A 72,089-nucleotide genomic window follows, 5' to 3' on the forward strand; every position below is an offset into this window, starting at 1 on the left:
GGTCGATATATTTGACCGCTTGAATGGCTTGAACCTGTCTTTGCAAGGCCGAGAAACTCACATTTTGCTTCTCGCAGAGAAAGTGGATGCCTTCAAGCAAAAACTTGACCTCTGGTGTGGCCGCATCAGTCGGGGGAACTGTGATATGTTCCCAAGCCTTGCAGACTTTATCAGTAATGCAGGCACTTCCCACGATTTCTCATCTGTCTTTCAAGCAGCGTCAGAGCACCTGTCGGTAATGAGAAAACAGTTTGCGGCATACTTCACAGAGGATTATCGCTCTTTTGCGTGGGTTCGAGATCCATTTGTGTGTACTGCTGACGAACTTCCAGTTGACATGCAGGAACAGCTTATTGAGCTGAAGAGTGACAGTAGACTTAAGGCAGTCTTCACCTCATGCCCTCTTTCGACATTCTGGGCAGCATTGATGCAGGAGTACCCGCAACTGTGTGACGTAGCCTTGAAACTGCTCATCCCATTCGCATCGACCTACTTGTGTGAGGCAGGATTTTCAAAAATGACTGCGCTCAAAACGAAATATCGCAATCATGCGCAAATTGAGGATGACTTGAGACTGTGCTTGTCAAACATTTCGCCAAGAATTGAGGATCTTTGTAAGGCAAAGCAGGCTCAGGTCTCGCATTAACGCAAATGCAGATCACAAAGGCACAGTAAAAAGTAAAACCTAAATTCACGCCTGGTCCCAAATCCCAATGATATCAATAGCCAGCTAATGATAAGCCTAATAAAATACCTAATAAAAACACTAATAATAATAATAATAATAATAATAATAATAATAATAATAATAATAATGATGCTTATTAATAATAATAGCATAATAATAATAATAATAATAATAATAATAATAATATCAACAACCAACAACAGCAATAATAATAATAATAATAGGCCTAATAATAATAATAATGCCTGAAAGAACATAAGTCTTGTACTACTGCCAACAGCTTAGTAATGATAATAGGCCATAATAATAATAATAATAATAATAATTATAATAATTATAATAATGCCCGAAAGCAGATTAGAAATGTGGTGCTACTGCCAATTATAACAATAGCATAATAATGATAATAGGCCTATGTATTTCTATGGAATGGATAATGCTACTACTGCTACTACTACTACTACTACTACTACTACTACTACTACTAATAATAATAATCTAGCACAGGGCTATCTATCTATCTATCTATCTATCTATCTATCTATCTATCTATCTATCTATCTATCTATCTATCTATCTATCTATCTATCTATCTATCTATCTATCGGTCGATATAAGGTGCTGTAGGTCGGGTGGTGTCACTGCGGGTGAGTGTGTTTGGGGGGGATGGGGGCGGGGCGAGAAGAGGGGCCCCCAACTGCAATGAACCAGCTTTGGTGGGGCCCAGGTTGCAAAAGGTTGAGAACCCCTGACTTAGGCTATCGGCTAATTTTTAGAGTAACCATATAATCCAGTCATTCTGTGAACAGTGAACACTCTAGAAAGTCGTTTTGAGCAGTCGTATCTTTGTTCAACTGTGTTCCATAGAGTACGTGGAGCTAATACAGTACATCAGTAAACAGGGTTGCCAGGTTTCAGCAACATTTCCAGCCAAACTAGCTCTCAAAAACCACATAAAATACCCAAAACATGCTTAAAAGCTACAAAAGGAAGACACATTTTTCTTCTTTTTCTCAGCATCTGTGTGGGAAACAACATCACCGTGGTACGGACGCATGTCTAATGCACATCTGCTTCATAATCCCTCTTTCAATCTTTGCAGTGTTTCTTACAACAGAAATGGTTGTGTACATCATAGACACGCTGTCTGTGCTTACACTTTGTCTTTGCGTTCAGAAATGCATTAATCCAATTTGAATTATTTGCTATAAAACCAAGGCTGTCGAAGTTAACATGATAACGCGTTAATGCAAATTCCTTTTAACACATGAACGTTCTGTTCCCCCTCCCTCATAGTTTGAGAAATTAGGATGTGATGTCGTGTGAGTGAGCGATGTAGCGAGTAGCTGGTCGGCGTAAGTCATGATAAAATGCAGTTATATACAGAATCAACTTATATTGTTGCATTCTGACTATTTACATAAAACGTGTATATTTTTATAAGCTTTTGATGGTCCAGAGGGAAGAAAAGAAGACGTGTTAAGGTCCAGGTGTGTGTGTGTGTGTGTAAGCGTGAGTTTGTTTTATTCTGAGAAATGTGTGAGTGATGTAAAAGTGTTTCTAAATGCAGGTTTTGCTCATGAATAGGGTGACCAGACGTCCCGGGACAGTCCCGATTTGGGGTTGTGTGTCCCGAGTCCCGACAAAAGTCTGTCGGGACACGGATATGTCCCAGTTTTCGCCACTCGCGACGTTTGCGACTGAGCAGCGTGGGAATCATTAGCGGAGAAATGTCTGCATTTACTATTTTGATGAATTGACAGGAATCGCAGACTTTCCTGGTTACTGCCCCCTGGCCCTGTGGCATGGGTGTTTATTTAGCCACATTATTCCAGACAACAGAATGTGTTGCCATGCAACAATAAAATAAACATTAACTGGCGCGAATGTTCTTTGTCTAGCAGCTAGCAGCAGTAATGCTGCAGCAATTATGCCGAAAAGAAAATGTACCTTTTCCAAAGATTTACAGGGCACCTACCCCTTCCTCCGAGAGGTGCAGAACAATGCGCACAAAGCCGACTGCACACACTGTAAGTGCTTTGTTCTTGTACTGAGTTGGGTAGCCTGTGTTGCAAATGCTGTGCGCTCCTGTGGGGGCTTTCCTCGGGCCGTCGCCCCTCTCCTCCTTTACTGCTGAGAGAGGCCCTTCATATAATCTTTTTTTTATTCACCATGTTATCCTGAGATAACGACCTAATTAATTCAGGATCTCGAGGAAACAACACAACTAATTCGAGATCTTGAGAAAACAAAACAATTATTTCATGATCTCAGCTGGATCACTGTATCTCCGTCGGTAGAGACGAAGCCGGGCCAGTCTTCTGCGGAGGTGCCGCGGACTAATTTTGAAATTATCCCTTATTAAAAGACTTAATGCAATCTCTCCCTGTGTCAACCCCTGATCAAAATATTGCCTTATTAGGTGATCGATTATTCCAGACATTCTAATGACCAAAGTTGCGTCTATACGGAATGAGAAATAGCCCCAAAGTCAGCATATCACAAGTCTCTTGGCGCACCTGAATGAACCATTTCTCAGCTGTTTACTCGAGATCATGAAATAATTGCTTTGTTTTCTCGAGATCTCGAATTAATTATGTCGTTATCTTGGGATAACAAGGTGAATAAAAAAAGGATTACCGTATGAAGGGCCTCTCTTGGCTTCCGTAGTATATATTCTCAAATCACTTGTCTCTTTTTTGTTTCTGTTTAACATACCATTCTGACAGTTTGGCCATATTGCTGTGTTGAACAGCTTGTTGCACTTTCCATTAAAGTGTTCACTTTTGTCCACATCTTCTTGCTTTATTCATTCAGTTGTGGGGAATGGTTAGTAAGGTTGATTCTGACCGAGGCTATGTTGAGGTCACATATATACTTTTTAAGTTCATGCTATAGTGCATACAATTTTAGAGATATAGCCTACATGTGCATATGCATTCTTCTTGGTGTTCTCACAAACAGGTGAAATAAATCAGTTTAAATTTGGCCTATGGACATAGCCTGGCCTATTCTCAGCCATTACAACATCTGTTGTCTGACCATAATTTAACTGATCTGTATACCACTATGCTACTAGATAACAAAATGCCTGTTTGTTTTATTTCATGTGAGATGTTGATAAATGTGAGCTTCAATAAAATGATAAGAGCACCTCTCTGAGTGTCACGTTTACGTAAAAAAAAGGTGTGCGTGCACGAGCATGGTCGCGCGCAAAAGTGTCCCGGTTTCAGACTCGGGAAATCTGGTCACCCTACTCATGAATGTTCTGTATATTTACCAGCAAGTTCTTATGCTTTACGGGAAAACATCTGAGCTGTCTGGCTTAACAAATGTATTTATTTCGATTTTGTATTTTTATTTTCTTTATTTAAAGATAACCACTACTGTTGTCCAGAGTCCACATCACTGAGTGAGTTTAGTTTATTTTATTGCATAGTTTGAGGCTGGAAGTTAAGTCCAGAACTCGAGGAAAATACTTTATTGTTCTGTTCACACTGAATTGTGTGAAACCCTCAAAATTATAAAGTTAATGCTGCTTTATTTTTTAAATGCAGTGGGGGAATAAAACACCCACAAAAATAATTTTTGCTGTGTCCAGCCTTATCCTTCCTGACCTGGCCACATACATTTGCATAGAACATAAAATTTGCATACTTGTCCACTCCCACTCCCCAAAAACTTGAAAAGTATCCCTTTAAGATACATTTAGAACAGATTTAAAAAAAAGTGTTATTAATTTACGATTAAATAGTTTAATCGATTGACAGCCCTATATAAAACATGATCTTGCTGGCTGTTTGGAAAGCATTTTTCAACTGTCCCATTTTGGTGTAAAAAATGCAACCCTGGCAACTGAAAAGTCAGTGTCCTGTCCACTGAAAAGGTTTATCAAGTTTATAAATTGAGCATGGGGCAGCGTGATTCCTGCCCTAATGGGCCTCTATTTATTAGTGCTTGTTGCAGTTCTGATTTTTGACCACTAGGTGCAATAATAAGTCTATGGAGCTTTATGAGCACGCTGCACGACAATCATGCAACATCTAGAAAAGGAGCGAATAAACAGAACATCAGCGTTTATCTGTGAAATAGTAACATTTTTAAAGTTGATTGTATCTCAAGAAAGATAATTAGCAGAGGGGAATCATCAGGGCCTTCTAGGCGTTCAGAGACGGCCCGAACAGCTCAGCATTTCAAATTTTATATTTAATTTCTTTCATAATTATTCTCTTCTAATTCGGCCTCATTTTCTATCAAATTTGCTTCAGAAATGAAAGGACAAAAATTACTGTCCTGAAAACATTAAAATTGAGTTCTCCAATGAGATTGTTTTGTTTGTTGTCTCTAGGCTGAGAAGAGTTTAGAGCTGCTCACTCATTGGTTAGGACTTCATTGCCGGGACAGAAGGCCATGGCAGTGTATGTTTATGTAGGAAGTGATGAATTAATTAACCAAACAGATTTTGATTTATAGTGGGAGGGACCAAAAATGTATCACCCTCGTCCTTCTCGAAGGCCAATGCGAGCTTCACTGTGAGTCAGCACAGTCAGTGTGGCAGTGAAGTCACCTTCCAGCTGGTGTAGCGTTCATCAGTAGTGTTAGCAAATGCTAATAAAGAGATCAAGCCAGTGCTATCGAGAGCTACATGCTAACGACCGAGAAACTAAGATTTCTGTCTCCAGACTCTTCTTCCATGCTGCACGCTCGCTACAGTATTTTTCACTCAGACTTAAGTATTCATTTCCCTGTGTAATTTACTGAGTTACTTTTAAAATCAACATCGACAGCTATACACAACAGAGTGACCTGGCAGCCTGGTGCTAATCCCTCGCAAAATCCTTTACCCTGTTGCTTTTTTTGTGTTGTCTGAAGTCCCAGCTCTAATAGGCACAGTTTGCTACGGGTAATTAGTATTTGAACAGAATTTAGAATGTATATGTGAATGAGGACTTTATGGAATGATATCCATAAAGCGTATAGGGCTGCTGATACACACGGAAGAGCTCCGTAACCTGCCGCTGACCTTCATACCCTGTATGAAGAGACTGTATGAAAGAGCGTACATTTTCACACTGCAGATTTTCCCTTTGCTGTTTATTGTGCTGTATGAATCTGGGCCACAGACTTCTTTCCTTTCACAATTGAGCACTGCGGAGTGAATTTAGGAACAAGAGGAGGAGAGTGACAGATGGTCGGATGCAGAGGATACAGAAGAATGCAAGTCAAGATCTCTTTAGGATGGAGAGCTGTTAATGGTGTTCCCTGCTGAAGGACTCTCTTTGACCCCGGATCCATGAATTAATCATCGTTTTTTTCTAAATAATAGACATTTTTTCCCCTTCCATGCAGTTCTTTTCCAAACCTGTCATTTCAATAGAAAGCTGAGGGACGCTTTACTTTCGACTATTAGGTTGTTCTGGTGTTTGACAAATTTGCTATCTGTGCAGAAGTTATTCAGAAGTAGGTCAGTACTGGACTGAAGATGTTCAAATTGACATAAGTGCCTCAATAAATAATTTTTAAAAATCTTGGTTTTCACATGGAGCAGGCGATACTGACATACAATCGATATTGATATAAGTATACAAATGGAGATCATTAGGCGGTGATCTGTGGTTGGTAGAAGAGAGCAACTGGACTTGCTTGAAAAGCTGGAACGACCTGGAACGACCATCACTGAACAGAGGTGGGTGTCTATGACATCTATCGGCCACCTACAATGCAGCCATCAGCATTCTGATTCGGATTCTATGATGATCCATGAGAGGATAAATACTTGATAGTCCCTATTAGACAGACAGAACTGAGGATGCCTTTCGGACGAGAGGCGAAACGTCTTCAAGACTTTTCAAGCAAGTCCAGTTGCTCTCTTCTACCAACCACAGATTACTATGTACCTGGATGACTGAGTATCTTCACAGATTAGGTGGTGATACCTTCAAACCCTTCCATGTGATTAAGTATTTTTCATCCTGCTTTTGTGAATTGCGACTTCTGTTTGCTGAACACAAGCGTTATCACGGGATGGGAAGAAAATTGACTCATTACACACTGACTCCTGCAGACAGCAAATTACATCCTTATCCTTTTATCACCAAGGACTTTATCAGATCCTTCTCATTACTGCCCTTTACAAAAAAAAAAACAAGAGAATGAGACAGAACTTCTGATCACATTGAATAGACAATGGTTCAACTAAGAACGTGTCATTCCTTTAAAAAAAAAAACCCTGCTTGTCTTTGCCTCCATGCTTGGTAATACTTTATCATCTCATGCATTCAGAATTACATTAACCTCATTTGTATGTTGAAGCCATCTTCGGAATGTCAAGAAGTATGCAATGTAACCTCATTGGCTAGAAATGTAAAGAACACCTTCCAGTTTTATTGGGCCGTTCAGGCAGATTACAGTGGAATGAAAAAAAATGCTCAGAGAAAGATTCTTCAGTCTGTAGTTTTAAGTAAAATAGACACACGTGCTCATAGAAACGTGAGTGTTCTTGGATATTTAACAGTTAGTTCCATGAAATCGAGTTGTACATGAGCCGATAGCTGACGAGGCATGTAGCACCGAGTTGTCTATAATCCACGTACGACAAGATGGCTTGGAAGACACTCTGGACTCTTACAGTAATGCTTTTATGGCTGAGGACTACAGTTGACTTGCTAACTTTAGGACTGCAGTTGTCATGAACAGTTTTACACTCAAGTTTCCATCAACGAAGAGTTTATAACATCAACGAAACTGACTTCATGTTAAAACTGTTAAAAATGTTATAATCACCTTCATACATGTCAACCTATACGGAATGTCCGTATTTTATACGGATTTGATTCAATAAACGTAGTATACGGGCGTATAAATAAAGTTATACGGATTCTTTAAAAAAACTTCAATATTTATTTAGAGCTATAATCAATTCCCACGATAAAAGAGTGCATAACATTTACAAACGTACTGTACACCACAGACAGCCAGTAAAGAGTCTTATGAAATCGCGCATTATCTTGTGGTAGCGAGACTTCGTTCCACTTTTGATCATGCGCACACCGCATTGCGAGAATCCCGCCAACTGGGAAGTCATAGACATATAAACATAGACGCCGCCTTCTGCGTAGAATCATACGTCATCCTCGCCACCATATTGGATGTGGCAAAGTGGAGATTCTTCAACCGTCTCTGGTATAGCGTCTAGACAGTAGCCGAGAATAAAGATGCCTCATTCATGTGCTGCGTTTAACTGTACCAACAGGTTTACCGTCCAAACGAGATCACATGTGATTACCTTTCACAGGTGAGACTGGAAAAATACTTTTCATTGTATTTGGTCATTATAACGTAATTTTACGAACAGATTTTTCTGACTTTGTGGCTAATATGAAGTCTCGTGCATAATAGCCGCTCGGTGAAACCTGTCTCCAAACAACGAAGTATTTCCTTCTTAACTACGCTGATACAGTAACACTTTTTGTGTTTTTGTCAAACATTGGAGCTTTGTATTCATTCTGAAGGTTTGTTATTAATATTGAATAAAAAGTAACTGGGATATATCATTGTTAATTATCATTCAAATTTTAGGTAAATTATTTTAATTTGCATCTTATACAGATTTTATAAGGGAAATACGGATTTTGGAGGTTGGTTATACAGGTTTGATTGACCAAAGGTTGACATGTATGCACCTTGTCTGTTATCACTCACATGAGAATGGGTTCCCTTTTGAGTCTGGTTCCTCTCGAGGTTTCTTCCTCATGCCGTCTGAGGGAGTTTTTCCTTGCCACCGTCGCCACAGGCTTCATCATTGGGGATAGATTAGGGATAAAATTAGCTCATGTTTAAAGTCATTCAAATTCTGTAAAGCTGCTTTGTGACAATGTCTATTGTTAAAAGTGCGATACAAATAAACTTGACTTGAAACTTGACTTGAATAACTTTTATTATATCCACATTCACTGGATTTTGAGAAAATGCAGAGCATTTTTATCTCATCTCATTATCTCTAGCCGCTTTATCCTTCTACAGGGTCGCAGGCAAGCTGGAGCCTATCCCAGCTGACTACGGGCGAAAGGCGGGGTACACCCTGGACAAGTCGCCAGGTCATCACAGGGCTGACACATAGACACAGACAACCATTCACACTCACATTCACACCTACGCTCAATTTAGAGTCACCAGTTAACCTAACCTGCATGTCTTTGGACTGTGGGGGAAACCGGAGCACCCGGAGGAAACCCACGCGAACACGGGGAGAACATGCAAACTCCGCACAGGAAGGCCCTCGCTGGCCCTGGGGCTCGAACCCAGGACCTTCTTGCTGTGAGGCGACAGCGCTAACCACTACACCACCGTGCCACCCCAGAGCATTTTTATTTTTTGCAAATTCAATAAATAAATAAAAACTTTTTGCAAAACGTCTGACAAATTCATATCTGCTTAGAAATTGGATTTGTTTCTGTTTCCGGTTGAGAGCACGCTGTACGCATTCTGGCTGCTGCTTCTCACCGGAGCTTTTTATTTTATTCCCCCCCCCTTTTTTGTGTTCGTGTAATTTGAGGTTTGCTTTTTGTTTGACCATTTTGTCTGCTTGTTGTGGTGTAGTTCCAGACCCAGTTTTGGGCATTGGTTCCCTTCATGCCTTGGTTTGCCGTGGGTGATGCCTGTGCTCCTCACTATGGACTGCAGAGAGCTCGTTGCTCTTTTAACATCGTGGTTGTCCAGCGCTCTGTGGTGTTCGGTGGCGCTCGGTGTTCCGAGCGATGTTGCTCGGCCGTGTCGCGGCGGCTCTGCAGGCGGCATGGGACTTATTTTCATGTGCCTTTTGTTGGGACTGTGGCTGCTACACCATGGCAATGACATCCTGACCTTCTTTTGATGGACTGTTTTTTTCTTCCCTATAATTGTAAAGCGACCTTGGGTATGAGAGAGGCGCTATATAAACTTAACTGATTATGTGAACAAACTGGCAAAATGACAGTAGCAATTTATGAAAAATAAGATAATTCTTGGAAAAAAATGTTCTTACCATCAAATACTTTTATTAGCAATGATGGACCATTTTGTAAAGTCGTTCTCATAGTGTTGTGTAATGTATCAAATTAAAGAGTTTGAAGATCTGAATTGAAAACTTGTTTCATTTTGTAAATGAGTCTAACCCCCCGAAGTTATAAACATTTGAAAATTGAGTTTTATAAAATTACCATTTTGATTCGTTGCCCCGGTCACAAACCAGCAATCATCTTTTATTGGTTTAATTTTCCATTACTAATACTACTATACAGTTTCACATCGGTTTCTCCACCAGGGTGCAGGTACGACGTTGCATGGCAATTTTGGTTTTCCTTTTCCATCCCCATCTATCCAATGTGTCTGAGGGCTCCAGCTTGTATTCACAGAGGTCACGCCGCATGACCTCTGCCCAGGTTTTCTGTGGCCTGCCCCTAGGCACCCGTCCCTCCACACCAAGGCTGGTCACTTTGCCAATCCACGAATTGCTGCGTTGCACTTGTCCAAACCATTTTAGATGTCTGCCTGAAATGGCTGTCTTCAGGTTCACAATTTCAAGCCACTCAAGCAGGGAAGAGGTTGAGATGTCATTGTCTCCTCTCACTCTGCAAATCCACCTGACCATTGATTGCTCGTTCCTTTGCAATCTACAAAAGTCAGCCTTCTTTAGGGCCCAACACTCACTGGCATATAGCATTGCACCGCTCACACATTTATGAGAAAAAAACGCAATCAGAAATTAACAGACCAAAAAGCCAAAAATAAAGAGATTTAGAGTTTTGAATATCAGGGAAAGAATTACAGACAAAAGCTTCTTTTTGTGGTGGCACAGTGGTGTAGTGGTTAGCACTATGTGTCAGCCCTGCGATAACCTGGCAACTTGTCCAGGGTGTACCCCGCCTCTTGCTCATAGTCAGCTGGGATAGGCTCCAGCTTGCCTGCGACCCTGTAGGACAGGATAAGTGGCTACAGATAATGGATGGGCTTCTTTTTGTAGATCACAATTCTGTGCCTCAAAGGCTTAATAGGAATACATCAATGAAATTGGGCCATCCTTTGTGTTTAAACATAAAAACCAGAATTTATCGGGTATGTTCACTTTAAATTGGGGACACCGAGCATGACTAATGACGGTGGTGCTCGGATGTGCGATGTAAAAGAGGTTAAAATTTTTGTTAATTCTCTTCAAAATAGCATCACTGATATTTATACACCATCTCATTTTTTCTCCATGGAAAAAATTAGGAAAATCATTGATTTTTAGGCAGGATATAAAATTTTCTTCAGGTGATCCGATCTTTCACGGGCACAAGACAGCAAAGTGTTCGGCTGATTTTACTGGAAAAACAAGTCAACATGAGTCATGAGTCTCAAGCTGATTGAATAAACAGTGAGCGAGCTGGAAGCAACAACAACAAAACACACGGACTGGTGACGAATATCACTAAAAAACCCAAGATGGTGGCGCCCATGAATTTGGTGTATTGCGTTACACAACGTTAAAAAACAAAACAAACAAAAACACTTAAAGTAAAAGTTCATCACATCGCTGCAGAAAATGAACAATATATTCCGTAAATATGTTATTTATTCTTGAATTGACACTAGTTTTATGGTGATTAAACACTTTTAAATGCCAAACAAAAACATACTGTTCTCCCATACAAACATATGGGAGGTTCATCAGTGCAGCGCAGCTGACTTTTATTCCATATTTTGTTGCTTTTCTTTTGTATTTTTTGCCATTTTCTTCTTCTTCAGGGTTTTTTGGCGGTTGGCAAACCAACTTAAAAGGTGCATTACCGCCACCAACTGGGCTGCATGTGGAGCAGGAGATATGGGGGAAAAAAACTATTCTTTTAGCTATTTCTGTTAAATACTTAATTTTGGGGGGTTTGTTTCCAGTAGAGTTTTTATTTCGTCCTCGGTTGGTTCAGCAACACACTCTGCCATTTTGTTTTTCTCTACTCACGGTATATGAGCTGATATCCTAGTAGTAGATTAGCCAACCAGAGTGCGTGATTGCTCATATCCAGTGAATGTGGAGAGAATAAACTGTAGCTATATGATCAGGATGTTGGGTCACCTGACCAAGGAACAAAACAAAAGGAAATAAAATGCTAAGCTAAGCTAAGCTGTATTTCAGATGCTCTACAAACCAAACATCTTTCTTTATGAGTAGTGGAACAAGTACAAAGCACATGAACCTGAGTCAAATCACTGCCACTGTATTAATAATTCACTTGAGTTAAAAAAAAAAAAAATCTGGTGAAAAACTGCTTAACTTTACGCTCAGACCAGTGATGTTATCTAACCAAGTGAGCCATGCTAACATGAACACCACCTCCATTATTAAGAGTATATAAAGAAAAAAAATTAAATGTTAACGAATGTTAGCCAGCTAGTCAAATTTTAGCCAAATATTAGAGTTAGTGTTTAGTGGTTTGCTAGGTTCGTTCACTAGCTAGCTCATATTTCTAGCTAAACATTATCCTGAGTGTTATCTATAGCCTGTAGGAGCACTTTGATAAATTTAACACAACATAACATTCGATTGCAACTGAATATCAAAAGTTTAAGACATAGCTTTCATTCTGTAAAACATCAAAAAGATCTGGCTAGCACTAGTTTAGCTCACTCAGCTAGCTAACGCTTTACCTTTCCACAGGTTAGATATTGAGTTAAGCAGTGAGATAAGATCTCCATAGGTTTGCACATACTGGCTGGGATTAAATGCTTTATTTATTTATTTATTTATTTATTTATTACTTATAAAATTAACGCACACACACAGTTGTGCTTTTCTGCCCCTGCTGTGAGCCATTTATTTATTTCAGACTGCACGGTGCAACACGGCGCTCTGATTCAGGACATAAACTGAATTTACGGAAAAAGCTGAAGTGCACTTCAGAGCAGCTTTTTATCCTTTTGTACACAACAGATTCAAGTCACACTCCTGGAATGACTGCCAATGAACATCTTTTCACATTCATGTGTCGCTGTGAATGAACACTTCAGTCAGTGCTGAGCTTATTTTAATCTTCCGAGACCTGAGATCAATCATTTTCTGAATAAATCCAGTTATGTGGACTAGATATTTAGCCCCATGTGTCATGTGTAAATTATTTAAAAAACGTCCAGATTCATTCAGATTAAGGCTGCATGAGTTTTCACTTTTTCATTAAAAAGATATATATATATATATATATATATATATATATATATATATATATATATATATATATATATATAAATTTGTGTAGGAATAAAACATTCCAATGTCATGTGTATTGTTAGAATGCAGGCACTTATAGATGTATGTGCAGAGGAGAACAGAGTGCAGACTGTCAAAGCTAAGCCAAGGGACTGGAATTGGTGTCGGTAAACTAGCGAGGGTCGAGTGATCGGCGAACAACGTAATGTAGGGAAGACAAAGAGAGAAAACTTGGAAGAAACAGCAAAGGATCAGAAATACGAGAGGCAGTCAGAAAAGATACAAGACTTGGTACAAACTGAGCTAGCAGAATGATACTTCACAGTGGTGTGTTTGTTTGGGGAACTTAAATAGAGGAACAGGTGATTAAGGAAATGAGAGACAGCTGAGATTCAGTAGGCTGGAGACAGAGGGCACTGTGTGTCTTGGGAGCTATAGTCCAGAGTCTCCATGTTTTGTAGTTCTTTCTCAGTGGGTTTACTGACAGAACCACCCCCCCCCCTCCCCCAAGGAGCTACCTCTGGGAGCTACATTCTTTCTTGGATGACCCTTACCTCTGGGTGCTGGTTTGTTAGGATACTGGGCATGGAACTCTTGCTTAAGAAGTGGGTTGAGAATGTCCCTGGACTTGACCTCACTTTGTTCCTCAGGCCCATATCCTTCCCAATCTACCAGGTACTCGACTTGGCCTCCTCTTTGTCTTGAGTCGAGGATCTTGTCGACCTGATAGATGGGCTCTCCCTCTAGATTGAGTGCAGTGTGTTCCTGGACTGGTGTGTTGCTGGCAGGTTTTAGGTATGAAACATGGAATGTAGGAGATACTCGGCTGTGAGGGGGGAGTTCAAGACGGTATGATACTTCATTGAAGTGGCACAAACCTTAAATGGCCCGATGCAGTGTGGCTGGAGTTTTCTACAGGTGTTAGTTTCTCTCAGATTCTTCGTGGCCACCCATACTCTGTTGCCAGGGAGGAAGTTAGGAGTCTCTCCTCTATGCTTATCTGCATATTCTTTGTACTTGGCGCAGACTGATTCTAGATGCTGATGGACCTCCTCCCAGATGGTTTGACTGTGTCTGAACCAGTCATCGATGCCTTGTACCTGGCTGGGTGCGTCGTCCCAGGGAAACAAGGGTGGTTGGTAGCCAAGTATGCACTGAAACAGTGTTAGTTGGGTGGCTGAGTGTTTAAGCGAGTTGTGCATACGCAGCCCAAGGAAGGAAGTACACCCAGTCCCCCGGTTACCCATGCAATAGATCCTCAAGAAAACACTCAATCTCCTGGTTTGCTCTCTCTACTTGGCCGTTAGACTGGGGGTGATAGCTAGATGTGAGACTTAAGGATACTCCCAACCTCTCCATGAAGCTTGTCCAAAAACATGAAATCTTCGGGGATGCCATTGTACCTGAAGACTTGTTGAAACAGTTCTGCGGTCTGAGAGGCTGTGGGGATGCCTGGTAATGGAATGAGTTTCAATGCCTTTGAAAATTGGTTGATGGTTACCATTATAGTGGTGCTACCTTGAGAGGGAGATCTGTGATAAAGTCAATTGCTAGGTGTGACCAGGGTCTTTGGGGAATCGGTAGAGGGCATAATTTGCCAGGTGGGGTGTGTGGTGTTCTTGGAACCTTTGCTTGAGCACATTCGGAGCATGAGGCGATGAACTGGTTGACTTCTGAAATCATATTCTCCCACCACTACCTGTTCCTTAACATTTGGTGAGTGAGTTGGCTACTCGGATGTCCAGTGGTGGGAGATGTGTGCGCCCAGGTGATGAGTCTGCTGCGAAGATGCTTGGGTATGTAGAGAAGACCAGGTGGGAGATGAATGGGACAAGTTTGAGGCTGTGACTTGCTTATTTCCTTGTCCAGTTCCCAGGTGATGGATTGCACGAAACACTGTAGTGGGATGAGAAACTGAGTCTTGGTGGGATGGACTGAAAGCCCTGGATAAAGCATCTGCTTTGGTATTCTTGGAACCTTGATGGAATGAAATTGTGAATTTGAATTGGGTGAAGAATAATGCCCACCTGGTCTGACATGGATTTAACCTTTTGGCTTTCCTGAGATATTCTAGGTTCTTGTGATCTGTGAGAAGTATGAAGGGGTGAGTGGCTCCCTCAAACCAATGCCGCCACTCCTTGAGGGCTAGTTTAATAGCAAGCAGTTCTCTGTTCCCCATGTCATAATTCCTTTCTGCTGAAGTTAGATTCTTTGAAAAGAAAGCTACTGGGTGTAGCTTTTGTTTTTCCCCAAAACGTTGGGAAAGGATGGCCCCTACTCCAGTGTCAGACACATCTACTTCTATGATGAATGGCTTCATAGGGTCAGGGTGCTGGAGTATGGGGGCCGAAGTGAAGGCAAGCTTAAGCCGATTAAAGGCTTCCTCTGCCACTGGGTTCCACTGTAGGCGCTTGGGACCCTTCTTCAGCAGTGTGGTTAGAGGGGCTGCCAAAGTGCTGAAACCTCGAATTAACTGGTGGTAGAAGTTTGCAAAGCCCCAGAATTGTTGACGATCCTTTATAGATTTGGGTGTCACCCAGGATGTGACAGCTGATACTTTAGAGGAATCCATACTTACTCCTTCAGCCCTGATAATATAGCCAAGGAAGGAGATCCTACTTTGATGAAACTCAATTTTCAGCCTTTACATAGAGGTTGTTCTCTAGTAGATGCTTGAGAACTGCTCTGATGTGTTCCTGGTGACTTTGGACATCTGAGGAGTATATCAGGATGTCGTCAATATAAGCGATGACATATTTGCCCAGCATGTCCCATAGCATGTCATTGATAAAGCATTGGAACATACTAGGCGCCGAAGAAAGGCCATAAGGCATGACCTGGTATTCAAAGTTTCCAGCAGTAGTGCTGAAGGCTGTTTTCCATTCATCACCCTTCCAAGTCTCCTGCATCTGCTGGTTTCTTTTTTGTGGAGAAACGAGGAGGTGGACTAAGGCCCTGCATCGATTACAGAGGTTTAAACCAGGTCACCGTAAAATATCCTTATCCTCTTCCCCTGGTTCCAGCAGCTCTGGAGCAACTCTGATTCGCGAGGATCTTTTCTAAGCTTGATCTCCGCAGTACATACTATAACCTGATCAGGATAAAAAAGGGCGAAGTATCCTATTAGAATGCAGGCACTTACAGATATATGTGCAGAGGAGAACAGAGTGCAGACTGTCAACAAAGCCAAGCCAAGGGACTGGAATCGGTGTCGGTAAACTAGTGAGGGTCGGGCGATCGGCGAACAACGTAATGTAGGGAAGACAAAGAGTGTAAACTTGGAAGAAATAACAAAGGATTAGAAATATGAGAGGCAGTCAGAAAAGATACAAGACTTGGTACAAACTGAGCTAGCAGGATGATACTTCACAATGGTGTGTTTGTTTGGGGAACTTAAATAGAGGAACAGGTGATTAAGGAAATGAGAGACAGCTGAGATTCAGTAGGCTGGAGACAGAGGGCACTGTGTTTCTTGGGAGCTATAGTCCAGAGTGTCCATGTCTGTAGTTTGTTCTTTCTCAAAGGATTTACTGACATATATAAAAAATGCTAACCTTCAGATCTGAAATATGTAATGCTGATAAGAAATGTAATGATATATCATGTGATAATGACTCATGATACAAATTAAAGACAATTTGAATCAATGAACTAAAACACGAATCACAATTATCAGGCTGCGTAGTTGCTTTATTTTTCATAGCTGTAATTGTGTTATTTAGACAGCAGAGGGCGCAATAACATACAACAGCAGTAAGGCTACCGTCATACTACTGTACTACTTGCGATGCTTTGTGATAAAAATGAGGCGTTTGGTGGCAATGCTTCTCCGAGCTTCAGGAAGTTTTCACAAACCCATCTGCGAGTATTCGTCGCTTAGTTTGCAGGTAAAAACAAATACTGCCCTCGTGAAGCTTAGAGAACATTTACCGTGTATCGCACGATTGGTGGTGATGCGAACAATTTTTCATCGCCAAGTATTCACAAATTAAACCCATCACGAGCTGTCATGTGATCGTCAACTAAAGCACTCGACTTCATCCTCCTCAGGTAATAACAGGAGCCACTGTTGGTTATGAACAAAGTTCATGAAGAATAGGGAAATAAATGTTGCAATATTTTTTGGAAATAAAATTCATTTAAATCTGCACTGCCTTTCAGATTTTTCAAGTGTAGGTCATAAAAAGAATTTTCCCTGACACCCAATTATTTTTGTTTAGTGTGCTGAAAGTTACTGAATTTGAATCACAGACTTCCAATTTTATTAGGTTTAAAAACAAAAAAAACAAAAAATGAACAATTAATGAGTTTAGAGCCACATGGCCCTAAATTCTCGACTATTTTTTCCTGCTTCACCATGACCCAATTCAAGATACTACGTCATGCATCACGTGGTGGGCTTTCCCCGTTCGTGCAAGGCATTGTGGGATACAAATTTGAAACAGGAGAGAAAAATGGAGGACGTGAGTGTGCGAATGAAACGTGAAAGACCGACTACAGTAACGGAAAGCGAGAAGAAATATATGTTATTTACCAGCTGGGAGGTCCGTATCGTGAAATACCATGACCGAGGTCTTGAAAGTACTGAGCGAGGCCCTCTGGGCCGAGGTCAGTATTCAAGGCCGAGGTCACGGTATTTCACCATACGGACCGGCCTTAAGCTGTTAAGTAATATATTAATTTTTTCTTTACCAAATTCTAACAGAAAACGAGAGCGCCCAAAAGGGAAAACCGAGCTGAGCCGCCATTTTGAATCCTCATTCACGGCTGTAATGCAAATGGCTTCCTCCTCGGTATACAAGTGCACTTCCATGGCAGGAAAAAAACCCTACATTTTGCCGCCTATGTAGTCCCCTATTTATACAAAATTGAGTCATTTAGGATTCAGCCATGTTTTTGCTCGGCGTTAGCAAGTTACAGATTTTTAGCTTTCTCCTGAAATGTTTTCTTTTATTTCTTCTTCCTCAGGTAGTAAAACTCACTTTTGCTGTGAACACTTATCGCTATCCATGATGTAAAATTAATGCTATTCTCCTGAGAAATGCGAAAATAAATGTTGACAAAAATTGCTACTATGTTTGTTGTTGTGAATGAGCGAGTCGCCAAAGGTCCGTAACTGGGGTCCGTACCGTAGGATACGGACCTGCTCGCCAGCCAACCAGAGCATGGGATTTGATGGAAACCGCACCGCGAAAAAAAAGACATTATGTTATATACGAAGGAAAGGAAACGCAGGACCAAACTAATAAATATGGGCGCTCAGCGAGCACCTCGGTGTGATCAGCTATTCGTTTAGCGACAGAATGATGGAACTGTCAGTGCACGCTCAAAGGTAAACCTGTAGATGGCAGTAATGCAACACTGTGGATGCCAGCTGCCGTAAAACCCAAAAGAAGAAGGTAAACCTGCGCATGCGCACACGGACTTCCTCTGTCTGCTTGACTGCGTGAAGCGAGCAATTTCATTTCACGCACATTATTTGCTTTAATCCCCTCAAATTAAATAACTTCCCAGCCACAGAATGGCCTGATATTTTGTGAGATATTACAGAAATAAACAGATATCACAATCACCACATTTCAGACGGAACTAAATTTCACAGATTTTATGAAATTGAAAGACCGTCTAGCTTTAAGTCTTTTGCGTGATGAAGTTGTTTTGGGAGGTTAAAAAATATCTACATTCAAACTGAAATGAAACAAAACTAAGGTTCATTGGAGTCTGGTACAAAAATATTATTCATTTGGGATTTTATGTGCACAGATTGTAAATATATTCCATCAACATTCTCCACTGAGAATCACAAATTTGTAGTCTAGTATTTAATAATTTTATAATTTTCCTCAAAACATAAATTGCCTGTCTGTAAGCATGGACACTGTGTGTGACCGGATTACAGACTGCATCGTGTGAAGACAACTGTAAACGTAAAAAGTAACGGAGATGGAGCACACAGTGAACGGGGTTTTCCTGATGTTTCTCTCGGCCTGTGTACATGCATTACAGCACCAGAGCCTTGTTAACACCCGATACTCAAACTGCAGCATGAATCATAGAAATGTTCCCTCGAAGGCTCAGAATGAGCATCCAGGTCCCCGCAGTGAAGCGTACAGTCTGCAGTGAGGCGCTGGAGCATGTGGGACTTCTGACTGTGTGGCATTGACTGATTAAGGAACTTCACTGGTGCAGGACTCGAGCAGCCAGGAACAGGAAATTTATGTGCTGCCAAAGAAAGAAAGCAGGAAAGAAAGTGAAAAAGGCCACAATGTCAGAGCCTGAGAATAAACGCATGATATCAGTCTCCTCCATGGGGAAAAAATGGCATGTACACATACAGTTGGATGCAAAATTTTAGGCACCCTTCAAATGACCAATTTAAAAAAAAAAATAAAAAACCCTTCCATTAGTGATAAATGACTGTAATGGCATGTGGAAAAATTTGGACACGTCAGTACTTAACACTCCCTTTAGCTGATATCACAGCAGTGGCGGCTGGTAGTCTTTCAAACAGGGGAGGCTGGTCGGTTATGATATTTCCAGATTTTAAAAGAAAAAACACCAGTTTTGCCCATACTCTTGCCTCTGATCTGGCTGATTGTTGGCAGGGTCACAAACTGTGAAATAACAGGTTCTTTTGGTCCATTAGCCTACTGTCCAACATACATGATGGTGGTGTTGGGGGGGGGGGGGGGGGGGGGATATTTTAACATTTTATATTTTAAAATTGTGGCATGTTGTTTAAAAATTGATCATTATTGAAAGCAGCTCTTTGTCAGGAACCTCAGCAGTAGAGCTGGGTGCCACACATTTCATTCAATAACACTTTCCCTATATTTTACTTATTTTGACTGAGAAATGTTTTATTGACAATTTTGATAACCCTTCACTTTTAATCCAGGTCTGTAGTGTGAAATGTTCTCGGCTGTGTTTTTGTTTAAAAATGTTTTCCAAATTGTAGCTGTGTTTAATTCATATCCAGAAAAATATATATTCCAATATAATATACTCAGCATAAACATTTTAAATAGATTCTATATTTTTGGTCCATCCATGACATATTACTAAAGTAGCCTATTTACTGTTGTTGATGTGGGTCACTTGCTGTTAGCCAATTCACTTTCTCGTACCAGGAGAGCTGAAAGGAACGAGTATTATTCCCTACCTTTTTCACCAAGTCAATTTGAGGCGTTGGTCTACCCTGCTCTTTAATTTTAATTTTTTTCCTCAAAAGGAAGACTGGCAAATGGCTTCGCCAAAATTAAATCAGCAATGCTTGGCATCCGTGCGCAGCTTTCTTGCTAGCTGACTAGCCCCCTCAAGTTCAAGTTCAGTCACTCAAATAAACAAAATTTCTGGAACTAAGATAGCAAACTTGACAACACTATATTTACACTTTATTTACAATGAAAATATATACAAACTAAAAAAGCTGGTAGAAACTGTATGTAATGAATGAAATCGAAATGTAAGCTGATCTCTTACAATACACCACAGCACTTGCGAATCCGCATGGGACTGAACTGAAATTCACCGCTGCCTGTCTATAGTTGAAATGAGCTGTCAATCAAAGAAAATATCCGGCTGCTTTCACCAATCACCAGTCTCCTCGCGGAAACTGCCATGTCCCTCCCATGTGAGGCTGGGAGTCCGTAGGCGGGCATTTTCGCAGTATTTGTCCAATAATCGTCTTGAATTTTGAGATTGAAAAGCGCAGAGCTCCCAAATGCCGTTGAAGTCCACTGAGGCTGGGAGTCCGGTGGGCGGGCGTTTTCGCAGTATTTGTCCAATAATCGTCTTGCATTTTGATATTGAAAAGCGCATCGCTCCCAAATGCCATTGAAGTCCACTGAGGCTGGGCTGCATCGCGCTGTCATGAGGGGGAAAAACTCACGCACACATTAAAGTTATAACAGAATGATTTTGCACTGTAGTTGGGTTGAGCACATATATTTCTATGATTCTGGATCTGAAATAGCAATGTTATAAGGTCGGCTATAACATAAGCCTAGCGCAATTCATCCTACACGATGTTCGTCATTTTTAGAGGAGGCTGAGCCTCCCTCGTTGTCTTAGAGCAATCTCCCATGTATCACAGCTAGCAAACACTTTCCAATTACCAAAACCTATTCCTTGCAGAATGTTTCTAGTACTTCTCATCTTTTCGTCGATGTTCAGGATGCCAGGACACTGTGAGGGCCATTACAAAAACTTCCTTTTGTGTTTCTTGAAGCAGTTCATGGTGGATTCTGAGGGGTGCTTCAGATCATTGTCCTGTTGTTGAAGCCGATCTCTTTTCAGCTTCAGTTCCTTGACCAGTTTGCTTCCAGAACTTCCTGGTATTCACTGAAATCCACATCACGTCTAACCTTAAAGGAGGACGAACTCTTCGGATTCTGTGAGTCAGCCAAGAACAGGAATCTTATAATCCAGTGGGTGGAGTTGACGATTGGAAAAACATCACCTTGGATCTGATGAAGCTTGATTTCTGCTGCAGGCTTTTGGCAGGAATTTGGCATCAACAGCATGAGTCCATGGACCCGACCTGCCTTGTACAGTGTGCTCCTCAATTATTGACACCCCTTGTAAAGATTATTAAGAAGGGTTAGAAAAAAAATCCATCTCTTGGTGAAGTTGCTTCAGTTAAAAAATGAGAAAAATTCAACTTTGAACTGAAATAAATTGATTCCATGAAAAACAAATCCCTCATCAAGAAATAATTACTTTTGGTACCCTTGGAAATGATAGTGAACACAGTGTAACTGAAGCATGTTTCCCGTGTAAATGTAAATTGTACATGTTTGAGTTGATTGGAGTGTGTAGGAACGTTCAAGCTGTAATCCATGACTTCCTGATTAACTGGGGAACAAATATGAGGTGACACAGAGGTCAGCTTCCCTCAACATCAACATGGGAAAGATAAGAGAACAAACAAACCAAATGAGGGAAAGTCAGTCAGGGAATGGTTATAAACATATCTACTTGCCTGAAAATGTCAATTTTAGGGCAAAAATAAAAAGTGGAACTGGAACTGTTACAAACTTGCCTGGAAGAGGATCTGAGTTTATTTTGCGCCCATGTACAGTGAGAAGGAGAGTAAGAGAGGAAAAAATCCACAAGGATCACTGTTGGTGAATTACAAGAAAAAGTACAATCTTGGGGTTTCCAAGCTTCCAAAACCACAATCTTTACCAGGGGGCAATAATCATGGAGGGCACTATATGTACCACATTTCACACAAGTGGTGGTGTAATGGTGTGGGGAATGGTTTCTTTGCAACACATTAGGCCCCTTAATACCAACTGAGCATGGTTTAACTCTGAATATGGTTGTCTATCACATACTGTATATAGAGGATGTTACATGGTGGTGCAAAGATATGAAGTTTATCTTTGAGTGGTGAATGGATATGAGTGAAGCAAACGAGTGAAAATATTTTCAACACGAGAAGATAAACTTCATATCTTCACTCCACCGTCTAATGTCCTTTATATTATATGGACACATCTACACACACACACACACACACCAAAAAAAACCAAAAATGCAAGTCAATGAAAATAATTTTAATTTTGAACCGGTTCACCATTTTGACAACACGTGTCTAGTCAGCGGGAAAACACTGGGAGTGACATCAGAGTGAAATATCATGAATTATTATACATACAGGACACTTTTTCCATGGAATAAAAATGTGTTCTATTCCCTTCTAGTGGGTTTCATTCATTTGGTTTGAGAGCATGCAGTATTGTTAGCATATCGCTTATCCTCTGTGTTATGTCACTCTACCCAATGGAGAATGAGCATTGAATATGGTTTACGATATTGCATGGTTGTCAGGGCAACATGACGTCACACATTGGAGATATAAAACTTCCGTGCTAGCAAGCGACTTTGACAATTTGTAAACAAACATGGCCACCAGGTTTGCTTTGTTACAAAATATGGAAGATTGAGAGAATTTTGAAAACAAAAGATGTGTTGAACACCCAAAAGGAATGTGTATAATAATAATAATAATAATAATAATAATAATAATAATGGCTGGATTTTTTTCGTGGTATATCAGATATATTCCATTCAGCTACTCATCTTCGACTCGTTCAGCATCATGCTAGCTGAATGGAATATATCTGATATACCATGAAAAAAAAGCCAGACAATATTATTTAAATATGTCACTCAGATCCGTGATGTATTTTGTATGAAAAATGCGAGTTTGTCAACATGAGAAGATAATCTTCATATCTTCAAGCCAATGTGTGATTTTCTTTTTATTATATCGACACATTCACAAACAAAAAGTCCACAAATTTATCAAAACAACTCACTCATTGCTTTCCTCACGAGTGACATATACTAGTAGAGATTTATCTCCCGGTTTTGGTTCTCCATGTCCTGGATGGAGCTTGGATGAAAAATACGAGTGATGTATTTCCCAGTAAAAGATTTGTGTCTATATATCCATTTACCATCACAATTTACCACCTTATAATGGTTATTTCCTGCATGATCATGCACTGTGTCACAATACGCAAGTCAACGGCAGTTGACAAATCTGCAGCAATGTCTGACACCTTGTTGAATCCATACCATAAAGAATTAAGAGAAAATGCAGGTCCAACCCAGTATTATTATGAAGATTATGTTCCTAATAAAGTATCCAGTCAGTGTAAATACTACAATATACTGATTTGTTTACTCAAGAAAGTCACTTTGCACACATATGAAAGCTCTGAATATTAATCTCTCGTTGCAGGTTTATGGTTGGCTGCTGCAGGTTTCTTCATTCATCCCCCCAATGTTCTTTGCTCAGCAGTTTTTTTAACATTCCCCAGTGGGGGTGGGGGGGTGGGGGGGAGAAACCTTTTCTGCCTGTCGAAACCTGCAACGTGTTCTTTTTTGTGCGTGGCCACATTAAGTTTTGCACATTACCCATTGTGCACTGCAGGGGCGTCACTTGAGATTTATGGACGGACTTCAAATTTACTCCTGGGGTCCGGGGGTCTGGTCCCCATGGAGAATTTTTATGGCATAAAAATGTCTGTTCATCATGAATTTTGCATGTAAGTCTTGCATTAGGTGGGAAATCAGTCACACAAGATGTTCAAGCTGGTCCACGGGCGTTTGTATGCAAATGCTATTGGACTATTCCACTTAACCACACAGCAAGCAAATACAAATGTGATTTCTTCTCTCTTATGTACTTTCAAGGCTCAAAATATGCTAGTCACACACACACACACACACACACACACACACACACACACACACACACTATATATTTTGGCATCACAACCTGCATTGTATACAAAAAGACCACATACATGGACACTCCAAAGGTTTCTTTGAATGCTAACGGAGGTGCAATCATGCAATGAATATTTCGCAAAGACAACTCTCATGGTTTTGAAACAGCAAGACGTACGCTTGAGATGGCGGAATGCTAGAATGGTTCAATTTTGTCTTAAAATGGTGATTCATTCATTCACTCACTCATTTATTCGTTCATCTTCACCTCTTTATGCAGAACTTATCATGGGAACACTGAGTGCAAGTTGGGAATAAACCCTGGATGGGACATCAGTGCATCTTAAAGCTCATTTATGCTCAACGTTAAATATGGATACGGACAGAGACTTACCACTATAGTTTAGTGGAGTCTAAACTCCACTCCTGAAAGTAATGTTCTAGTCAAGACCACCTAAACCGAGACCAAGTCATGACTGAGACCAGAGTTTATCAAGACCAAGACTTTAAGGAGTTGAGATCAAGTCAAGACCAAGACCAAGGCAGGGCGAGACTGAGTCAAGACCAGAACCAGACCATGTGTGTATGAAGTGGGCGGGGGAGGGGTGACAACCATTAACAGGAAGAACATTTTAAAATTAGCAATGAGTCACGTGATTGGTCACATTTGAAGCAGGAAGTTTTACATCCAGTCACAGTAACAATATTCACAAATGAGACCGTCAATGATGGTGCAGCTCACTCTGGCCCTGTCTAGTCCAGAAGGAATGATCTAAAGTGGGCCACCTTGCATAATAAATGTTGCATGCTATATACACTATATACAGAAGTGATATTCACCCTAGGAATACCAACCTACTTACCAGAAAGAATCCAAAATGGCGAGGAATTGACCGAGAAGTGATTTTTGTTGAACTGCCCATTAAGGATTAATTAGTCCATAACTTCATTAATAATTGTAATTAAGCAAATCTGGGTAGAAGTTCTATGCACCCTAGGTACCCCTACCTTCATGCCAGAAAGAATCAAAATTGGTGAAGAATTGAGGGAGAAGTAGTGATTTGTGTGGAAACTGCTCATTAGGGATTGACTACTCCATATCTTCATTATTAATTGCAATTATGCAAATTTGGGTAGAATCTATATGCACCAAGCAGACCTAACCTTCCTGCCAAAAATAATACAAATCGGGGAAAAATTGAGAGAGAAGTGATTTTCATGAAATGTGGACGACGCCGGACGGACGATGGACAACACATGATGGGATAAACTTATCACCTGTCAGCCGGATGAGCTCATAATCAGACAATGCACAGGCAGTTTAGTGAAATCCCCACAGTTGTGGTCTTGACCAGTCTTGAAATAAAATCCAGAGTCATCTATGTCAGAGACTGAGACAAGATCGAGTAAAAAATGCGGTCAATTCCGACACAAGACCATCAAAAAGTGGTCTTGGGACCAGACTTGAGTCCTACAACACTACCTGAAAGCTTACAGATACGAACGAAACAGAGAATCCCACCACAAATCATGGTGGCAATGCAGCCAATAGTTCAAGTGAAACACGATGAAGAAATTTAAAAATGGCGTAACTTTTTGAAGAGAGGTTATGTTGATTTAATAAGAAATTTTAAACATCTTCTGCCATCTACAACACTGTTTCTGCTTTTGCCTCTTTAACAGGTACATTATTACGACCTCGTCCACCATCGCCATGTTTATTTTTGTCAGAAACATTTGACTCAGAGCTGCCCTCTAGTGGACGTACTGGTTAAAGGAAATATCTCGCAAATAAACAAATTGAGCTAAAAGTCGGTCTTTATGTCTGTCATTTATAAAAAGAGCTGCATGTTGAATTTTAATGATGTATCCACTAAAGTGATGAAAATAGACGGGACTGTTTTTTGTCAGGGAGGCCGCCATAACGCCATCGTACATGATGTCATTTTCCGCGAGCACAGTGGAGGTGTACAAGTGCATGCTGTACTAGACTATGGTATAATATTATGGTCTAGTGTGACTTCTCGGTCAATTTGTTTGCATTTTTCCACAAATTATGGCTGTCTGTGTTTTGTGCTGAAACAAAGACAGGATCACGTCTGGCTTCAGTCATTGTTTCTGCCTCGTGTCTCACGTCTTTCAAGTGATTTTTTTCACCTAAGTCCTCCACAAATCCACAATCTTCTGTAAAATGCTTACTGCACAATTTGCTGCTTTTTCCAGGAGTAAAGTTCTCACTTTACTTGATGAAGCCACTTGGCCAAACGTCTCAGATCCAAGATGGAATGAAGATGTGTGGAATCCTACGTCATGCAGCACCACCCTCATTTTCATCTCCTAATACATCCATCCATGTATCTGGCTAATCCAGTCTGGCCACGCCCGGGGAAACAACCCAAAGGGCTGATGTTACAACTAACACAGTTTAAGCTAAAGTCCGCTTAAAGCTAGACGGCCTTTCGATTTCATAAAATCGGTGAAATTTATTGTCCTCTGAAATGTGGTGATTGTGATATATGTTTATTTCTGTAATATCTCATAAAATATCAGGCCATTATGTGGCTGGGAAGTTATTTAATTTGAGGGGATTAAAGCAAATAATGTGCATGAAATCGCTCGCTTGGCGCAGTCAAGCAGACAGAGGAAGTCCGTGTGTGCATGCGCAGATTTACCACCTTCTTCTTCTTTTGGGTTTTACAGCAGCTGGCATCCACAGTGTTGCATTACTGCCATCTACAGGTTTACCTTTGAGCGTGCACTGACAGTTCCATCATTCTGTCGCTAAACGAACACCTGATCACACCGAGGTGCTCGCTGAGCGCCGATATTTATTAGTTTGGTCCTGCGTTTCCTTTCCTTCATATATAACAAACGTCTTTTCTTCTCGCTTTCTGTTACTGTAGTCGCTCTTTCACGTTTCATTCGCGCACTCACTTCCTCCATTTTTCTCTCCTGTTTCAAAGTTGTGTCCCACAATGCCTTGGGGAACGGGGAAAGCCCACCACGTGTTGCATGATGTAGTATCTTGAATTGGGTCATGGTGAAGCAGGAAAAAATAGCAGTGAATTTAGGGACACGTGGCTTTAAAGTCATTAATTGTTCTATTTAAAAATTAAAAAAAAACTAATAAAACTGGAAGTCTGTGATTCGAATTCAGTAGCTTTCGGTCACTAAACAAAAATAATTGGGCATCAGGGAAAATTCTTATGACCTACACTTAAATCTGAAAGGCAGTCTACCTTTAATTTTTTTCTTCTAGAACATCTTGTATTAATGTATAATGATGACATTTCATAAACCCATCATTTCAAAATCTCCTGGTTAATCGCTTTAACATCCAAGGACACACGAAAGTACAGTATGTGGGTGGTGACTGTTACATCATTTTTATTTTCTTAGGTAAAGGGTCAATTTATCACAGCCAAAGCAGTTTAACAAAACCTGCATGTTTTTGAAAGGCGCAAGAAAATCAGGGAATGACAGGGAAGGTTTTATTTTGCTGTCATCAAAGACGCAATCTGCAATGTACTGATAAATCATCAACTGCAGGATTTTTATCGTGGTAATAAACCTCTAAGTACAGAAAGGTGTAGACTGAGTGAAACATTTTTGGAAAGCTGGAGTATTTTAACACTTGGATTGATCCCATGCCTACCTGTAGAGTCATCCAGAAAAAAGGGGGGGGGATCAAAACAAAAACCCTTCCACGTAATTACACGGCAACACCGTCACTGTTGTGCTTTTGCCTCAGTGGCCGTTTTACGACTAAGTAGATGCACCACTGCTTCATCACAGAAAAGCTTTATGAAGAAAGTGTGTGTGTGTGTGTGTGAGTGCGTTAGCGTCTGAAGCCCAGCAGTGGAAAAAAAAAATGCATGAACAAACAGCCTGGCTTTAAGGTCGGCTACATTCTGAGCTGAACAAGTACATGTTCAGTGTTCACTGTGTGGAAAAAAAAAAGAGACAGAAATCTGGATTGTGCCTCTGCTCAGGCCATTCCCTTTGGCAACTGGAAGGTACACACTGATCTTGGAGGTTATCAACGAGAAACAGCCTCTTTATCATTAAAACCAGCCATGTATTGTGCAAAAAAAAAGTCCTATTAAAGATCCTTTTAACAGGTCATGCAAGAACACACAGCTCTCTCATCCTGTACCAAGCCTCCGTTCAGCCTGGAAAAATAAACAACTTGTACAGGAGACGGGCTTGCGTTCTGATTAATGAATATAAATATAAAACACACCACTCAGAAATAATGTTTGGCCCTCAGTCCTGTAATTATCCAAATGAATCATTTTATAATTTTGCTTTGTAAAAGTTCCAAAGCAAGGAAATTACAGATGTTTAAAAAAGATCTGTGCTGTTATTTTAGATACTTGTCTCTCTGTTTAAAGGAAATAGCCAGAAATATTGACTACACAAGCTCTTCTTTCAGCTCAGTGGTCAGTATTCTTCAGCAATCTTTTGTGCTCCATTATTATTACTATTATGAAACTAGTTAAGCATACATTAGGGTATAGTAATCATTCTGAAATCAGAAGTTTGCATGAACATCTTGAAAAGCTGAGCTGTTACAGTCCAGGAAGCTCCTGATGACAAGATTGTGACTGAATGCTGGAGAAGATGTGAATAAAATGCAACCATTTTACAATGATTACTGTTATTTTCTGCGTATACAATGTGACCACCATTTTAGCGTTCATGGATTTACTTCCTGTTCGATATGCCTGACTGAAAGATGCTCCAGCAGAGCCAGGAGCACAAATATCCCTGAACATTTTAACTAAATCTGTAGAGTAAAAAGAAAGAAAGCACAACTTTTATTCACACACTTGTGAAATTCTTCTCTGCATTTAACCCATCTGAAGCAGTGAACACACACATGCACACACGTGAGCAATGAGCACACAGACATACCCAGAGCAGTGGGCAGCCATGCTAACAGCGCCCGGGGAGCAGTTGGGAGTTCGGTGCCTCGCTCAGGGGCACCTCAGCCCAAGGCCGTCCCATATTAACCTAACCACATGTCTTTGGACTGTGGGGGAAACTAGAGCACCCGGAGGAAACCCACGCAGACACAGGGAGAACATGCAAACTACACACAGAAAGGCCCTCGCCGACTGCTGGGCTTGAACCCAGAACCTTCTTGCTGTGAGGTGACAGCGCTAACTACTACACCACCATACTGTATGTTGTTAAAGGATATGGGACATGGATTTTTTTCTGGGCATAATTATGTATAAAGGACATAAGAAATGCCATCTAAATCACTGCAGGGCATCAAAAATGTGAAAATCATCACATTATTCAAGTTTTTCTATACATCAACGTAAAACAATGATTCGTTAATGAGCTAGGTGGTCACGTGACCCGTGACGTCACAAAAACTTTCCAAGGAGCCAGCGCTTGGGAATCTAATGTAAACAGGTTACCGAAATGGACACCATCGACAGTGACATTCCCGATGTTTCACAGAGATGTGAAGTTAGACCCTATCAATTCGAACCGATAGCTGGAAATTCACATGAACATGGATCTTGTCTTTACTCTGACGGGTCAGATGATTCTGAGAGTGAGAGTTCATTCAGCCCTCATGAAACTGAAAGCGGTCGGCTCAATAACACATCCTGGTAAGTTAAAAACAATTCTGCTCAAAGGCTAATGATCTGTTGAAAGAAGTATTATTTTTGGATCATACATTGAAAGTTCATCATAGATCTAGCTAAAGTCCGTTGCAAGCTAGTTTTTTTTTGCTGATATTTTTCGAGATTGATTGAGATACAATGCTTCCAGAGTCCGAGATGAAAACATTCAAAATGGTGAAACGAGTCAGAATTATGATAATCAATAATTGATACACCCAAAAATTATAATACTAATCCTTACCTCGGCTTTCAGTCGCTTAGCGCAGAGGTCTTCGACAGGGGGGTCGCGAAATCGCACCGGATCACTCATATCAACAAAAATATTCCTGCCCTGTCCCCTGTACTACAAAGCGGGTTTTCTGGCTTACCAGGGTAACTTCGAGAGTAACTTGATCACGTGCAGCGTAACTTCCTGATTAACCCATACTACGAAAGTTGGCTATGTTCAAACCGAGGTATGCTGCCATGGCAACTTACGCTGCATCTCAAACCTGCTCGTCTCAGGTTATGTTCTTGGTTAACCTGAGGTTTCCGATTAACCACACCCTTTTTAAACACCACCTCTCCACCGACATTTCCTCTAGAGACAATGCCAGCGTACCTGGATGACCCGTGCGATATCGGAGCGCAGATTAGAGATGGGATTTATGGCTCTTTGATGGGATCCGCATCTTTGTGATCCGTTCTTTGAAAAGAGCTGTTCAAAAGACTGGCTCATTTGGCTCTTTTTAAATATTTATTCAGTTTTAAGAAGACAGCGTCTAAAGAAGCCAGATCCCTCTGCTTAGACAGTGACATCAATATTTCTGGACATACCTTTTATATAAAGCAACCTAGACTTACATTATTGTAACCCCTAAACGCTCATAAATAACCATTAAAAAACAATGAGGGCTTCAATGAATGTCCATGCAGAACGGATTTTCTGTAAAAAAAAGAACCTACTCAAGAACATAGTTATCAAGAACGCAATAATATTTTATAGAAAAACACTTGTTTTACAAAAATATTTAAGTCTGAGATATAAAATAGATACAACTACAATAAATATAGGGCGGCACGGTGGTGTAGTGGTTAGCGCTGTCGCCTCACAGCAAGAAGGTCCTGGGTTCGAGCCCCGTGGCCGGCAAGGGCCTTTCTGTGTGGAGTTTGCATGTTCTCCCCGTGTCCGCGTGGGTTTCCTCCGGGTGCTCCGGTTTCCCCCACAGTCCAAAGACATGCAGGTTAGGTTAACTAGTGACTCTAAATTGAGCGTAGGTGTGAGTGTGAATGGTTGTCTGTGTCTATGTGTCAGCCCTGTGATGACCTGGCGACTTGTCCAGGGTGAACCCCGCCTTTCGCCCGTAGTCAGCTGGGATAGGCTCCAGCTTGCCTGCGACCCTGTAGAAGGATAAAGCAGCTAGAGATAATGAGATGAGATGAGATGAGACAATAAATATAACACAAGAACATTTTAATAGAAAAAAACTTATATTAAAAATATTGAAATTGTAACAAAAATAGATACAACTAAACAGTCAGATAAATAGATAAAGTTATAACAAGAACACAAGATTATTTTAATAGGAAAAAACAATTAATGCAAAAAATATATTATTAGAAAAATAGATACAACTAGACAAACAGATAAATAAATAAAATACACAAAAATAGAACAAACAAAATGACGATAGAATAAATTAAATGAACGTCCGTGCAAAGTAGTTTTCCCACAATATTATCATTAATATCACACAACAACATTATAAACTATATACAAAACAATTTGAACTATTAGGCAAACAGATAAAACTTGAATAAATAAAAGGCAAATGCTGTTTAGCCTACTTCTTGTCCTTGGGCAAAAGCTTTTTCATCTGAAACACAGTACAGAAAAAGAACGACACACACACACACACACACACACACACTTACCATTATGAATGATGTTTTTATATTTCATTTTCACCTGTTGCCAGGTGCGTTTGGCACTGCTGTTGCCTCTGAAATGTTCACAGGACATACACCAACTTACTCAAAGGGACTGAACAGTCAGTCATCCTAATTCATGTGACTCTGTGCACATATCAGCTTAAGTAGGCTACTCCATGAATTTACCATACCAAATTTTATTCAGGATTTTTCGGACATTAAACAAGCTGACTGGGGCCACGTCGAAGGACCATTTTCTGTGACTTGTGATTGATCATGAAGCTTCTCTCATCCTATACTTCTGTTCTGGAACATGTAGAAGGGAGAATGTACTTGCGCATTTACCCGATTGGCAATTCGTTGCCAACATGCTTGCCGCTCCTTATTGGCAGCCGCTGTGTTAGATTTTGCTCTTAATGTTGTTTTGAACTCCTCGTAGCTTTGCATTATGACAGCGCATTCTTCCTCCGTGAAGTACGGCGACCGTGCCATTGTGAACAGTGGGGATTTGCGCTGATAACCTCCCCTTTAACGTGAATGCGCATTAACCCTGATTAGGTTAAACCAGGTTCAACAAATCAACTTCATAACTGGCGTCGTAGTACCGTTTAACCCCAAACAAGATAACCAGATTTTGTCAACCCCGGTTTAGCGGGGGAACCCTGGGTTACTTCTGGGTAGGTTAACCTCCGTTCGTAGTACAGGGCCCTGGCCTCCGTGCAGGGATGCAAACAGCACGCCTTTCGGCGGATGCCGCCTTTTTCACGGCTGAATCGCGCAGATCCGATTTTTAAAAAAAATAAAAAATAGCGATGTTGGTTCATGGAGCATGAGGCATGAAGTGTAAGGATGAGAGAGAGGCGGTTTGGGTCGGAAAGCTGCGCGCATTTGTGCAGCCTGGCGCAGGTGTGCGCGGCTTCCCGATTTGAACTGTTTTTTTTTCTCATCCTTATGCTTCCTGTTTCATGTTTCATGAATTAATATCGTTCAGTATGTTAGGGTTTTGCTGGGATTCGAACCTGGTTCGTTGGTGTGATAATCCAGCAAACCCCCACTAGGCCACCAGGGGGATGACTCAAATGCAGAGGCGTGAGGCGGAAGTAGAAAAAGAATCAAAAGGTTTATTTAAACTATATACACTATATACAGGGCAAAACAAAAGACAAAAAAAACCCAAAGAGTATAATCCAAAAGAAAAGCAAAGTGCAAAAATACAAAAGCTAAGAAGATCAAAAAACACAGTACAAAGGAAACTGGAGATAAACATAACAGCACAAAGACTCCGTGACAAGAGGACTGAACTCAGGGGTATAAATAGACAAACTAATTAAGGACACAGGTGAAGATAATTAGGCAATTAACACAAACTCAAAACACAGGAACAGTGGCGGCCTCTAGAGGCCAAAATGAACACGACATGAAAAGGAAATAACAGCGGCCTCTAGAGGCCAAAACAGTCCTAGTCCTAACAGGACCCCCCCCTCTAGGAGCGTCTCCTGACGTTCCCAGGGCGATCCGGATGGGCCGAATGGAAGTCCCGACATAGTTCTTTATCAAGGACATCCCGAGCAGGAACCCAGCAGCGCTCCTCAGGACCATAGCCCTCCCAGTCCACCAGATATTGCAACCCGCCGCGGACCCGGCGGGAGTCAAGCAGGCGATTCACAGTGAACACAGTCTGCCCCTGGAAGATGCGGGGGGGTGGGGGGTTCCTAGGGGCAGGGGCATACGTAGACGTCAGTACGGGCCGTAACAGGGAAACATGGAAAGTGGGGTTGATCCTCAGAGTCCGGGGCAACTGGAGCCGGTAGGAGACAGGGTTCACCCTGCGCACCACCTTGAAGGGGCCAATGTAGCGAGGAGCAAGCTTGCGGTTCTCCACCCGCAGTGGAAGGTCCTTAGTGGACAGCCAAACACGCTGCCCAGGGCGGAAAGCGTGTGCAGGTCTTCTATGGCGGTTGGCCTGAGTCTGGTTGGTTCTGGAGGTCTGTATGAGGGTCTTCCTGACCTTGCTCCAGGTCTTGCGACACCGTCTCACATATTGGTTGACCGAGGGCACCCCCGCGTCCTCCTCCTGGTCCGGGAACAGAGGTGGCTGGAACCCGAATTGGCACTGGAATGGCGACAGCTTGGTGGCCGATGACTGCAGGGTGTTGTGGGCGTACTCCGCCCATGGCAGCCAGGTGCTCCACGATGTCGGGTTATCCATAGCCAGGCCTCGCAGGGTGGTTTCCAGGTCCTGGTTGAGCCTCTCCGTCTGACCATTGGACTGTGGGTGAAACCCAGAGGAGAGGCTGGCAGTGGCTCCGATGACCTTGCAGAACCCGTGCCACACTCGGGAGGAGAACTGGGGCCCTCGGTCTGAGACGATGTCCTGTGGAAGACCAAAGACTCGGAAGACATGATTAAACAAAAGTTTCGCAGTTTCAAGAGCAGAGGGGAGTTTGCACAGTGGTATGAAGCGGCAGGCCTTGGAGAATCTGTCAACTAAGACCAAAATGACCGTGTTACCTTGTGACTCAGGGAGACCCGTGATAAAGTCGACTGCTACGTGGGACCAGGGACGCCGGGGAATGGTCAGAGGATGCAGGAGACCCTGGGGATGCTGTCGTGGGTTCTTGGTTCTGGTGCAAACCTCACAGGACAGGACAAATGACCTTACTTCCTTCTCCATGTTAGGCCACCAGAAGCGTCTTTTCAGGAAGTCCAGGGTCCTCCGAGCTCCCGGGTGGGCGGTGAGAGGGGAAGAGTGACCCCACTGGAGAACCTTGGCCCGGGCTTGATGTGGGACGTACAAGAGGCCTGGTGGCCCCGTCCCAGGACCGGGGTCCTGGCGTTGGGCTCGTCGGACAGCCTCCTCAATACCCCAGCGGACAGGGGCCACAATCCGGGACACAGGGATAATAGGCCCGACTTCATTCTCCCTGTTAGTGGCAGAGAACAGTCTGGACAGTGCGTCAGGTTTGGTGTTCTTGGAGCCGGGGCGGTATGAGAGGGTGAAGTCAAACCGACTGAAAAACAGGGCCCACCTAGCCTGTCGAGGGTTCAGTCTCTTGGCTTGCTGGAGGTACTCCAGGTTCTTGTGGTCAGTCCAAACCAGGAATGGATGTTGTGCTCCCTCCAGCCAGTGCCTCCACTCCTCAAGGGCCAGTTTGACCGCTAGCAGTTCTCGATCCCCCACATCGTACCGGGACTCAGCAGGACTCAGGCGGTGGGAGAAGTAAGCGCAGGGGTGCAGCTTTCCTTCCGAACGTTGAGAGAGCACCGCGCCGACACCACTGTCCGAGGCGTCCACCTCCACGATGAATGGTTGGGAGGTGTCCGGGAGAACCAGAATGGGTGCTGTGCAGAAGCGGTCCTTGAGGTCTTTGAACGCCTTTTCTGCCTGAGGAGACCAGCCATAAGATCCACCTGTCCCTTTGGTGAGGTCTGACATGGGTGCTGCCACAGAACTGAAGTTCCTGATGAACTTGCGGTAGAAGTTAGCGAATCCTAAGAACCGCTGAACCTCCTTAACGGACTTGGGAGTAGGCCAATCCCGGACGGCCAGGGTCTTGGCAGGGTCCATTTGGAGTTGGCCTGTCCGTACAATAAATCCCAGAAAGGAGACCTCGGGAACATGAAATTCGCATTTCTGGGCCTTGGCGAACAGATTGTTCTGTAGCAGCCTCTGGAGAACCTGGCGGACATGGTGGCGGTGCTCCTGCACGGTCTTGGAAAAGATAAGGATGTCGTCGAGGTAGACAAAAACGTATAGGTTAATCATGTCCCTTAAGACGTCGTTGATTAGGGCCTGAAAAACAGCTGGTGCGTTGGTGAGTCCGAAGGGCATCACCTGGTATTCGTAGTGCCCAGACGGGGTGTTAAAGGCAGTCTTCCACTCGTCTCCCTGTCGGATACGGATGAGGTGGTATGCGTTCCGTAGGTCCAACTTGGTGAAGACGGTGGCGCCTTGGAGCAGGTCGAAAGCTGTGGACATCAGCGGAAGGGGATATCGGTTGCGCACAGTGATCTTATTCAGGCCCCTGTAATCAATACATGGTCGGAGCCCCCCATCCTTCTTGCCGACAAAGAAGAAGCCGGCTCCAGCAGGTGAAGTGGAGGGTCGAATAAACCCAGAGACCAGGGCATCTTTGAGGTATTCCTCCATGGCCTTGCGTTCTGGCTGAGAGAGTGAAAACAGTCTGCCACGAGGAGGGGTAGTCCCAGGGAGCAAGTCGATGGCACAGTCGTAGGCCCGGTGCGGAGGAAGAACGGCGGCCCTGCTCTTGCTGAATACCTCCTTGAGATCCCAGTACTCTGTGGGAACTTGAGATAACTCGGTGAGATCAGGGGGCTCGGCAGGAGACACAGGAGAGCTAGAGAGCAGACAAGAGGCATGGCATGCAGGGCCCCATTCCACAACCTGGCTTGTTACCCAGTCTATGCGAGGGTTGTGGCGAGTAAGCCAAGGAAGGCCTAGAATAACTGGGAACTCAGGTGAAGGAATCAGGTGCAGGGATATTTCTTCCTTGTGACCTTGAGACTGGAGGAAAACTGGAGAAGTAACTTGGGTGACTCTTCCATCACCTAACGCTTGGCCATCGAGGGCAGACACAGACAGAGGGACTTCAAGAGGTGCAGTAGGTATATTGATGCTTTGGGCGAAGTGAATATCCATAAAGTTCCCAGCCGCCCCTGAGTCTATCAAAGCTTGACAAGAGTGGACAGACTCACCCCAGGAGATGGAGACCGGGATGTAGATTCCTTGGCCAGGGAGTCCGGGAGAGAGGGTAGGCCCCGTCACAACCCTCCCTCGGCTGGACGGGGCGGTCCTTTTCCCAAGAGTTCAGGACATGATGCTCGGAAGTGACCAGGCTTGCCACAGTAGATGCAGCACTTGTCCCTCCTTCTGCGCTCCCTCTCAGATGCGGAGAGGCGAGTACGACCCACTTGCATGGGTTCTGGACAGTCACTGAAGGAGGTAGACGGTCTCCAGGTAGAGGTAGGGAGGCTGGGGGGGCTCAAGGCTTGGTGGCGTTCTCTCATCCTGTTGTCCAGACGAATAGCATGTGAGATGAGGGTTTCGAGGTCACTTGGGCATCCAATAGAGGCCAGACCGTCCTTGATGGGGTCAGACAGACCATGGTGGAAGGCTGACACCAGGGCAGTCTCGTTCCATCCACTTACTGCTGCGAGTGTTCGGAACGAGATGGCGTAATCTGCGACGCTTCCTCCTTGCCGGATGGACATGAGCTTTCGGGCTGCGTCGGTACTGATGTCTGCCTGATCGAAGACCCGAAGCATCTCTTCAGAAAACAGCTGGAAATCAAAGCACTCAGGTCCCTGTCTTTGCCAGATAGCAGTAGCCCAGGCTCGCGCCTTACCAGCTAATAAGGTGATCACAAAGGCAATCTTGCGGCGATCCGTAGTGTAGGTGGTAGGCTGAAGCTCAAAGGTGAGTTGACACTGGGTAAGGAACTCTCGGCACTCACTGTGCTTGCCGTCATACCTCTGTGGTGCAGGAAGGCTGGGTTCGCGAGGTGAAGAAGGCAGCATTGCAGGAGGCACTGGAGCAGGAGTGGGAGCTGGATCAGGAGCAGGAACTGGATCAGGGGCAGGAGATGCAGGCAGAGATGTCAGCTGTGCCAGGGTTTTCCCAATTTGCTGAAGCAGTTCCTCGTGGCGAGCGAGGGCCTCACGTTGGCTGGTGAGCGTACGTCCATGAGCGTCCATGGTCGCTCCGAAGCGTGTCAAAGCTGCCATAATTCCCTGAAGGTTGGCCGGGTAGACAGTTGAAGCAGCCTCTGCTGAGTCGGTCATGACGGAGTCTTTCTGTTAGGGTTTTGCTGGGATTCGAACCTGGTTCGTTGGTGTGATAATCCAGCAAACCCCCACTAGGCCACCAGGGGGATGACTCAAATGCAGAGGCGTGAGGCGGAAGTAGAAAAAGAATCAAAAGGTTTATTTAAACTATATACACTATATACAGGGCAAAACAAAAGACAAAAAAAAACCAAAGAGTATAATCCAAAAGAAAAGCAAAGTGCAAAAATACAAAAGCTAAGAAGATCAAAAAACACAGTACAAAGGAAACTGGAGATAAACATAACAGCACAAAGACTCCGTGACAAGAGGACTGAACTCAGGGGTATAAATAGACAAACTAATTAAGGACACAGGTGAAGATAATTAGGCAATTAACACAAACTCAAAACACAGGAACAGTGGCGGCCTCTAGAGGCCAAAATGAACACGACATGAAAAGGAAATAACAGCGGCCTCTAGAGGCCAAAACAGTCCTAGTCCTAACACAGTACCTGAGTATTAATGTTGAAAGAATCCTCAGTGAAATGGTCTGAATACAGTTTGTGGGAAACAGTAGGTGCAAAGTTTTTTTCAACAGGTGTTCTGTAAAGTTGTCCTACCAAGCCTACTGCGCATGCGCGAAGCCTACTGCACATGCGCAGGTGAGCCCACACTTTCCTCAGCTTGGGGTCCTTGGGGAATGCAAAAAAACTTACTCCAGGGCATTTCCCATTGGAATTATTGCAACCATAAGCAGCACAATACACCATGATGTCCAATGTATGATGTCCAATGTACTTTAAAGACTATAAAAACAATTTTCTTGTCATCCACTTCTCCATTCATCTACCCGCTTGTGCTGTGCCCGAAAGTTTTTGTGACGTATGATCACGTGACAGCGGCTCTTCCGGTTGCAAAAAATGCATATCGGAAGTCGAGCAGAAATGCCATATAATCATCACGAATATAACGATTTTGCTGAATTTAATAGATGATTTTGTATTTGTTGATGCAATTAATTCATATTTTTAATGGAAAGAAACTGATATAGCGTGCTTTTATGTTTCATGTCCCATATCCTTTAAGGTTTATACACCTCACTATCCACCTGTTCTGTTTTCTGCAGTTCTCTAATCAGCCGATCCCTCGACAGCAGCACGATGCACCAAATCACGCAGATACAAATCAAGAGCTTCAGTTAATGCTCACAATGTTCAAACATCAGAATGGGAAAAATTGTGATCTCACAGTGAAGTGTGACTTTCTTTCTTTCACTGTGGTATGGGTGTTGGTTTGAGCCAGATGGACTGCTGGTTTGAGTATTTCAGAAACCGCTGATCTCCTTCCTGGGGTTTTCACACACAACAGTCTGTAGAGTTTACACAGAATGGTGCGGAAAACAAAAACAAACAAACAAAAAACACTGAGTGAATGAGGGAGTGACAGTTCTGTGGGTGGAAACAAACACCTTGTTGATAAGAGAGGTCAGAGGAAAATGGCCAGTGCCGAGTTTCCCAAAAGGATCATAGCACAAAGATCATTGTTAAATGGTCGAGCGAGCAGCACAATTAACTCTCTCTCCTTGTTAAGATGCTCTTAGTGTTAAGAGGGTTTTGGGAAACCCACCACAGATTGGTTCGAGCTTTTTTTTTGCCAGGAAGGATATAGTAACTCATATAATCACTCTTTACAAGTGTGGTGAGCAGAAAAGCATCTCAGAAGATCTCAACAGCAGAAGAGCACATTGGGTTCCACTCCTGCAGCCAAGAACAGGGATCTTAGAATCAAGAACAAGTTCTTATTAAAGTGGCCGGTGAGTGTAATTGTATTCTGTATTCTGATTGGACAGTTAGATCATGTAATACAGCTTACAATATCCAGGATATTTCTGGAGAGAGAGAGAGAGAGAGAGAGAGATGTTGTATAGAGTACATGTAACTCAGTAACCATTTTCCTTTTATCATATATGAATTATATGAATATATAATATGTGGCAGCAGCACAATACATAAAAGCATGTCACAAGGTCACAAGCTTCAGTTAATGTTCACAAGAAACATCCAAACAGGAATGAAAGATCTCAGTGATCTCAGTGACGTTGACCATGAAACCGTGGTTGCTGGTTTGAGGATTTCAGAATTTGAGATTTTAATACAAACAGTCTAGAAAGAATCTCATCTCATCTCATCTCATTATCCCTAGCCGCTTTATCCTTCTACAGGGTTGCAGGCAAGCTGGAGCCTATCCCAGCTGACTACGGGCGAAAGGCGGGGTACACCCTGGACAAGTCGCCAGGTCATCACAGGGCTGACACATAGACACAGACAACCATTCACACTCACATTCACACCTACGGTCAATTTAGAGTCACCAGTTAACCTAACCTGCATGTCTTTGGACTGTGGGGGAAACCGGAGCACACCCACGCGGACACGGGGAAAACATGCAAACTCCACACAGAAAGGCCCTCGCCGGCCACGGGGCTCGAACCCAGACCTTCTTGCTGTGAGGCGACAGCGCTAACCACTACACCACCGTGCCGCCCGTCTAGAAAGAATGATGCAAATAAACAAACCAAGGACATCCAGTGATTACTACTACGGTGTATTAGGGCAGTGGGTGTGTGCTGTCCTTGGCCACCATGCAATGGAGTAGTAAGGCGTCTCCTTTCCTCCACTAGCCTGGGATGGTGCCTTGAACAAGCGCTAGCAACCCCTCACTCCCCCTGGTCAGGGTTACGACCAAAGACTGGACTCCACAGACTGTGCGGGGGAGACCACCACCTGCTGGTCCAACGGACAGGAAGGAAGGCAGACCCAGAAAAGTGTTTGTGGAGTGCAATCAGGGCACAGTGCAACATGCAGAACACTGTTGGCCATCCACTGCATCCTGGCCTAGCTCTAGCCGTGCAGATTCTGTCTTGCCCCTGGACCCAGTGAGGTCAGGATGAGAGAGTGAAGCTGATGGCTGTGCAACTCTCCCTCACGCTAATCCAAGTCTCATCTCATCTCATCTCATCTCATCTCATCTCATCTCATCTCATTATCTCTAGCCGCTTTATCCTTCTACAGGGTCGCAGGCAAGCTGGAGCCTATCCCAGCTGACTACGGGCGAAAGGTGGGGTACACCCAGGACAAGTCGCCAGGTCATCACAGGGCTGACACATAGACACAGACAACCATTCACACTCACATTCACACCTATGGTCAATTTAGAGTCACCAGTTAACCTAACCTGCATGTCTTTGGACTGTGGGGGAAACCGGAGCACCCGGAGGAAACCCACGCGGCTAATCCAAGTCATGACTTCAAATTCAAATTCACGTCTTGTGGTGATAGACAAGTGGCGAAGCAACAAGTGCAGAAACACTGGAAGCTGGAGTCACGAACCTGCACACAGGTGGCCCAGGGCATAGCGTTGCTCGCTCTCTGCTGGAACGAAGCAGCGAAGTTCAGCAGTCCCCTGGGTGTCTGAGCAGCCCTGTTTAAGATTTGCTTTGTTAACCTCCATGGAGGCAGGGGCGAGAGAAGGTGTCCCAAACATAGCCTGCTTCCCTTAACTCTGGCCAGCACACCGCAGTTGGCGGGGATCTCACTCAGCAGTCAAAATACAACAAATAAGATAGTGAAGGTACTCAACCTTGGTACATTGAACACTGACATGTGGGTGTATCTTCAAAGCCTGGATTGGCGTCATTATATCACCTCTGTTCCCACAACCGTCACCCACCAAATTGAAGTCATGGTCATCTTCGACCCCAAAGGACGAACATCACCACTAGTACTGTGAGTGAAAACTTCTTGATGAGAGCTGAAGTCAGAGGTAACTGGGAGGCTATAGAAGGTAACTCAAACAACCATTTTTTACAAACACTGTGAGCAGAAAAGCATCTCACAATACTCCAAACTTCGAGGCACCAGCAGAAGACCACTTCGGATTCTACTCCTGTCACCCAAGAACAGGAATCTGAGCCAACAGCGAAGTTCTCGTCCTAATGGTTTACATTAACCAGTGAAATCATTAGATATTGACAGAAGAATTAGTGTTCTCTGTTGTGTTTGTATTTCATTCATTGGCTAATCATTGGTGCTTTTGGACCAATTGAGAGAAAGTACGCACTGGAGAGTTCCTCGGAGAACTGCATAACTCCAAGGGCTTTTTTTGTTTCCATTAGCACCACTAGTAGGAGCTCTGAAGTGATGTAAGCCAGCTTGCTAGCGTGAAGTTTACAGGAAATGCTAGCAAAGATTTTTATATTTCGCTTTGATGAGTCAAAATCCTGCTGTATTTCTCCCATCCTGAATTTCTCTGTTGGTCCTTTTGTCCATGTTTTTTCCTTCATTTTTTTAACACCAGTGTTAAGAGCTGTTGTTTACATGGCACACATTTTACATGGATTTTTTTTAAAAATGGTGGTTGCCATTAGCTCATGTTTGACCAATCAACGTACACTTACATCACTCATGGTTCCTAAAAAATTCCCTCAAAACTGCTCTCTAAGGACTACAATCATCCTCAGTTCCTGCAGTTTGGACACATGAAAAAGGAGAATGTCCTCTAACAGTTCTCAGAGTGATAAAAATGTTTCTCTGGTCCGAAAGCACTGAATGTCTAGATGAGCCCTGACTCCAAAAATGGACAATTACACTTGACTGCCTCCGGTGGATCAATCCTTTAGCTTCTCCTGCTTAGAACGGTTAGTGGTCTCCATGACCACATCTATGAATAATTCAAAGGATCCATATGGTAAATGTTTATCACTTACACATTAGCTCCACTGAAGGTCTTACCAAGGGCCAACTCCCAGGTGAGTCCTGACACACAGCTCTCACTTAGCTTCTGTTTTGTTACTACATTATTTATAGTGATTACTGAACAGATGCATGTAAAGGGCTTACGAGGTAAAGGAGAATAAGTGCAGCTTTGTAAATGATGTAACACACACTGATTTCGGATGTGATGTGACAATGTTACTGTCTGCATTTATGTTCTTCATCTTTGTTTAGTTGCTCAGCTTCTGTCGTGTGCTTCAGTCCCATGGGTTCTCTAGTGCTTGTTTTGTTCTACGTTTGTTACTGATTTTGACTATTTGTTTTTAATTAAAAGCTTGCACGTGCATCTCTTCCATCTCCAACGATATCTGACAATTCGCGTGTAGACTCACCTGTGTTGGTAAGCGACATTATAGACTAAACTTTTGCTCCAACACATAAGGACTCGGACTTACCCTAATTTTCAACTGGCTTACTCCAGTCCTTGTCAAGGAATGACCCTCTGCTTCTGGCACATAACTTTATGCAATTGGAGCAGAGGATCAAAGGCTCAACCCTCTACTCAACCCAAACCCCGTCAACCTAGAGAACAACACCAACAAAAAGACCCAGGACAGAACAATAGAGGCCTTATCATCCTTCCTTACATCAGAGGACAATCTGAAGCGCTCCAGAGGATCTTCAGATCCCATGGGATAAAAACTTGCATAAAACCCACCTCCACCCTGAGAAGTCTTCTTGTTGCCCCCAAGGATAGAACTCCCAAGGAGGAAAAGTGTGGGATTGTATACTGGATTCCTTGCCAGGGAAAAACTTCCAAAGGCCAGTGTAGCGAAAGTGACATAGGAGAAACAGAACGCTCATTGAAAACGAGGTTCTCAGAACACAAGCGACCCAGCTTGACAACGTCAGAGGTATCACAACACATCCATCTAGAATCACCAGGACATACAGTCACGCTCAACACAGTGGAAATACTAGATAGTGAACCGGATTTCTTCGCGGGAGGAGTAAAAGAAGCCATCTACATCAGGGCTCTTCAACTGACTCTAAACAAAGACGGGGGGAGGTTCTGGTTATCGACAACCTTTGAGTCTCTGCTCCAATCACATAAAGTCACGTGCCGGAAGCAGAGGGTAATTCCTTGACAAGGACTGGAGTAAGCCAGTCAAAAATTCGGGTAAGTCCGAGTCCTTATGTGTTGGAACAAAAGTTTAGTCTCTATAAATATCTGACAATATTGTGATATCTTTTTTAAAGAGGAAATGTCGTGGAAAAGTGTGTCTTCTTTTAAGGCTTCAAAAACAGTGTCTGTGATTTGGCAACGTACCGAGACTTTCAATGTGGACGGTTACTCGTACCTTCTCGGTCTGTCACGGCCATAAAAAGGAAATAGGCGGAGAGAAGAGCTCAATTACAATGTGCATGATTCTTATGTTGAATCTCATGTATTTTTTTTCACAGTACCACCCCTCATTAACATATGACCGCCCACAGCAGTCAAAATCAAGAAGATGATGCCATTGACCTGTTTATTCAACAAATGAGTTCTTGTTTGAAGATGTTAGCCAATCAGAGCATAGTTATTTACATACAGTAATTATATTTAAAAGCACAGACGCTAAATCAGCCTGTTTTATCTGATGGGGATTTCATACCACGTTAAAATGGCCTGAGAAAAAAGAACCAAGACGATTTTTCAATTTAAACCCCCCCCCCCCCCCCCCCCCAAAAAAAAAAAAAAAAAAAAAAAAAAAACTTCATAAACTTTACAAAAGCATCTCAGGGAAAAATAAAAATAATTGAAAATTGTCTGGTATGTCCTCTTTAAAAGTAATTAATAAATTTAATTGTATATACACACATACACACATACATATATATGTACACACACATACATATATATGAACACACACACACACATATATATATATATATATATATATATATATATATATATATATATATATATATATATAAATTTAGTCTTATTTTTTAAATGCAATTTTTATATTAAATATTTAAACATTGACAAAGTATGATTTTAAAAAAAGTATTACTTATTTAACATTTTAAAAATAAAACAGTGTATTTCTGGCAGTTTGTTGGCAAATCGATGTACAGATTGTAGAAATCTCAAAGAATGTGACTGTCATCATCTTTTTTCCCCCCAAGGTGTGTGAGTTTACTCACTGAACATGAGAAAAAATTATTATTTTCATTATATTTTTAGTCTTCTTAAAGCGGTTGTCAACATTTAGGGAATTGAGAGCAGCAGTTTTGGATGAGCTCTTTAGCAGGGTTATGTAATCTTTTGTGCTCTGGGAATAAAATGATTATACAACATGGTGATGCAACTAACTAACTAACTAAATAAAATAAAAATATTTAGTCGTACCATGATTTCTAACAAACTTCCTCAATGATCACAAATCCGAGAAGAACTAAAATTGTAATGCGATGATATTGGCGTAGATTACTATACAGTATGTAGATGATTTTCATTTCATCTCATCTCATTATCTCTAGCCGCTTTATCCTTCTACAGGGTCGCAGGCAAGCTGGAGCCTATCCCAGCTGAGTACGGGCGAAAGGCGGGGTACACCCTGGACAAGTTGCCAGGTCATCACAGGGCTGACACATAGACACAGACAACCATTCACACTCACATTCACACCTACGCTCAATTTAGAGTCACCAGTTAACCTAACCTGCATGTCTTTGGACTGTGGGGGAAACCGGAGCACCCGGAGGAAACCCACGCGGACACGGGGAGAACATGCAAACTCCGCACAGAAAGGCCCTCGCCGGCCACGGGGCTCGAACCCGGACCTTCTTGCTGTGAGGCGACAGCGCTAACCACTACACCACCGTGCCGCCCCGTAGATGATTTTTTTTTTTTTTTAAAGTAGATTAATGTCTTTTTGTTGAGGATAATTATCATAAAGGTTGAGGTCTTGAGAGCTCAGATTATGCAAAATAGATATATTGAAATGAATTGATCCACTGTAACCATCTTCCCATGACAGGCATCTTGTAGTTAATATGGAGGGGAATGTCTCGAGATGAGAATAAAAAGAATCAAAGAATAAAGGAAAGCCATGAGGCATCACAACACCTTTTTGATAAATCTTTCGAAGAGCGCCATTGCGTTTAGTCTTGCATGAAATGGGACGCTCTGTTGGCGTGCTTCATAATGGCAAAGTGGCTGAAATGTCTTGCACCGAGATGTGATTATATCCAGTCTCTCAGCAAGTCAACCGTAGCTCAATCTTGAGGAACCGGAGTTAAACCCAAGATCAAATATTTGCATCGCACTCGTGGGACCCGAGCCAGCGCAAAGATGAATTACTTCACAGTCAAACAAAGGACTTTTGTTTTACCCTTCATGCATAATGAGCTAGTGCTGCATGCTCGAGTTTTACCCCCTGCACTTTTTTCCACTTTTTTTCCTCCATGTACTGAATTGAGCCTGCGATTGACAATCACAAATCTCTAAAGGGAGACTTTTTTAAAAAGATTTTATGTGAATGAAGATGCAACCAACCACAATTAAGCTGCTGAATCACAACAAATGCAGAGCATTTAACTGAAATTATTTTCATGCTGTGTCACAGGGCAGAGAAACACTCAGAGGAAAGAGCTATCCACCGTCTTCTACATACGAGCTCACAGATGCTTACGATTGGCAAGTGTCACTTTGACTGACAGAGGAAACAGAGTATGCTGCTCCCACCCAGAGAGCATGACCAATTTTTCTCCTTTGGCTCGCAGCCATGGATAACTGTCGCATCACTGGGATTCGAACTCATGATCTCCTGAATAAATATTGTGGTTTCTCTTATCAATTAATTAGTCCCAAATTAAATTGAATGCAAATTGCATCAATACATACAAGTAGTGTGCACACTGTTAGAAAAAGGGGTACAGGAGGAGTCCATTTCTGTCCCCCAAGGTACAATCTACACTAATGTACTGTACCCCCAACAGTTTATTATTAGACCTTAAGGTCACTATATGGACATTTTTAGGACCAAAAAGGTACCTATATGGTCCCGAGCAGTATATAAAGGGTACATATAAGTACCTTAGAGGGTACAACCCCAGTGATAAGCCATGGCACCCCTAATGGTACAATAATGTACTTTATTTTCTGAGAGTGTAGGTGTTCCCTAGCGAAATTGAAATGGTATTTTTAAATGCAGTTTTCTCCCTTTTTATCACTTCCTGCGTTTAAAGTGTAGTTTCCAGAACACTATTTAATAAAAACATATCCGATTTTCCTTACATGAAGAAGTTTTTGCAAGATATCTAGTGTTTAGTGATAACAGCAAGACAGAAAAAGAGATCATGTAGGTCACCATAATTAATTGTCAGTCTGATTCAGTCCACGGAACTTCTTCAGATAAAACAGATGAACTAGATAAAATGAGATTTTCTTCTTTTTACAAGCGGACCATGAATAAAGTGCATTGAGTGACATTTATTCATCTATATGTACATTATATAGCTCATATCTTGTAGTCTAAAAGGGAATTGTGCTCAGGTTAAACAGATTAGTAAAATTCAAAAACAAGACACGTTTTTTTGTGTCTAAGATATTGTGTTAGTGTGAAATGCATGGCGAAGGGAAGATTCTAATGCTGAGCTTTGCTTATTTTTGAAGATTTTACAGATGTACAGGAGCGAGAAGAAACAAGACCTGGGCTCCCAAGTGTCCCAGGAGTCCAAGAGAGTGTAACTGTGTTGGAGGAGGTTATGTTTTCACCTCTGTGTGGTTGTCTCTTCTCAACATAACTCAAAAAGTAGTGAACGGATTTGGATGAAATTTGGAAGAAAGGTGAGCAATGGGCCAAGGAACAAATGATAAGATTTTGATGCAAATTGGGATATGTATGGGTATGTGGATCCAGGCTCCAGTATGGAAGTAAACATTGTAAATATCTGGATATTCTAATATGTGGCTTGGCAGAGGGATATACTCTACCAAGTGTCCTTGCTATCTGGGTGAGAGGGACAATGTTACTGTTTCTTCCGTCAATCACAGCAATACCAGCCAATAAAGGGTGTGTATGAGCTCATGTACAGTGGTGCTTGAAAATTTGTGAACCATTTAGAATTTATATTTCAGGTCATATAAATGACCTAAAAGATCAGATTTTCACACAAGTCCTAAAAGTAGATAAAGAGAACCCAGTTAAACACATGAGACAAAAATATTATAATTGGTAATTTATTTATTGAGGAAAATGATCCAATATTACATATCTGTGAGTGGCAAAAGTATGTGAACCTTTGCTTTCAGTATCTGGTGTGACCCCCTTGTGCAGCAATAACTGTAACTAAACGTTTGCGGTAACTGTTGATCAGTCCTGCACACCGGCTTGGAGGAATTTTAGCCCGTTCCTCCATACAGAACAGCTTCAACTCTGGGATGTTGGTGGGTTTCCTCACATGAACTGCTCACTTCAGGTCCTTCCACAACATTTCGATTAGATTAAGGTCAGGACTTTGACTTGGCCATTCCAAAACATTAACTTTATTCTTCTTTAACCATTCTTTGGTAGAACGACTTGTGTGCTTAGGGTCGTTGTCTTGCTGCATGACCCACCTTCTCTTGAGATTCAGTTCATGGACAGATGTCCTGACATTTTCCTTTAGAATTCGCTGGTATAATTCAGAATTCATTGTTCCATCAATGATGGCAAGCCGTCCTGGCCCAGATGCAGCAAAACAGGCCCAAACCATGATACTACCACCACCATGTTTCACAGATGGGATAAGGTTCTTATGCTGGAATGCAGTGTTTTCCTTTCTCCAAACATAACGCTTCGCATTTAAACCAAAAAGTTCATTTTGGTCTCATCCATCCACAAAACATTTTTCCAATAGCCTTCTGGCTTGTCCACGTGATCTTTAGCAAACTGCAGACGAGCAGCAATGTTCTTTTTGGAGAGCAGTGGCTTTCTCCTTGCAACCCTGCCATGCACACCATTGTTGTTCAGTGTTCTCCTGATGATGGACTCATGAACATTAACATTAGCCAATGTGAGAGAGGCCTTCAGTTGCTTAGAAGTTACCCTGGGGTCCTTTGTGACCTCGCCAACTATTACATGCCTTGCTCTTGGAGTGATCTTTGTTGGTTGACCACTCCTGGGGAGGGTAACGATGGTCTTGAATTTCCTCCATTTGTACCCAATCTGTCTGACTGTGGATTGGTGGAGTCCAAACTCTTTAGAGATGGTTTTGTAACCTTTTCCAGCCTGATGAACATCAACAACGCTTTTTCTGAGGTCCTCAGAAATCTCCTTTGTTCGTGCCATGATACACTTCCACAAACATGTGTTGTGAAGATCAGACTTTGATAGATCCCTGTTCTTTAAATAAAACAGGGTGCCCACTCACACCTGATTGTCATCCCATTGATTGAAAACACCTGACTCTAATTTCACCTTCAAATTAACTGCTAATCCTAGAGGTTCACATACTTTTTCCACTCACAGATATGTAATATTGGATCATTTTCCTCAATAAATAAATGACCAAGTATAATATTTTTGTCTCATTTGTTTAACTGGGTTCTCTTTATCTACTTTTAGGACTTGTGTGAAAATCTGATGATGTTTTAGGTCATATTTATGCAGAAATATAGAAAATTCTAAAGGGTTCACAAACTTTCAAGCACAACTGTATGCGGAAGAGGGCAGATAACATGTTCTCTGACTCATTTCAGAACGTGAGTCTGTGCAAATGAACACAGACGGCAATATTTTCAAGCATGTTTGATATTCTTGATGATGAATCACATAATGTGAGTTTATGATTAGAAGCAAGGACAGAGATCTATCACTGTGAAACATCCAGTAAGAGTCTGAGAAGAAATCAAATTAATTTCATGTCACACGCAGCAAATCCCTGAATCCAGCTTATCATCCATGTACAGTAATAGTGTGGGAGAGTGAGGCAAAATGTAAGCATAATAATAATAATAATTTATTATTATTATTATTATTATTATTATTATTATTATTATTATTATTATTATTATAACTAGATAGAGACTCTGACTAAAGTCACAGTAATTTGCGCTAGCTCTAACAAACTGGGACATCTGGTGACCCATCGTACCCAATAGATCCGGAATGGTAAGAGATAGAGAATGATGCTTAGTGAAGAAAAGTTGCACCCTGCCACCCTGAACAAAATAAAAAAAACTGATGGAAAAAATCATGAAAATTAACAGTTATAAGTGATTGAAAAAACAGCCTATTTTTCTTGGTTCGGTGATCCAGATCAGCACCAAAAGTCATAACAACACAAATCAGCCCAGAGGGATTCTTCATGTGAAATTTGGTTGAAAAGTGAAGGAGAAATAGTGTCCTAAAAAACCTTAGGAGGATAATAATACTAAGAAGAAGAAGAAAGTAGAAAGATCCTGAGTGAGAGTAATAATTTGTGCCACTGCTGCTAGTGCAAATTAATCACAGTGCTTCGAGAAGAAATTATTTGGCATGTAATACCCAAATGGTTGTTAGGAACAACAAAAAAATAAAAACAAACAACAACAACAACAACAATTCTTGCACACAGTATAGAAATATAGTAGCTACATTTTTTTGCTCCATATCTCCAGTTCTCTTTGCAGAACTGTCAGTCCTCATTGCCTGCATAGTACAACAAATTAATCCTGACTCCACATTTTTCTCTTCTATCTCTTTTTTCTTGTTTCTGTACAAAAAGCTTCCTTGGGGATCTCTCCAGGTGAAAGATGGTGTAGTGTGTGAGCCTCTTCTGTGATCAATCGTGGAATATGTACACCGCTGCAATACCAAACGACAGATCATAAGTGATTAACGTCATGTAGCGTGAACGAGTCTGAGATTGTGTGTGCGCTCAGAAGAAATGTGTTTGAGCTAGTTGTTGGGAATGGGCGAATAACCAAATTGTAAGTTAAAGGAAAAAAAGGAGACTGGATTGTACTACAAAATAAAACTGAAGTGTGATGTCCTGAGGGGGTGGAGCCTTGGTAATATATGAGCAAGATAGGAATCCTGACGACTATGAGTGTGAACTGGAAATAAGGAAGGATAGAAATATAGTATCGTTAGTTCGTCAAAGACTATTACACCTTGACAACAGCGGAGTTTTTAATCACCAACGAGCACTGAATAATCAGAAGAACTGAGAAAGAATAAAAAAAAGAAGATGGCCAGAGGAAGGGAGGAATAAAATAATGTACGGCTAATTAGGAACAAGTTAGAACCAATTAACAATGGGACATTAGTTTTAAGCGTTAATAAGCGAATGTGATTTTGGACTCCGTGTATCCTGAATGGCCCCTGGAGACTCAGTGCCTTGGGGAGCGAGATAGCAGGAGTTTAGTGTAATGTAGAACTCAACCGAAAGTGTGGTGTGAACACAGATACTGGAACTGAGATGAATGTTTGAGCTCCACAGGAGAGATTTCTTTTGGAGCAGAGGATTGAGCAAAGGAGGCGAGATTTGAGTGTACTGCAGGCATCCTGTGCAGATTCCAGTAGGATTTTGAAGCTTTGCTTTGTCTGCAGATTGTAAAAAGTGAGAGTAGTTTGTTTAGGAGATGATATCGCTCACGCTCATCCATCATCTTTCCCTCTTGTGCACTGTGTTGCTGTGCTTTGGTTCCTGACAGCGAAGAGTGCTTCAGGGAATCAGTTTGTCTCTCTTCGTGATCTTACCATACCAACCTCCTCCATGAGTCGATTCGTTTTTGTTTTTTCATTCAACCTTGTGTGGGCATGGACCACACCACCGTCATGTGGGTCTGACAGTAGCCTCGATCGAAGGCCTGGTGTCTGGTGTCTCATAATTCGGAGAAAACCTGTCAGAGCAGACTTAATCTGACATCACTGTGGTTCAACTAAACCAAAGAGAAATTCAGACAGCTGACAGAAGGCACAGTAATGCATGAACCCGTCTCACCACATGACCAATGACGACATTTCTTATCAGCCTCCCAGCATATGGGCCACAGACACCGCGAGTCGCTCTCGTTTGCCACTTTTCACTATGGATTAATGTCTATCAACAAGCCGAGCGAGCTGACACACATTCAGAAAAAAAACATTCTACAAAGGAATTGTCATAAGTCTCATTCATGCAGGTCATGTGTGATTTCCTGCAAGTGTGTGTGTATGAGAGAGAGAGAGAGAGAGAGAGAGAGAGAGAGTATTAGGCAAGTCCTGGGTGCACAAATACATTTTTTGTTCTTGTTTCATAATTATGGCCCGAGCACCAGAGGTGCATGGCCTTTGGTGTCCACCAGAGGGTGCTGCACTGAAGTGCAAGGCCGTATTGTTTTCCTAAGGAATCTTATTATTATTCTTTTCCTTCAAGACTTGGCGATTTTTAAGGTGGTTCCCATGGGTGAAAACTCATGAAATTTGGTACACACATCAGTCCTGGCCACCGCTACTCAGAGATAGAGGCTTGGCCCCAGGTGTATCCGGGGGACTCCATAGCACCCTCACATGTCATCGAGAGTTTCACCTGGTATATAGTTTCACGTATCGGTGTCAAATTTGGTAGGTGTGTGGGGTGCCTTAAGACAAACAAAATTGTAATGCACATTGTATTAGCCATACTCAACAGGAAGTTTGTTATTTTTGGTTTTGTGCATTTTGACACTTGTTATATTTTGACGTCCTCCTCCTAGGCAATTTGTTGGATTCATGCCAGATTTGGTGTACCAGAGGTGCTTGGGCCCTTCATAGCCGCTTGCAGCTATATTTACATTTCCTCCTATACATTATAAATCACTTTACAGATTAAAACTCAATGGAGGCTGTCCCAGTGCTCACCACAACCAATTTTTTTTTTTTAATTTATAAAACTGCACAATGCTGAAATTATGAATATTTTAAAAGCCAAACTTGGTCAATAAAGGCTAATTTAGAGTCATGTGTTTATACTTGTACTGTATGTTACATATAAATAGACTTACTACAACCCCGATTCCAAAAAAGTTGGGACAAAGTACAAATTGTAAATAAAAACGGAATGCAATAATTTACAAATCTCAAAAACTGATATTGTATTCACAATAGAACATAGACAACATATCAAATGTTGAAAGTGAGACATTTTGAAATTTTATGCCAAATATTGGCTCATTTGAAATTTCATGACAGCAACACATCTCAAAGTTGGGACAGGGGCAATAAGAGGCTGGAAAAGTTAAAGGTACAAAAAAGGAACAGCTGGAGGACCAAATTGCAACTCATTAGGTCAATTGGCAATAGGTCATTAACATGACTGGGTATAAAAAGAGCATCTTGGAGTGGCAGCGGCTCTCAGAAGTAAAGATGGGAAGAGGATCACCAATCCCCCTAATTCTGCACCGACAAATAGTGGAGCAATATCAGAAAGGAGTTCGACAGTATAAAATTGCAAAGAGTTTGAACATATCATCATCTACAGTGCATAATATCATCAAAAGATTCAGAGAATCTGGAAGAATCTCTGTGCGTAAGGGTCAAGGCCGGAAAACCATACTGGGTGCCTGTGATCTTCGGGCCCTTAGACAGCACTGCATCACATACAGGCATGCTTCTGTATTGGAAATCACAAAATGGGCTCAGGAATATTTCCAGAGAACATTATCTGTGAACACAATTCACCGTGCCATCCGCCGTTGCCAGCTAAAACTCTATAGTTCAAAGAAGAAGCCGTATCTAAACACGATCCAGAAGCGCAGACGTCTTCTCTGGGCCAAGGCTCGTTTAAAATGGACTGTGGCAAAGTGGAAAACTGTTCTGTGGTCAGACGAATCAAAATTTGAAGTTCTTTATGGAAATCAGGGACGCCATGTCATTCGGACTAAAGAGGAGAAGGACGACCCAAGTTGTTATCGGCGCTCAGTTCAGAAGCCTGCATCTCTGCTGGTATGGGGTTGCATTACTGCGTGTGGCATGGGCAGCTTACACATCTGGAAAGACACCATCAATGCTGAAAGGTATATCCAGGTTCTAGAGCAACATATGCTCCCATCCAGATGACATCTCTTTCAGGGAAGACCTTGCATTTTCCAACATGACAATGCCAAACCACATACTGCATCAATTACAGCAACATGGCTGCGTAGAAGAAGGGTCCGGGTACTGAACTGGCCAGCCTGCAGTCCAGATCTTTCACCCATAGAAAACATTTGGCGCATCATAAAACGGAAGAGACAACAAAAAAGACCTAAGACAGTTGAGCAACTAGAATCCTACATTAGACAAGAATGGGTTAACATTCCTATCCCTAAACTTGAGCAACTTGTCTCCTCAGTCCCCAGACGTTTACAGACTGTTGTAAAGAGAAAAGGGGATGTCTCACAGTGGGAAACATGGCCTTGTCCCAACTTTTTTGAGATGTGTTGTTGTCATGAAATTTAAAATCACTTAATTTTTCTCTTTAAATGATACATTTTCTCAGTTTAAACATTTGATATGTCATCTATGTTCTCTTCTGAATAAAATATGGAATTTTGAAACTTCCACATCATTGCATTCCGTTTTTATTTACAATTTTTACTTTGTTCCAACTTTTTTGGAATCGGGGTTGTATATATTTAACAGTTATTCCACAAAATCAAGCCATACATGAGCTGATAGCCAACGAGGCACGTAGCACTGAGTTGGCTATAATCCATGTACAATGAGATTGAGTGGAATAACAGTTTTATTCTACCCACATTCACTGGATTTTGAGAAACAGAGCAGTTTTGAATAAAAACTTTATACAAAACATCCGACAAAATTATTTCTGCTTAGAAATTTGATTTGTTTCCATTTCCGGTTGAGAGTACGCTGTGCACATTCTGGCTGCCGCTTCTCACCAGAGCTTTTTATTTTATTTTCCCTTTTGTTTTTATTTCATCCTCAGTTGGTTCAGCAACACGCTTCACCATTATTTTGTTGTTGTTCTTTTTTAGGGTTTTTTGGCAATTGCCAAACCAACTTTTTTCTTTTTTTTTTTTAGACAGTGAATACAAGATGTGTAATGAACCAAGGGAAGAGGTAGATTTTTAAAGTGCAAATTAAGATGAATAATACTGAAGACCATACCTGTCAACTTTGAGGTTTGAAAAAAAGGGATATTTCCCAGATTTTAACTCAAAATAAGGGAAAATTTCGGAAAGTTGAACTTTCCGAAAATTTCAGAAAGTCGGTAATCGAACTGACTTTTCTTCACAAAATTAAATTCGTCCTGCCATTTGGGCAAGTAGTGGCAATACACCTTTTTTGGTTTTGCCTCGCTCCTTTCTTTATTCATGTCTCTAGTCTCGCCGTCTACTGAAACTCGCTCCCTGAGGAAAGAATTACGACCATCTTTTAGTTTTGTGAGAAGTTCCGAGCAGTGACCTTGGTCAGACCATAGATTTACATAGAAGACTAGATGCCTCGTCCCCGTTGCCTGTCAACGAAGTCGAACGTCCGCACATGGCGGCCATCTTACCTCAGACAGCTGGCTTACCCATTACATTGTGTTGGTAGCGATATGTACTTTTCAGATGACCGTAACTTCCTCAAATTTCAATCGATATTCAAACAGTTTGGTTTGTTATATAAAAAAAACAAACGGAAGTATGTATTTATGATATTAATGATGAATAATAATTTTATGTTTAAAAAAAATACGCATAGCTTGGTGAAAATATTTCAGTATACTACAGACTGTAAGACAGGATGCATGCTAAAATTCCTATGCTGTGAGAAGCCTAACACTGCATACTTATGGATAACTGCGGCCTTAGGACAAATAACCATACAATTTATTTCCAATTTTTAGTGAAAATACTTTTACATGTGATAGGGCCGTAGGGGAAGCTAAAGTTAAATAAACAGCTTACTCACTTCTGAAACTTCAGAAATACTTCATCCACCTCAAAAACCTAATGCACTCACATCATAGCATAATAACAAATGTAAACTCACATCATAGCATAATAACAAATGTAAACTCACATTATAGCATAATAACAAATGTAAACTCACATCATAGCATAATAACAAATGCAAACTCACATCATAGCATAATAACAAATATAAATCACATCATAGCATAATAACAAATGTAAACTCACATCATAGCATAATAACAAATGTAAACTCACATCATAGCATAATAACAAATGCAAACTCACATCATAGCATAATAACAAATGTAAACTCACATCATAGCATAATAACAAATGTAAACTCACATCATAGCATAATAACAAATATAAATCACATCATAGCATAATAACAAATGTAAACTCACATCATAGCATAATAACAAATGTAAACTCACATCATAGCATAATAACAAATGCACTGCCCAAGTCAGTAATAGTATAAAACAGTGACAGCGACTCACGGTAGTTTGTGACAAAAAAAGCATTTAATTAATCACATGTGGTTATACTCATCTCATCTCATTATCTCTAGCCGCTTTATCCTGTTCTACAGGGTCGCAGGCAAGCTGGAGCCTATCCCAGCTGACTACGGGCGAAAGGCGGGGTACACCCTGGACAAGTCGCCAGGTCATCACAGGGCTGACACATAGACAACCATTCACACTCACATTCACACCTACGCTCAATTTAGAGTCACCAGTTAACCTAACCTGCATGTCTTTGGACTGTGGGGGAAACCGGAGCACCCGGAGGAAACCCACGCGGACACGGGGAGAACATGCAAACTCCGCACAGAAAGGCCCTCGCCGGCCACGGGGCTCGAACCCGGACCTTCTTGCTGTGAGGCGACAGCGCTAACCACTACACCACCGTGCTGCCGTGGTTATACTTCCAAGGATAAAAATATATCTTTACATTTACAAAAAGAACATTCAAAGCTGATTATCATGTCAAAGTCAATATATGTTAACACAGAAGATTGAAATTTCATTTGACTAGGCTCCAATGTGCAGTTAAAATAAAACTAAACATACTGATATAAACATCTACAATTAAAACAGACACACACATCACCTTGTCATCAAAGTCAGTACTTTGATTTCCTGTAAATCATAATGTGAGTGCTGGGCTGGGCTTGCGTAAGTCTTCATACCCATAGGATGTCTATGTTCATACCCCTTGTCTGTGGTAAGATGGCCGCCCTGTGCGGACGTTCTGGAATACGCGGTGAGGAATCTAGTCTCCTATGTAAATCTATGGGTCAGACTAGCGCTATGGTTCTGACAGTCTTCTTCACAGACATGCAATTAAAATCAATGTGTAATTACTAGACTGCCACCTGCTGTACTGGAGAGGGCGGGGACGTGAATTCATGGCCCGACTTCCTGCTGTAAACTCCTGTCAGAGGCGCGTCATGAATTCTGGACCTACCAACTTTTATATAATGTGAAAATACGGGATATTTTCGGGAAAATAAAAAAACGGGAAGACAGCAGGAAATAAGTCAAAATAAGGGATTTCCTGGGAAAAACGGGAGGGTTGACAGGTATGCTGAAGACACCAAAACTCTGAAACAACATATGGAACACACATGGAACTATGTGACATACCAAACATGTTAAAAAGATATTTTAGATTCTTCAAAATAGCCACTGTTTATCACCCCCCTCCTTTTCCCTTCCCCACCCACAGGCTACAGGAATAACAGACCTTATAAGAAATAAGGGGATGCAAACAATTAGAACAGAGAGAATAGAAATAGGAATGACAAAAAAGTCAAGAAGCAGGAAAGATAAACCAAAAACAGTTGGCAAACCAACTTAAAGGTGCATTACCACCACCGACTGGGCTGTGGAACAGGAGATATCGGGGGGAGGGACCCTATATTCTTTTAGCTATTTCTGTTTCTTTTAAATACTTGATAGCAAGGCCACCATTTTGTTTTAATCTATTCATGGTATACAAACTGATATCCTAGTCATAGAGTAGCCAATTAGAGTGTGCGATTGCTCATATCCAGTGAATGTGGATAGAATAAATTTCAAATATCTACTGATACAATGGTGCAGCGTACCTCACATTGCCACCTCAAAGCTCCTGGATTTGATCCCGAGATCAAGTTCTTTGTGGAATATCTGTGGGGGTGCTCTCCGGGTTCTCCAGTTTTCTCCCACATCCTAAAACATGCCAGGAGGAGGAGGATTAGCTCAGATAAACTGCCCCGAGGTGTCAATAAATGTGACAGAGTGTGTTCATGGTGCCTGGTGATGTTCCAGTGTATATTCCCACCTCACACACAGTGTTCCAAGGATAGACCCTGGATACACCTCGACCCTGACCTGGATAAAATGCTCGTTGTGTGACTTCATGATAATTCAAATATTTTCTAATTTCATCTCCTGCACCATCAGAAGCATGTCTCTTATACAACTGATGAAGGACTTCTGCCCCAAAACATATATTATGCACAATAAATTATTCCCAGTGTTCACATTTCCAAGCACTTTTCTATCATCTACTTGTCTACGTTACTAACCAACATTTGCATTTCTGTGAGCACGTCTATCTTTCATCAGCATGATTTTTTCCATGTCAGAATTTCAGCTGAACGTCAGATTGATTGGTGGCAGATGATCGTGTTATAAGCTGAGGGATAAGCCTGGTGTGTGTGTGTGTGAGACATTTTCATGAATCTTGCTATAATGTGCTATTTTGTCTGTGATATAGAAGGATACTTTATAAGCTACACCTGTCATCACCAGCTGATCTTTATGCCCTTCCGCTCACCTGAGAAACAAATTGAAGTCTCTGTGCTCTGCGACAGTCGTATTTATAAAGGGTCTGAAAAATGAAACCTGTTCAGTTGACTTGTAAATAGATCTGGATTTATTCTGCGTCATGGCTCCGACAGCAGCAATGGTGCTGTTTCCGGTCACTGAACAAGTTTTGACCAAACTGTGAAATTAGAAATTTAATATGTAATTGATTGGAATATAATAAACTGTAGTTTAAACAAACAAACACATTGCACAAAACTCTCAGAAAAAAAATCAAACCATGACATTGAAAATAAAAATAGTCCAACAAAGGACTGGAGACCAGAGGTTTAAGCTGAGATACATGAAAGGTAGGGTGAACACGTCACATGGTGAGTGATAATGCCAGTCTAACAGAACATGGCTTGATTACCTTCTTGATGAGGAAGGGTCCAAGGAACCTGGGTGCTCGCTTGCGAGAGACGGTCCTAAGTGGCAGGTGGCGCGTGGAGAGCATAACTCGTTGACCTACTCGGTAGGTGAGTGCCTTGGAGCCATGTTTGTCGGCCTGCCTCTTGGATGTGAGTGCGGAGTGAATGAGTCTTCTCCAGGTCAATGCCTACGTCCTCCTGCAGCGACGTATAAAAAGCTGGGCTGAGGGTACGGTGACCTCCTCCTCTTGGCTGGGGAACAGTGATGATTGGTAACCTAGTGAGCACTGGAACGGAGAGTGACCTGTGGCAGAGGAAGGGAGCATGTTATGGGCATATTCAATCCAGGATAGGTACTTGTTCCAAGAACTGGCATCCCTGGATGCCATGCACCTGATTGCAACCTCCAAAGCCTGGTTTGCCCGTTCTGCTTGGCCGTTGGTCTGTGGGTGGAAGCCTGAGGAGAGACTACAGGTGGTCCCTCTGAGTTTGCAGAAGGCTCTCCAGAACTGTGCAGTGAACTGAGGAACCTGGTCAGAAACAATGTCGGTAGGCAGACCGTGTAGGCAGAAAACGTGGTGGACAAGTAGTTCTGCGGTCTCTTTGGCTGAAGGGAGCTTGGGCAGAGGAATGAAATGGATAGTCTTAGAAAAATGGTCAATAACAGTGAGGATGCATGTGTTGCCACCTGAGTTGGGGAGTCCTGTGACGAAGTCCAGGGTGATGTGAAACCAAGGTCGATGTGGAGTTGGGAGGGGTCTTAGCAAGCCGGCAGGGGGTTGATTGGCTGTCTTGTTCCGGGAGCATGTGTCACAGGCTGCTACGAACTCCTGGACATCCTCCTTGATGGATGGCCACCAAAAGCCCTGCTGGATGAGAGCCAGGGTTCGGGTGGCTCCCGGATGAAAGGTCAGCTTGGAGCCATGACCCCACTGCAGCACCTGGGTTCGCACAGGACAGGGAACAAACAGATGGTTAGGAGGAATGTTGTTGGGGTTACCTTCACCAGGGTCCTGCTCCAGGGTCTTCTGCACGAGCATCAAGTTTGGTTGCGCTGCTCGGCTGCGCACCGCATCTGCATGCTCTGTTTGTGTTGTCCACGTTTTGTCTAAAGTTTATTAAACTTTGTCCTAGTTGTCATGTATGTTAATATCGTCCTAGTGTGAAGAAAGATGAATGTCCTACTGACCGTTCTACTGATCCTGTGGATTATTGCAACGTTACTTGTTAGATCTTGCTTGTCTCTAACATGGCAGATCGGCAACATGGGTGCGAGTGGTAAGGAGTCTCGGCCCATACGCTACAGTCGGGAAATCCTATTTGAGTTACAAACTAAACTGATTTAGGAGATGACATTAAACCACATACTTCTGGACAAAATCCCAAAGGAGCTGATAAGGTCTGGAAGGCGGAAGAAAAGAGGAAGGAGAGGAGGCATCCGAAACCGTCTACGGCGGAGATTTAATCGGCCACCCCTTTCCATCTATTATTCTGACGAACCTTTGCTCATTAGGCAACAAAGTGGACGCGATACGGACATACACAAGGTACTGTAACAAATTTCGTGAGGCATCCTTGCTCTGCTTCACAGAAAGCTGGCTTCAATCTACAATGCCTGACACTCTTTTTGAAATCCCTGGATTTACACTTGTTCGTGCAGACAGGGAAGTCAGTTCTGGGAAAACCAAAGGAGGTGGCATTTGCGTCTATATTAATGACCTGTGGTGCCGATTGCACACTGTTAAGTGTAAAGTTTGCGACCCCGATGTTGAAATTCTCAGCATGATGTTAAGACCGGCATATCTGCCTTGAGAATTTGGGTGCATTTTGCTGTTTGTTGTCTACTCGCCTCCCGGCGGCAGAGTGACACAAGCAGCCTGCACTATAGCTGACTGTGTACATGGCATCCAATTACGGTACCCTGATGCACCAGCAACTGTGCTTAGAGACCTAAATCAGTGCCATTTGGAAACTGTATTACCTGGGTTTGAGCAGTATGTGAGGGATCATACCAGGAAACAAAAAATCTTGGACAAATGTTTTGTTAATGCTAATAATGCCTATGTATCAAAAGTTGAACCACCCATTTTAAATTCAGACCACAATGTTAGTAAGGAACAACTGAAAGCCTGCCTTGATTGGACCAATTGGGAGGTCTTCCAACAGGACCCACTAGAGGAAATGACTGTTGTTATTAATGACTACATTAATTTCTGTGTACAACTAACAGTCCCCACAAAGGACATAAAGATCTATCCAAATAACAAATCATATGTAACTAAGGACATAAAGAAAATAATAAACTCATGTAAACATGCTTTTAAGAATAAGGACCAGGTAGCACTTAAAGAGATAGAACGGGAGTTAAAAAAAAGACTTGAGGAGGCAAAGTCAACGCACAATGTTTAGAAGATGCCTTCAAAGCTAATAACCCTAAGAAGGTGTGGAACATCATGAAATCTATGACTGGACTATCTAAATCATCTAAGCCTGTTGTGTCAGAAAATGAAATGTGTTTTGCTAATAATTTAAACACTTTCTTTTCTAGATTTGAATCACATGATAATCCTGATAAGTGTGCAGATATTCTCAAAAACATAAAAGTGACCCCTGCAAACAGAATCACTATCACTAGTGAAAATGTTAGGAAAACATTCCAATATACCAACCCAAGGAAAGCTGCAGGGCCAGATGAGTGCAGTACTTTTCTTTTAAAGAACTTTGCCTCAGAACTGGACCCAGCCTGGCAACCTGTCTTTCAAGCATCAATAGACACACACACACACACACACACACACACACACACACACACACACACACACACAGTTCCCTTACTTTGGAAAACTTCATATATTAATCCAATACCCAAAATTCCCTGCCCTAGAGAATACAAGGATTTTAGACCAATAGCATTGACCTCAGTGGTCATGAAAGCACTAGAAAGAATTCTGTTAGTTACTTGGTCAACATCATGAGGGATACATTTGACCCATATCAATTTGCCTATAGGGCGGCATGGTGGTGTAGTGGTTAGCGCTGTCACCTCACAGCAAGAAGGTCCAGGTTCGAGCCCCGTGGCCGGCAAGGGCCTTTCTGTGTGGAGTTTGCATGTTCTCCCCGTGTCTGCGTGGGTTTCCTCCGGGTGCTCCGGTTTCCCCCACAGTCCGAAGACATGCAGGTTAGGTTAACTGGTGACTCTAAATTGACCGTAGGTGTGAATGGTTGTCTGTGTCTATGTGTCAGCCCTGTGATGACCTGGCGACTTGTCCAGGGTGTACCCCGCCTTTCGCCCGTAGTCAGCTGGGATAGGCTCCAGCTTGCCTGCGACCCTGTAGAAGGATAAAGCGGCTACAGATAATGAGATGAGATGAGGTGAATTTGCCTATAAGCAGGGCTGTGGGACAGAAGATGCGGTAGTCACTCTGGTTCAACCCAACACATATGCAAGAGCTCTCTTTTTAGACTTTTCATCAGCTTTTAATACAATACAAACTAATCTATTGGTGACCAAGATGGTCAAGTGGGACCTGAACCCCTATCTAATACACTGGTATGCCTCCTTTCTGAGCGATAGAATTCAGTTTGTAAAAATAAATAAAACCATCTCATCTGTTATCACAACCAATGTGGGAGCCCCCCAAGGGTGTGTCAGCTCTGCTGTACTTTTCACTTTATATACAGATACATCCTACTGTCTTTTATCGTATAGATACATCAAACCAGTTTATTCTGATGATACAGTCCTACTGTCTCTCCTAAATAACTCAACTGCTCCTGAACTACACCAACATGGTGTGACTAAAGTTGTTGAGTGGAGTGATGACAATGCTCTTGAGATAAATAAAAAAAAAAGAAGAAATCGTCTTTGGGGCCCCACCTGACTCACATAAAAGTCCTATTGTTATTCACACTGAAGAAATTAAACAGGTAACGTCTTATAAATATTTAGGAGTATGGGTAGATCACTTGCTGTCCTGGAAGGACCACATAGAATATGTTTGCAAAAGAACAAAGCAAAGAATTTATTTTCTTCGTCGTCTTCGATTATTTGGAGCGAGCAGACAGATTCTTCTTCTTTTTTTTACTTCTGTGATAATGAGCATCTTGAAGTACTGTAATATTGTTTGGTATGGCGGTCTATCTATGAGCTTAAAAACTAAATTGTCCCATCAAACTAAAATCTGCTCAAAGATTATTGGTCAACATCTTCATAACATCTATGAATCAGCTTATCATAAAAGCATGATAAGAATGGCTAATAACATTGTTTCTAACCATAATCATGTCTTAAATAATGAATTTAAACTTTTACCATCTAACTGCAGATTCAGTGTGCCACAATTCAATAGGATAAGGTTAAAGCATTCTTTTGTACACCAGGCTATCCGAAGTTACAGTAAACACTGAAATTAAAACAAGGTTAAGCAGACGGTGATTGGACATTTACGTATGTTATACGTGCTGTTATTTATTTCATGTGTTGTTATATGTATTGTACCTGCCTGTTGTGAAACTGTGTGGGTATGGAGTTTGTGTGTACATGTAATGTAGTATTGTATGTATGTATTATCCTTCACAAATGGAGCTGCATTTGCAATACTTTGCTAGGACGTAAGACAAATTTCAGAGTTATCTGACATTAAAGTGTTATCAGTCAATCAATCAATCCAGAGGCGTCAGAAGCATTTTTAATGCGGGGGGGACACACTGGCGGGGGGTCTGGGGGTCGTCCCCCAGAAAATCTTTAATTAATTAGATGCCATTTCCTGCATTCTGGTGTATTTTTAACAGGTTGTTAAACACCTAATTTTATCTACAAAAGTCACTTAATTCAATGACCATTTTAGAGACTCAACAATAAGTCCTCATTCAACTAGTCCATATATTCATCAGCCTGTTTTTAAACCCACTGTTCTGCCTAAGATAATGAGATGAATGACACAATTTACCACCAACGATGACTTTATGGGTGCATTTTACTTTTTATTTTGTGTTTTCTTTTTTATTTAGTTTTAGATGTAACACAACATGCCACTGTGCCAAGCAATAGTGACACTCAACTGTATGTTTAAAAATAAGAATATTCATAATTTCACACAATGAACAGGCATGACATGGCATCATGCAAACTTCATAAGACAATCACACTGTGTCAAGCAATGGTGACACATAAAAAATAACTTCACACAATGAACAGGTGGAATTTTGTTCACCACCAACAGTGACTTTAGTGGGTGCATTTTACTTTTTTCCGATTTAGTGATACTCATAACAAAAATGATATGGCATCATGCAGTCTTCATAACACAAAATTACACTGTGTCAATCAATGACACATAAAAGAGAACTTCACACAATGAACAAGTGCAGTTTTGTCAACCTACATGGAATGGTGGTACTAGAGTAACATTTACAGATTAGTATAACAAATAGATTTATAGCTATAACTTCCTCTTATATTGGTGCCACCACAATTTCTACCACTTCATAACTTTTATCCCCCTTTCCTTCACAATCCACCTGGAATAACACCCATCTCTCTCCATTGCTTTCCTTTCTACAACCCTGATTCCAAAAAAGTTGGGACAAAGTACAAATTGTAAATAAAAACAGAATGCAATAATTTACAAATCTCAAAAACTGATATTGTATTCACAATAGAACATAGACAACATATCATGTTGAAAGTGAGACATTTTGAAATTTCATGCCAAATATTGGCTCATTTGAAATTTCATGACAGTAACACATCTCAAAAAAGTTGGGACAGGGGCAATAAGAGGCTGGAAAAGTTAAAGGTACAAAAAGGAACAGCTGGAGGACCAAATTGCAACTCATTAGGTCAATTGGCAATAGGTCATTAACATGACTGGGTATAAAAAGAGCATCTTGGAGTGGCAGCGGCTCTCAGAAGTAAAGATGGGAAGAGGATCACCAATCCCCCCAATTCTGCGCCGAAAAATAGTGGAGCAATATCAGGAAGGAGTTCGACAGTGTAAAATTGCAAAGAGTTTGAACATATCATCATCTACAGTGCATAATATCATCAAAAGATTCAGAGAATCTGGAAGAATCTCTGTGCATAAGGGTCAAGGCCGGAAAACTATACTGGGTGCCCGTGATCTTTGGGCCCTTAGACGGCACTGCATCATGTACAGGCATGCTTCTGTATTGGAAATCACAAAATGGGCTCAGGAATATTTCCAGAGAACATTATCTGTGAACACAATTCACCGTGCCATCCGCCGTTGCCAGCTAAAACTCTATAGTTCAAAGAAGAAGCCGTATCTAAACATGATCCAGAAGCGCAGACGTCTTCTCTGGGCCAAGGCTCATTTAAAATGGACTGTGGCAAAGTGGAAAACTGTTCTATGGTCAGACGAATCAAAATTTGAAGTTCTTTATGGAAATCAGGGACGCCATGTCATTCGGACTAAAGAGGAGAAGGACGATCCAAGTTGTTATCAGCGCTCAGTTCAGAAGCCTGCATCTCTGAGGGTATGGGCTTGCATTAGTGCATGTGGCATGGGCAGCTTACACATCTGGAAAGACACCATCAATGCTGAAAGGTATATCCAGGTTCTAGAGCAACATATGCTCCCATCCAGATGACAGCTCTTTCAGGGAAGACCTTGCATTTTCCAACATGACAATGCCAAACCACATACTGCATCAATTACAGCATCATGGCTGCGTAGAAGAAGGGTCCGGGTACTGAACTGGCCAGCCTGCAGTCCAGATCTTTCACTCATAGAAAACATTTGGCGCATCATAAAACGGAAGATACAACAAAAAAGACCTAAGACAGTTGAGCAACTAGAATCCTACATTAGACAAGAATGGGTTAACATTCCTATCCCTAAACTTGAGCAACTTGTCTCCTCAGTCCCCAGACGTTTACAGACTGTTGTAAAGAGAAAAGGGGATGTCTCACAGTGGTAAACATGGCCTTGTCCCAACTTTTTTGAGATGTGTTGTTGTCATGAAATTTAAAATCACCTAATTTTTCTCTTTAAATGATACATTTTCTCAGTTTAAACATTTGATATGTCCCAACTTTTTTGGAATTGGGGTTGTGCTATTCCTTCCCCATACACTGATTTCCCATGTTACTTTCCAGAAAACTGGCAAAGACCAAACAAAAAGACAAAACAAGTTCTTCAAATCACAACAGGGAATCAATAAATATCAGAGCAGACTTGACCTCATTCTTGGCATTACAATAAGGCAGGCCTGCTGGGTTTGAATTAAATGATAGCTAACATTAAGCTAGCTGGTACATCTCCTAACATTGACTAGCCAGCTAACTGCACTAACATTTCCACTGGGACAAAAAACCCTGTCCTGTGGGGAAATTTTGACTGACTTTCCGCTGCTTTGTAAAGAATGTCCTTATGTCCATTGTGTCTGGGGAGGGAGCAAATACTGCAAACAATTCATCATCAACCAAGAATACCCCATTAGGCTAAGCTTATTTCATTGTTTAGTTGAACATTAATTTAACATGGCCTAGGGTTAATTTTGAGGGCATATAACAAAAGAATAAGGTTTTAGCAAAAGCTAGACATTGTGAGGTGGCAATGGGGCTGACGTCACCTCTTCCACTCTCAAGCAGCTGCACCAACATTTCTCTGCTCGCGCTGAGATTCACTCGTGCGTGGTGAGTTGTTGTAGGGAACGCCCGGAAAACCCAGAATGGATTTTCAGTGGTATGTGTATTCTCTTATTGATCAAGTGGAATGGATTCTTTCACGAAGCAATAGAAACGGCACTGGGTGAACTAATATTTTATGTTAAATGTGTGTGTGGGGGTCCAAACGAAGATTTATGAAATGTGAGGGGGACACGTCCCCTTCACATTCAATGGTGGCAACACCCATGAATCAATCTCAACCTCTAGAATGGTGGCTCCCACCAGGCAGCGTGGAGGAAGGATGGTCTCGGGTGGCTTGGACTCCTCTTTGTGGGAAGAGAACATCCTGGACAGGACATCGGGTTTGCCATTCTTGGAGCCTGGGCGGTAGGAGAGCGTGAAGTTGAACTGGGAGAAGAGAGACCAATGGGCTTGATAATTTAAAGGTGTTTGGTGGACTTGAGGTACTCCAGATTCTTATGGTTGGTCCAGATTAGGAAGGGGAGCTCCGACCCCTCGAGCCAGTGCCTCCACTTCTCCAAGGCTAGTTTAACAGCCAGTAGTTCTCGGTCACTGATGTCGTAATTTTGTTCGGCTGGGGATAGCTGGCGGGAGAAGGAGCATGGGTGGACCTTGTCATCACTGGCCCTCTGGGATAGTATAGCTCCGACCCCTGACTTGGAAGCATCAACCTCGACAATAAACTGCTTGGTTGGATCAGGTATGGTGAGAATGGATACTGTGGTAAACCTGTGCTTGAGCCTGGAAAAGGCTTTATCTGCTTCCTCCCCCCACTTGAACTTGGTCTTGGTCGATGTCAGGGCTGAGAGAAGTCTGGCCACCATGCTGAAGTCGTGAATGAAGCGCCTGTAGAAGTTGGCAAACCCCAGGAAGTACTGGAGCTCTCCTCTTGAAGATGGGGTGGGCCAGTCAGCGACTGCCTCCAGCTTGAGGGGGTCCATCTAGATCTTTGCTGGAGAGATGATGAACCCCAGGAATGAGACAGAGCCTTGGTGGAACTTGCTCTTCTCCTCCTTAATGAACAGCTTGTTCTCTAGCAGGCATCGAAGAACCTGCTGGACATGACCCTGATGTTCCTTCAGGGAGCAAGAGAAAATCAAGATGTCGTCCAGGTAAACCAAGACAAAGGTGTTAAGAAAGTCTCTCAAGATGTCATTAACTAATGCCTGGAATACTGCGGGCGCGTTAGTCAGGCCGAAAGGGACTATGAGGTACTCACAGTGGCCTGTGGTGTTGAAGGCCGTCTTCCACTTGTCCCCTTCCCTGATCCTAACTAAGTGATAGGCATTGCATAAGTCCAGTTTAGTAAACACCTTAGCTCCCTGGAGTAATTCGAAGGCTGTGGTCATGAGCGGTAGTGGGTAGCGGTTCTTGACCGTGATGGCGTTGAGACCTTGATAGTCAATGCAGGGACGGAGTGACTTGTCCTTCTTTTCAACAAAGAACCCTGCCCCTGCTGGAGAGGAGGAAGGGTGGATGATCCCAGCTGCCAGTGACTCCATGGTGTATTTCTCCATGGCCTGTCGTTCAGCGGGTGAGAGAGAGTAGAGACGTCCCTTGGGTGGTGCCATCCCGGGCAGGAGGTTGATCCCACAATCGTAAGGCCTGTGAGGAGGGAGGGACACTGCTTGGGTTTTACTAAAAACTGGCTTGAGGTCCAGATATTCCAGAGGCACATGAGAGAGGTCAGGAAACTCACTGGCTGAGGGCTGTGATGGTTTGGCGGGAGGCAGAGTGGAGTTCAGGCAGGAGGCCAGGCAGGAAGGACTCCAGCCTAAGATGGTGTGATCAGTCCAGTTTAAGTGGGGGTTATGCTGCATCAACCAGGGTAGTCCAAGAATAATGGGAACGTGAGGGTTGTTCATGACGTGAAGTTATATCGGTTCAGAGTGATTGCCTGAAATCCTTAGAGTGAACGGGGTGGTGAGGTGAGTGATGGTGGTCACGCCAGTGCCATTGAGTGTCAGGACGGTGAGAGGGACCTTGAGGGCGAGTAACAGGATTCAGAGATCCTTGGCGGTGGTGGAGCAGATCAGGTCCCTGTCTGCCCCCAAGTCGACGAGTGCCTGAAGATGGTGATGCCGGTTGTTGTGCGTGATGATAATGGCGAGCAACGATCGGTCAGCAGGGGACTGGTTCCGAGCATTGCCCACCAGGGCCCCTTGATTAACTGGTGGGCTCGTCCTTTTTAGTGGGCAGGCTCAGCAGATGTGTCCTTGCTGACCACAGTAGAAGCAGGCCCCCGAGTTCCGCCGGAACCAACGAGATGTTCTGGCAAAGTCCCCTTCTGAGAACGGCCTTTTTATACACAGCAGAGCAAACCAGGAAGTGAATGCCGGCAAGATGAAAGTCCCGTCCCAATCCGGATTAGCGCTGAACTGGGAGATAATAAATCTGCGGAGTGGAAGTCCGGGGTGGAGCATGACAAATCCTTCATTCAGCAGGCTTAAGGTGATGTACTGGAATGAAATGGTGCTATATAATCATTTTAACAAGGCATGTAATAATTCAGCCAGTACGCAATTCGATTTTCCTATGATATTTTTGAAAAAATATAAAATGAAGAAAATTTTATTACCAAAAAACGCAACATTTATTTTCCTATTCTTCATCAACTTAAATATTCCTTTTGTTAAATAATGAAAAACTTTTGCTTCATTTTCTTAATAACCATCAACAATTATTTACCCACATTTGTTAAGGTTGGAGGAAAATATAATAGCATATGACCTAAACTATTCCTTTTATTCAAAATTTAAAAAAGTTAATAACAAACATTTGTTCTGCCTCCAGCCCTGTGATGACCTGGCGACTTGTCCAGGGTGTACCCCGCCTTTCGCCCGTAGTCAGCTGGGATAGGCTCCAGCTTGCCTGCGACCCTGTAGAACAGGATAAAGCGGCTAAAGATAATGAGATGAGATGAGATGAGATGTTCTGCCTCCATTTGCTTCTCTTTTATCTTTCAGCAGTCTGTAAAAAGAGAGAGAGCTCCAATTTCTGGTTAAATCTATTTGTACACAATCATACAACACCTCTTTCACATTTTACATCTGGGTTTTTTTGTGTGTGTGGTTTTTTTGCAGCATTAGAGCTGGGTTACTTCCACCTACAGTGAAGTCAAGTGCATTCCCACTATTTATTGTAAAATAATTGTTAATTATTCGATGACAGCACTGAACTGTTGATTTAACATTTATGAAAGGAGTCTCCAGTGTCAACTGGAAAGCTGAATAAAGTCTAGAGTACACCCTAGCTTCGTGCTTCAGTAAATATGTAGATACAGTATCTTGCAAAAGTATCCATCCCCCTTAGTGTTTGTCCTGTTTTGTTACATTACAAGCTGGAATGAAAATTGATTTTTTGAGGGTTAGCACCATTTGATTTACACAACATGCCTACCACTTTAAAGGTCTCGTCTCGTCTTCTTCTGCTTTATCTGGGGCCGGGTCGTGGAGGCAGCAGTCTGAGCATGGAAGCCCAAACTTCCCTTTCCCCAGACACCTCGGCCAGCTCCTCAGGAAGAACACCAAGGCATTCCCAGGCCAGCCGAGAGACATAGTCCCTCCAGCGTGTCCTGGGTCTTCCCCGGGGCCTCCTCCCGGGGGGACAAGCCTGGAACACCTCCCCAGGGAGGCGTCCAGGAGGCATCCGAAAAAGATGCCCGAGCCACCTCAGCTGATTCCTCTCGATGTGGAGGAGCAGCGGCTCTACTCCGAGCTCCTCCCGAGTGACTGTGCTTCTCACCCTATCTCTAAGGGAGTGCCCAGCCACCCTGCGAAGGAAACTCATTTTGGCCGCTTGTATCTGCGATCTTGTTCTTTCGGTCATTACCCATAACTCATGACCATAGGTGAGAGTTGGAATGTAGATCGACCGGTAAATTGAGAGCTTCGCCTTTTGGCTCAGCTCCTTCTTCACCACGACGGACCGGTAAAGCGACCGCATCACTGCGGAGGCTGCACCGATCTGCCTGTCGATCTCATGCTCCATCCTTCCCTCACTCGTGAACAAGGTCCCGAGATACTTAAACTCCTCCACTTGAGGCAGGACTTCTCCACCAACCTGGAGAGGGCAAGCCACCTTTTTCTGGTCGAGAACCATGGCCTCGGACTTGGAGGTGCTGATTCTCATCCCAGCCGCTTCACACTCGACTGCAAACCACCCCAGTGCATGCTGAAGGTCCTGGTTTGAAGAAGCCAACAGGACAACATCATCTGCAAAAAGCAGAGATGAAATCCTGTGGTTCCCAAACAGGATTCCTTCCGGCCCCTGGCTGCGCCTAGAAATTCTGTCCATAAAAATTATGAACAGAACCGGTGACAAAGGGCACCCCTGCCGGAGTCCAACATGCACTGGAAACAGGTCTGACTTACTGCCGGCAATGCGAACCAGACTCCTGCTCCGTTCGTACAGGGACCGGACAGCCCTTAGCAAAGAGCCCCGAACCCCATACTCCCGAAGCACCCCCCACAGAATACCATGAGGGACACGGTCGAATGCCTTCTCCAGATCCACAAAGCACATGTGGACTGGTTGGGCAAACTCCCATGAACCCTTGAGCACCCTATGAAGGGTATAGAGCTGGTCCAGTGTTCCGCGACCAGGACGAAAACTGCATTGTTCCTCCTGGATCTGAGGTTCGACTATTGGTCGAATTCTCCTCTCCAGTACCCTGGAGTAAACCTTCCCTGGGAGGCTGAGAAGTGTGATTCCCCTATAATTGGAGCACACTCTCCGGTCCCCTTTCTTAAAAAGAGGGACCACCACCCCAGTCTGCCACTCCAGAGGCACTGTCCCCGACCGCCACACAATGTTGCAGAGGTGTGTCAACCAAGACAGCCCCACAGCATCCAGAGACTTGAGATACTCTGGGCGGATCTCATCCACCCACGGTGCCTTGCCACCGAGGAGCTTGCAAACCACCTCAGTGACTTCGGCTTGGGTAATGGACGAGTCCACCTCTGAGTCATCAGCCTCAGTCCCCTCAATGGAAGACATGACAGTGGGATAGACGAGATCCTCAAAGTATTCCTTCCACCGCCCGACAATGTCCCCAGTCAAGGTCAACAGCTCCCCACCCGCACTGTAAACAGTGTTGGCAGAGCTCTGCTTCCCCCTCCTGAGGCGCCAGATGGTTTGCCAGAATTTCTTTGAGCCCGACCGATAGTCCTTCTCCATGGCCTCCCCAAACTCCTCCCAGTTCTGAGTTTTTGCCTCCGCAACTGCCCGAGCTGCGGCACGCCTGGCCTGCTGATACCTGTCAGCTGCCTCAGGAGTCCCGGAGGTCAACATGGCCTGATAGGACTCCTTCTTCAGCTTGATGGCATCCCTTACTTCTGGTGTCCACCACCGGGTTCTGGGATTGCCACCACGACAGGCACCGGAGACCTTGCGGCCACAGCTCCGAACAGCTGCGTCCACAATGGAAGTAGAGAACATGGTCCACTCAGACTCAATGTCCCCTGCCTCCCTCGGAAGCTGGGAAAAGCTCTCCCGGAGGTGGGAGTTAAAGACCCCCCTGACAGAGTGCTCGGCCAGACGTTCCCAGCAGACCCTCACCATACATTTGGGCCTGCCAGGTCTGTCCGGCTTCCTCCTCTGCCAGCGGATCCAACTCACCACCAGGTGGTGATCAGTTGACAGCTCAGCCCCTCTCTTCACCCAAGTGTCCAAGACATAGGGCCGGAGATCAGATGAAACGACAACAAAGTCTATCATCGACCTCCGACCTAAGGTGTCCTGGTGCCACGTGCACTTATGGACACCCCTATTCTCGAACATGGTGTTTGTTATGGACAAACTGTGACTAACACAGAGGTCCAATAACAAAACACCACTCGGGTTCAGATCGGGGAGGCCGTTCCTCCCAACCACGCCCCTCCAAGTGTCACTGTTGTCGCCCATGTGAGCATTTAAGTCCCCCAGTAGCACAATGGAGTCCCCAGTCTGAGCACCCCTCAGTACCTCTCCCAGGGACTCCAAAAAGGCCGGCTACTCTATACTGCTATTCGGCCCGTAGGCACAAACAACAGCAAGAGCCCTCTCCCCAATCCGAAGGC

The sequence above is a fragment of the Neoarius graeffei genome, chromosome 12, assembly GCF_027579695.1.
Source record: "Neoarius graeffei isolate fNeoGra1 chromosome 12, fNeoGra1.pri, whole genome shotgun sequence".
In the NCBI taxonomy this organism is placed as follows: domain Eukaryota; kingdom Metazoa; phylum Chordata; class Actinopteri; order Siluriformes; family Ariidae; genus Neoarius; species Neoarius graeffei.